The sequence below is a fragment of the Copadichromis virginalis genome, linkage group LG23 (assembly GCF_057382275.1).
Source record: "Copadichromis virginalis isolate Kocher_CV1m ecotype Utaka linkage group LG23, C_Virginalis_male_GT1.1, whole genome shotgun sequence".
NCBI lineage: Eukaryota > Metazoa > Chordata > Actinopteri > Cichliformes > Cichlidae > Copadichromis > Copadichromis virginalis.
In genome coordinates, this window is record NC_140639.1 from 2078561 (window position 1) to 2131715 (window position 53155).

Genomic DNA, 53155 nt, shown 5'->3' on the forward strand with positions numbered 1-53155 from the left:
TATGTCTAATAACGGAATAAAAACAGTGCATATAAAGTAGAAAAATCAGAAATTAAGATGGTAAATAATTATATGCATCAAGCCTGATCTGTTTAAAATGATATATTTTGAGTACATCAGTGGTTACGTTGTTGCACTTTGCTTTTTAGTTTGTAGTTAATAAAACTAGTAGTAGCACAACTTCCCTGCAAATCTGACAGAGAACCAACACAGAACATACATGTTGTATTTTACATTTTTATTACACAAAATAAACCCCGCGGTAAATTGTTTTCTTTTTGTTGTTGTTCTATTGTGTGCATTACAATTTCACCTTTTCCTTTCTTGCAGTATTTTCACACAAAGGGGTCCCGGCAGTGATTAGTGAAAACTTTGAGCGATTCTTTTGTCTTTAAAACAATAAATTTATGAAAGAAAGTCTCGTCCGGGCTTCGTTAGCCGGGCCTTCTCCGTCGGGGGTAAATGAAAATGACATTTAAAACAGTTTCTTAAGCAGAAAACAGCCGCCAATCACTCTTAAAGGGGAAGGATTGCAATTAACAGCCCTCTCCTAATCCCCTCGTTTCACCTCCTACGCCGCCTCAGCTTTGTCCACCTCTCTCTCTCCGGCTCACTCCTCTCCCACTCTCCTCTCTGAGCTGGAGTGGATAGCGTCTGAACTCAGCTACTAAATGCTCTTTACCATTGGAGTGCATCTGTTTGGGGCTGTTTGTCACACAAAGCGAATATATTTAGAGAAATGCTAGGCAATCAACGCCAGCTGAGCGACTGCAGGCGGTGCACATAGCGGATCTGGGAAGAGTGAAGTTGGAGGGAGAGCTGCTGAGAGGAACAGGTGGAGCACTGGCATCAGTAACTTCAGTACTTCAGCATATTTACTTCCAAGAGGTAAGCACTGCCACGGTCTCATTCGGCTCTAATTATTTACTTCTTATGTAACAAACACAGAATCATTTGCTGGAAATCCAACAACTTCATGACTTATTTGTCAGGAAAAGTGCACGTTAGTCCAAAGATTCACCCAAAATGTGACTACGTTTAAAAATGTTAGCCTGAGTTTCCATAAAATTAAGTCCAGCAGTAAAACGTTTTATAAGAAAGCCTCTTTGTGTGTGAAGTTGACCCACAGTCACAATCTTATTAGTGGTTTGTTGGAACACTCAGAGTCTACGGGGTTCTGACCCTCTGGGCCTCCGAAGAAGATAATCAGGTTTAGGTGGATAACAGTCATCCTAGGTGACCTAGTGATCTGCGTCTGCGTAGCCTCACCCAAACATCTTCCCTCGACCCCAGGCCCAGGTGATTGCCCAGACGCTCGAATGCATTTATCGCTGGATACCATGAGCATGGTGGACGACAGCTGTCTCTCGCCCAGCAATTTCCACGAACTGGGTAAAGGTGGGGGCGTTGCAGTGGGAGGCCGCGTCCACAGCATCGATGTCATCCTGGGTTTCAGCAAAGAGCAGGACCCCTTGCTAAGTCCCGCCACGACCCCCGGACCCCACAAAGTGAACATAGACAGCCTGGCGGAGACCGGGAAGCAGCTGGAGCCCTCGTCGCACCCGTCCTACAGCGGGCACCTTTCCTCTCTGAGAAGCAGCAGCGGCACAGAGCAGCAGCAGTACCACGGTGAGTCCGGCTGTTGCTCTCCATCCTGGCAAAGCTGATTTTGTAAGAGTAGCACCACCTTTTAAGATGATTTTGTTTCATTAAATTTTGTGAACTCTTTGAGCAGTATGGATCAGCTGCTGCAGAGTTTGTTACTGAGGGTGAATCATCAAAGCCTCAAAGCATAGAGATGGTCAGAGATATTGATTATACAGCAGCAGCAGCACTGCTGGACTGAAGTGATCTTTGCTTTTTCTAACTTTAAGGATTTGAATGATGTAATGCAGAACATAGGTAGACTGAAGTTATTGATGCTGCTGGGCAAACATAATATGTTTTTATACTACCAGATAGCTGAACAGGATATTATCTGACCACAAACACAGTTCGAGCCTTTTATAGTCCAAACCTCGCTCAGGAACCAGAATAAACCAGTCAAGCTTCGTGACGTGACTGTTTTGTCGGCAGTTGTGGTAAAAAACAGGAAACAGATCAAATGACATAAATAACAAGTGAAGCAAACATTTTAAAACACAATTAGATAAAAACAGCCACTTAAAGGACATCACACAAACACCCAGGCCTTTATTTTGACCTGAGATTTAGAATCTGGTGTAAGAATCTAATAAACCAAAATCTGATTTTCAACTCTCACACACACAAAATACACAAAATGAGTAACAAAAGCAGCTTCAAATCTGTGACATTCAGTTATAATTACAGCTCGTATTATTTCAACAGCCTATCGTCAAAAGTCTGATCACTTTAAATGAGGTTATTCCACCTTTGCATGAAAACCTCTCACGCACCGATTCGAAATCAGTGCATTAAACACCGTTGGCATGTAAAGCTGCATTAACTCCACCGTGTGGACTGAGATTGAGAGATAAATCACAGGACAAGATGGTGTAGGGGGTTTATGTCCCCAAGACCAATCCCATCCCCTTGTGGAATTCCCCTAATCTTCTCTTCTGTGCAGATTAGATTGTACCGTAGTCCAATCGCTCTTTATTGTTATCGTTCGCTCCTAGAATCAAATTGAATCATGTTTAATCTGAAGCTATTTTCACACACAGGATCAGGCAGGTGGTTGGTGATTTTGTGGCAGGAACAAGAGAAAAAGTTGTTCCTGTGAACCGGAGACGAAGCAGAAACACTGCTTTTAAGTGACTCAGATGCAGTTTGGTTTCAGTGCATTAACATCCATCAACACCAATGACATCACTCCATCCTGTGTGAAGTCAGCCCAGTTCCTCCTGACCGAGCAGCTTCTCTGTGTTCGGTGTCAGTCGGGCCACCCCCCTCTCCTCTCCGTGCTGAGATGTTCTGCTGGCTGATAAACAGTAGGGAGGCTTCAGACCAGTGGCTGTGATGGGCTGACAGGCCAAGAGCTGGTCACTGAACCAGGCCTGACCTCTGCCTTTGTCGGAGCCTGGTCTTTGTCATAGCTGCTTAATGAGAGGTGGATAAATGAACCCCAAAACCCTGCTTTGCTTTTGCCTCGGCTCCCATTTCTCCAGCAGAAAGACCACAGTCGACCCCCTCCTTCATCTCCATCACCGCATCCCATTAACAGAAACAAGCTAGCATTCAGATTCGTACACAGTCTGCTGAAGCTCTGAAATGTCATTCAACATAAAAGTGTATTCCTGAACATGTTATGACCTGTAGCTTCAGTCCCTTATTTCACTTCCTGCCTTTAAACATGACTGTTTTGGTTTGGAGCTGCACTGATGAGCGATGAGGACTCGTACCAATATCAGCTTTTAGGAAGTCAAAAAAATTGGGACTATAAATCAATTCTTCACAAACACACGCAGCCGATAAGACTGCCTCACCTGTGATGCACTCTCTGCTGCTAACACAGCCGAGACTATTGTAAACCACACGGTCTGAGCTGGTCGTGCGATGACGGCGTTTTTAAATGACCCCGAGATTTGAAATGACCTTTTCCTGCTCTTTAAAGTCTTGAACTGTCGTTATTAAATCAGAGAAGAAGAAGTCTCATTGAGATCGGGGTCTAGCCCTCACATCTCTCAGCCTGAGAAACCTGAAAAATATCTGCAGTCAGAATACAGTTACATCTGTTACAGTTACATCTGATACAGTTACATCTGTTACAGTTACATCTGATACAGTTACATCTGTTACAGTTACATTTGATACAGTTACATTTGTTACAATTACATTTGATACAGTTACATCTGTTACAGTTACATTTGTTACAGTTACATCTGATACAGTTACATCTGTTACAGTTACATCTGTTACAGTTACATTTGATACAGTTACATTTGTTACAGTTATATTTGATACATTTACATCTGTTACAGTTACATCTTTTACAGTTACATCTTTTACAGTTACATTTGATACAGTTACATTTGTTACAGTTACATTTGATACAGTTACATCTGTTACAGTTACATTTGATACAGTTACATTTGTTACAGTTACATTTGATACATTTACATCTGTTACAGTTACATTTGTTACAGTTACATTTGTTACAGTTACATTTGATACAGTTACATTTGTTACAGTTACATTTGTTACAGTTACATTTGATACAGTTATATCTGTTACAGTTACATTTGATACAGTTACATTTGTTACAGTTAATCTGTTACAGTTACATCTGTTAAAGCAAAGAGCTGAATACTTCCTTAGAGGGCTGATAGAGACCAAAACAGAGCAAAAATATGGCGAATGTCAGCCATCACCTTTACACTTTTAGATAAACACCTGTGCTGCTCTGTAGCGTAACTGCTGAATATAACAGAAATGCTTTGAAAGCTCATAAAAAAACGAGATTTTTGCTCGTCTCACTATATGTTAGTTGGTGTAAGAGATACTGATGATACTGATGTTTCTATTGTTTACCTAAATATAAAATTAGCCCTTAATTAAAATCAGCTTAACCCACTGTCTGTGATTTGCAACTTATCTAACATCCTGAATGAAATTAAGTCTTCGAGTCAGATCCAAGCTTGGCACTTATTAACTCTTAACTCGAGTAGATTATTTTATTCCTGGATCATCATCTCTGTACTTTGTTTAGCTAAATCAGTTTGCTGGCTGGTCTGGTTACGCCTCCCTGTTTTCCCCTGTGGCCTCTCCCATGTTTCTGTATACTGTTGATGAATATGCACGTTGATTCGATTAGAAATAGAGCTGAGGAAGAAGAATTGAGAGAGGAATCGTTTGACGGGGAGGGTTATGAGGAGGAACAGTGACAGTGAAAGCTTTGTAGTGTCTGTAAACACCAGCTTGTCAGTAATCTGTGATCCTAAAGACGGACAGAACTCGGGACGTTTCCGTGCTTTGGCTCTCCTGCACGGGGGAAATAGATTCTTTCAGATCTGCTGTGAGCTTAGCCAAAAATGGTAACAATCTAAGAGTGGCTGTTGAGCGTGGTGATAAAAACTGTGGTTTTCAAATTTCTTTTTAAAGACCTTTTAACTTTGAAGAAAAGTAAACACTGGAAAAAGCTTCCTAAATCCGATTAGGAATGTTTTGGAGCTTCATTGAGGTACAGGGAATTGCTTGCTTCACTGACCTACAGTGGCCTATTGTTGCAGGTGTCAAACTAATGTTTGCTCTACTGGAAAGTGGGAAACTGCATTCTCCATTTGTATTTCTCTCTAAACTGTAGTTCTCATTCACTTAGTCCAGTCAAAAAGCATGTGGAGGAAATAAAAACTCACAATATTTTTTCCTGGGCTCTTCCACAGACTCCGGCTTATTTGCAAACAAATGTGATCAGGAACTGAGCGAGCTGAGGAAGAGTATAGAGAGCGATGAAGGCAAGTCTCCGGACCCAAGCAAGGATGAGCAGCCCAAGAAGAAACACAGGCGCAACCGCACCACCTTCACCACCTACCAGCTGCACGAGCTGGAGCGTGCCTTTGAAAAGTCCCATTACCCAGACGTGTACAGCCGCGAGGAGCTCGCCATGAAGGTGAACCTCCCCGAAGTCAGAGTTCAGGTAACGTGAACTACATTAAAGGCAACACCATTTCAGAGATTGCTAAGAAGCACTTCAAACGTTTCTGTCTTGTTTTTGGGGTTTTCTTAGAGATATTCTCATTATTCTGGAATAAAATCTCATATTCACACTACGTGAAAGGCTGTATTCATCCAAAAAACTCCCCCAGTGTTGTCGAGTATATTCGAGTATATTTCCCTACCCAGAATGAAAAACTCTGCACTCCATCATATTTACACGTACCTTATTTTTCTGTCATTTTCTTCCAGGTCTGGTTTCAGAACCGCAGAGCTAAATGGCGCCGGCAGGAAAAAATGGACGCCAGCACCATGAAGCTCCACGATTCACCCATGCTCTCTTTCAACCGTCCGGCACCGGTTCACACCAGCATGGGTCCAATGACCAACTCCCTCCCCTTGGAACCCTGGCTGACCTCTCCCCTGTCCAGTGCTACACCTGTGCACAGTATCCCAGGCTTCATGGGTCCAGCTCAAGGCCTCCAGCCCAGCTACCCAAGCCACCATTTCCTCAACTCCACCCCCCACGCTCCTCACGGTCCTCACGGTCCTCACGGTCCTCACGGTCCTCATCCACACCCTCACACTCACACTCATCCCCATCCGTCCATGGGTCAAGGGATGCAGAGCATGGCTCCTCCTCCTTATCAGTGTCCAGCACCATACCCTGAAAAGTACCCTTTGGAGGATGTAGACCAGCGCAGCTCCAGTATTGCTGCGCTGAGGATGAAAGCCAAGGAACACATCCAGTCTATGGACAAGACCTGGCAACCCATGTGACTAACGAGCTCGGCGGTCGACGTGAGCAATGCTGGAAGTGACACACGTCACGTGCTACGCCACTAAGTGAAAGAAGTGGATTCTGAACTGTGAAAGCTGAGGACGTAAGAATTTTTGTTTGGGGGGGAGACTTTCTTTTCTTTTCTACTTCTTCCCCCTTAAAAAACAGCTGAAACCTTCAGCGGGTTAAAAGTTTCCGATAGTTTTGCTCGTCCAATCTCTAGGTGTCTATTGTTGCCTTGGGTTCGTTAAAAACAAATGTCTTCTTGGTGAAACAAACGGTTTATGACACCTAGAAGTATTTCCGAGTCACAAACAGGCTCTGAGTGCACGTTTCATGCCTGAGCCCTTGCTGCAGCTCTTTGGGTGCACCAACAGTGAAGACACGCTATATCATTAAAAACTGCCAAAATGCGGGAATTCTTATTCATCACTTTTCATTTATCCAAATCATTTGAGTCGAGCAAAATATCATTCTCATGCTTTTCTTTTCTAATTTTTTTTTTACACCACATTTGTGTTTTTACTAATTAGTCCAGCCGTCGAATTTTCATGGGTCTGCAAATCAGAGTCTTAGAGGACTTTGTGAATGGACCTTTGGTCTCTGTTTAATGTGACATCGAGGCATGAAGACACACTACAGTGTCACTGCTCATCTCACTAATCTGTTTAATTATAAAAGCCGTGTAGCTGGTTTTCATTTTATGTCCACCTGTACTATGATTTATGTTTCTACTTGCTACGCAGTTTAGATACGCGAGTCCATGTTTTAGATATCTTGGTGTGACTGGAAGAAGATGATCAGTGAGGAGAAGCTTCTTTAAGAGATCTTCATCTGGTGGGAAAAGGGTCACCTCAACTGGGACCGGGAATATACCAAAAATATCTCTGCACGGATACATTTTTTCTGACTTGTGCTTTAAAGAAGGGAGGAAGCAGAAGAAAGGCAGAGGAAGTAGACAAAAAAACGCAGGCTAGTCAGCGGAGTAGCCCTCTTTTTGCTTGAGTGACTGTTGGAGGAGAAAACCTGTTGGCAGCTCAGTGTTGGGTGGCTGCGTGTACGTGCAGGGCAGCAGAAAGAGCCCTGTGTGATGCGTCACCCCACATAGTTCGGTCTTTGTTCGACACAATTGATCCAAGTGCATCCTCTTTGTCCCGAACAGAAGGGGGAGAAACGGTCTCAGGCTGCACTAAATAGGCCCTTGTAACCATTTTGTTGTAGTTTTTTTTTTTTCTTTTTCAAACAAGAGGAAACATGGATTGTTACTGCTTTGGTCATTAGTGACACAATATTAGTCTTATGCCATCTGTTACAGGGTTAAGCCCCAATCATCTTAAAGTTGGAGCACAATATGCTTCATATGGACAGTAGAGGTAAATAAATAAGACTGTGACACTGAAATGTTTTTGCATGTGCAGGTACCATCTCAAACAAATCTTTGGAGGTTGAAATTTATATATTTTTTGACTTTTTAACAGAACAAGAGGGATAGAAAACTCTGTCCTCTTAAAGTGCAATTTTAGAAACCCATTTTTTATGTTTCTATATAAAATGTGTTTTTTCTTTTGTTAAAAATAAAAAAGGAGACTCATTTCTGCCCAGATTGTTACAAAGTCACACCCCACTTTTTTTTGGATACTTTTGAAATTCACTCTTGTCCGACCTAAAGGGGATAAGTAATGTTACAGCCGCTGTTCATCATCTGTCTTCATGTAGTTTTACACGATGGTGACCTCACACAGCACAGGAAACCAGAATTATCTTATGTGTTAACAGGACATTTAGTTTGCAGCATAAATGTTTTGGGCCAAGAATAAGCCAAAGGTTAGATAACAGACAAGATTGCACTAGTTTTAGTTATTTTTATTGTCTTACATGCCCTAGTTATGTCTGTCTTAGTGATATCGTTGTTTTATTTCTTTTGGATTTTGTCTGGATTGTTGATGTTCATATTCTGGAACAAATGGAGATCTACTGAAAATAAATATAGTTTGATAGAAATTGTATCTCTGCGTTCTCACTGCAGTGCTTTCATGTTGACCTATGCACTCATTCCCACAGTCACTGTGGGGTTTTTAACCTCCCTAAGACTACTAGAGCAATCCAAGATTAATACAGTATAATCGTTGTCATCTGACATACATGAGCAGAGACTTTTTTTTTTGCTGCAAACACTTGTGCGCCTTGTCTCTCTGTCATGGTTTTCTTTCTTTTTACCCCTCTCAATCCTCTCTGCTTTTCCATGGGTTTGTGGCAGGATGCCAGCCTGTTAGGAAGATGAGACTCCAATCAATCAGGACTTCCCAGGGGGGCCTCTGACCACAGGGCTCGGCTCCCTAATTGCCCCCAGGCAGGCAGGCAGGCTGGCAGGCAGGCAGGCTGCAAGGTTCAGCCGCTGCAACACATGTTCACAGAGGGCCGGTGCCGCCGTGCTCGCTGGGCTCCTCAGCATGTGAGACACTGTCCTGGACAGATGGAGGGCTGAGCAGACCGTACTTCAAGGACCATATGGATAAGCCAGTGGATGAAGCATGGACGTTTTTGCAGGATCTTTTTAAATTCTTAACATGAAAATAGATGTGTTGCAATTAGATCCAAGTTACAGAGCTCAGCAAGATATCCTGATTTTAAAAATAAGTTGCATACAGTTTTTTCTGTGCAATACACAGATACAACATTTTAATATGCATATTTATGTCATGATATTTCATCCCAGCATCAGAATCAGAATCAGAAAGGGGTTTATTGCCAAATGTTGAGCAGGTTTACAACATTAGGAAATTGCTGCGGTGCTTCAGTGCAAACATAGTGTCATAAATAGCACTTAAATAGACATGAAAAAATAAAAGTAGGGATAAGAATTAAAAGTGCTACGTAGAAAGATATGTGCATGAGCTATACATGAGATATATACATGAGAATAAGAATTAAGAGTGCTACGTTGAAAGATATATACATGAGTGCAGGTGGTGATCAGTGCCAAACATGGAATGATGCAGTGACACAGCGTAGGGTCATGTGTTAGTGGTGGGAACAGTCATATGGTTATTGTTCATGTGTCCAACAGCAGAGGGGAAGAAACTGTTCTTATGGCGAGAGGTTCTGGTGCGAATGGACCGGAGCCTCCTGCCTGAGGGGAGCAGGTCAAACAGACTGTGTTCAGGGTGAGAAGGGTCAGCTGAGATCCGGGCTGCACGCCGCAATGTCCTGGAGGTGTACAGGTCCTGCAAAGATGGGAGTCTGCAGCCAATCACCTTCTCAGCAGAGCGCACAACACGCTGCAGTCTCTGTTTGTCCCTGATAGTGGCTCCAGCGTACCACACGGTGATGGAGGAGGTGAGGATGGACTCGATGATTGCAGTGTAGAACTGCATCATCGTCCGTGTTGGCAGGTTGAATTTCTTCAGCTGCCTCAGGAAGTACATCCTCTGCTGGGCTTTCTTGATGACGGAGGTGATGGTGGGCTCCCACTTCAGGTCCTGGGTGATGGTGGTACCCAGGAAGCGGAATGAGTCCACAGAGGTGATGGGGGTGTCAGTCAGGATGATGGGGGGGAGTGGGGCTGTGTGCTTCCTGAAGTCCACAATAATCTCCACTGTCTTCTGGGCATTCAGCACCAGCATTCAGCACCAGCATATTCTCCTTATAAGAAAAAAAATGTGGTGACACAATGTTTTGCACTTTACTTAAAAGGGAAAATTTGTGCAGAACAAAGTTTGTATTGAAAAGTCAGTAAGTACTTTTTCTTTAAAGGATTACCCAAGAAAAGTAATACAGGACCTCAAACTGTGGAAATGGCTTTTAGCTCTTTTGTGAATATAACAAGTGCACAGGTAAGACTTTCACTATTTACACACTTTTTACTTTACTGTCAGGGTCTCATATGTGAATAATTAAGCAAACAACACATCCTGAATGAAAAAGGGGAAAAAAAGTCAAGCTTTTGCCGAAAGGATGAAAGAGGCCGAGAATGTGAAGAAGCCAGATTAAGTTGGAGAAAAGTGTGGGTGTGAGAGACATGCAGAGAGAGGGAGAGTGGAGAGGGGGAGACAGGGGGTGGGGTGGGTGCTCATCAGAGTTAATGATGTAGAAAATCCCCCAATTAGAGCGTTTTCCTGTGTTGCAGGATGAGTTCAGAGTGGGGTCCTCTGACAGACCAGGGATTAGTACCCGGGCCGGGCGAGGCCGAGCCGGGCCTGAGCGGATACTAACTAACTGCTGGACTGCTGGCACTGCTCAGCTGGGGCCGGGTCGGGGCTACAGTCACAGCCGGGGGCTGGGGTAGGCATGCGTTGAGCCACAGTGAGTGGCACAAAGGAAAGCATGGGAAAAGGAGCAGCAGATCGGCAGGAAAAAGGTTCTGGCAGAGGGTCGTTTTCCTGTCCCAATGCTACTAACATTTACTCAACCACTACTTCTGGTCTTATTTGATAAAAATATTAACTTTTTAAAAATACATCACAGTATTACATACAAGAATGTGCTCACCCAAAACATTATCCAATATAATCTGGACATGTGATTAATCAGTCTTGTCCACATATTGCTTGATGTCAGACAATAAATCACCAAATGTGGCGTTGCATTAAGAAGCAGGAACACAACCTTTAATTCTCCCTGATACCTGGAACAATAAATCCTTCTGGATCATTACACAACAAGGAAGCTGATTAAACATAAACAATGACATCTGTTGTCATAGTTACCTAAATGCAAGAGATGTAAAATGCACACTCACACAAACCCATCAGGGACAACTGCACTTTACCCAAGGATGCTTTGGCATGCGGACTGGAGGAGTCAAGGATGCTCCACCCACCCCTAAACTTACAGCACCTGGTATTCCAAGGAGGTGGTAATGGGGGTGTGTGTCGCACTGAGACCCCAAAGAGGGGGCAGCTGTTAATATCAGCTACCAAAAAGATTTAAGAGATGTTTGAAGAAGTCTTGAGGCATGAGTGGTGCAAAAAAAGGTGGCATTTATTAATAATAAAATAAATAAATATGAAGTCTCTGCTTTGTGCTAACAAAGGCTTTACCATATGTATAACCTGCACCTCTACATACTGAAAGAATGTGAAATAAAGCCTCCTACTGTCCTCTTCTGTGTCCCAGTTGACGTCTCGGGACCTAATCATGCAAACTCTGCATTACCACTGATTACCAGCCAATTACCAGGAACCAGAGATGGGCAGTAACGCGTTATCCGATTACTTTTTTCAAGTAACGAGTAAAGTAAGGGATTACTATTGCAAAAACGGTAATTAGATTACCGTTACTTTCCCGTAGGAACGCTGCGTTACCACGTTACTAAAACCGTGATTTTCTTGCAAGAATGTCTCATGACAGTGACGTAAGCGAGTGTGACGTTAGTGACAACAGCTGTGTGCAGATCAACAATGGATCATATATCGAGTGCAGCGTTTAAAGCGTGGAAGTACTGACCTTACTTTGAGTTTGATTCCATAAAAAGTGACAAAAACATTAGTGTCCGCTGTGCGTGGGAAGAAAACTTTTTACAGCGAAAAAAACCCCTAAACTTCCAACAAGCACCGAGTAGCTACGACGTAATGGGAAACTCACAGAGAAACTCGCGGGTTCTTCCACTGACCGCAGCACACCTGCACCAGGGTAAACCTCCGCCTACCCCGCTCCTGCTTTACAGGTGAAAATAGAGCAACAGGACCGCTGAGTCTTTGACTTTATTTATTTTCTGCTGTGTTTTACTTGCATCTATTTGAAAGACTGAGTGTAAACACACAAAATATTTTATTTTATGTGCTGGAATGTGCAGAAAATAGGTTTCAATGTTAAACTAATTTCTTCCAGTCAGTGAATGTTGCATATAATTTAATGTTTGCTTGATGCATAAAGTTAAAAGATTAAAACTAATAAAACAAGTTTTAAAAAGAGACTTTTCCATTTGATTACATTTTGTATGATGGATTATGTAGAAAAAGTAGAATTGGGCTGAGAGATCTATCGCTTTATCACCTACTCAGGTTGTAAATCGTGTTTTTAAAAAGTAACTAAGTAATTAATTACTTTTGAAAATAAGTAATCAGTAAAGTAACGGGATTACTTTTTTGGGGAAGTAGTTACTGATTTCTTTTTTCAAGTAACTTGACCAACACTGCCAGGAACACAGGTGACACATTAGGAAGTCAATTAAATGACTGAAGCCAACGTGATCAGTAGTGTAACAAAATTCATAAAGTTCTTTCAGTTGTGTTTTCTTGTGCAGTACAGCGGTGAAAGTCAAAGAATTCAACTTGTAGACACATTTCCAAACAGAAAGACGAGGAACTTTGAGGCATCTCTAACGCCCCTCTTCTACACAGCAACTGTGTTCATTAGGAACAACTGAATCCCTAATGACTAATTGATTAATTGTGCAGTCTATTATTTTGCTCCTGCACCCGAGTAGATCTGAAAGCGCCACGGTTGGAGTTAACAGTCTTATTGGAAAGACGCGTTTCTTGCAAAGGATAATAAGGGAAAAAAGCGGAATTAATTGGGTTTGATTAAGGGAGCTTTTCAATGGGACACAGCTTTTTCGCATGACATAATTAGAGGTCAGCTAACGGGGGGAGGGAGGAAAAGGGGTGGGGGATTTAGTTGTTGGCGCCAGTGCTGTGTGGGTGTGTCTGAGGGGGACAAATAGATAGAGAGAGAGAGAGAGTGTGTGAGTGAGTGAGTGAGTGAGTGTGTGTGTGTGTGTGTGTGTGTGTGTGTGGGGTGATGCGATGCTTCGTTCACACTTGCAGGACTACGTTGTGTGTCTGATGTGGTAAATTTCTTTAGGCCCACTCACCAGAAAACACACAGTGAAGTTCACGGGGGGGAAGCCCTCTCTGCGCTCAGTGTGTGATTATCATCACTACAATTGGCAGCATTAAAGGCCCAGTGCTCAGGCTTTTGTTGCTGCTGCATGGTCATTAGCTGTGCATTTCAAAGGCCACTTTACTATATGGAGGGAGGCGATGGCAGAAAAGTACTTTCAGCAGTCTGTTTGGATGAGCATGCAACATTCAAACACACACACACTCACTTTATGACTCTATAATCCTGTTACAATATCATCTAGAGCAGGACAGTGGGACACGCAAGCTGTCGGGTCTAAAAATACACCCAGACTCTCTTAAAACAAAACCAGGCTTCAGATTTGATTAGATGATCAAATATTTCATTGTGAGTCACTCCATCTGCATTTTTTTTCTCAGAAGAGCTGCGATCTTACTTTGTTTCAGCAGAGTTTGTAGCAGACAATGAGCCCGAATAGAAAGTGAAGACACAATCCCACCTTATATTAAGCATCCAATTTACTGACTGTTGTTCAGTAAGATGTTACACTACAGGTTTGTGCTGGAAAAATGAAGGCAGAGAGGATATTTCTTCTTAACATAATGTTAGATCATCATAGCTGAAGCTTTTATTTCTACAGCTGAATTTCCCAGCGCAGGACCAGCAGAGTACTCGTACTTTGTTATTGATTCCCTGATTTCTCACTGAACCCTGTCTTTCTTATTTCAGCTGCTCCCTTTAGGGATCACCACAGCACATCATCTGCCTCCAGCTCACTCGATCCCTGGTATTCTCTTCTGTCACACCAACCCTCTGCATGTCCATCTTTGCTGCATCCATGGATCTTCTCTGTGGTCTTCCTCTTTTCCTCCTTATTCATCGTTCTTTGTCCAATAAAGCCAATATCCCTCCTCTAAACAGTTTGAAAGTAGATCCTCAGAAGCTGAAACCACTGACTTTACTGAGGTTTGTGATCGGCTTTTATTAAAAATGCATAAAATACTTTCATTTGCTTACTGTGACATGTGGATACAAAAAAAGAGACGGTGAACTTCTATTACCTTCTTTGTGGTGGTCGTGATCGACTACAGCTGGTAGTTTTTTGTTGCCTGCATGAGAAGGATTTGCTTGAGAGCACTCAGTAGATTCACTGATACTCAGAACAATGTGAAAATCCAAAAAACTCCGTCAATATCTATAAAGAAGAAATGTACATTTACACAAGTTGGAAAAAAGTCTCTGGAGCCGTCTCCAAACAACTGCAGATTCCAAGAATTACAAATTCAAACAGGGTGGCTACAATGCAGCTGCCATCACCAGTGTGTGAATGTGTGTGTGAATGGGTGGATGACTGGATGTGTAAAAGCCCTTTGGGGTCCTTAGGGACTAGTAAAAGCGCTATACAAATACAGGCCATTTACCATTTACCGTGCCCTGGGTGGGACTGCTACACTGCAAAAAGTGGATGGAATAATGAAGAGGAGGAATCTTCACCTCCAGTCCACATCCAGACAGTTGAAACTGGGACACAAGTGGGTATTTAAACACAGCAGTGATATAAAGCACACATCAAAACTGGTTGTAGGTTGACATTAACATCTGGAATGGCCTTCTCAAAGACCCGACCTCAACCCTACTGAAAGTGGACTACGCTTGGTCCATGCAGGAAGAGTGGTCAAACGTCCAGCCAGGATTATATCAGAAGTTATTAAATTATTAAATACTGTTATTTTTGCTGTGCAACGTATGTTTTTTGTTTTATTTTCCCAGTATTCTGTGCAAGTTTTCTTCTTTTCTTTTTTAAATAATGTATATAAATTTCTCTTATATTCTTAAGTGTGCATAGATTCTTTTCATACCCTAGATTTAGATTTATTTGTTATTTATATTGTACAATCAATGGTGAATAAAAGCACCAAAATGATATTCTGATGTGCACTAACTGGTGTGTGTGCTGAATGGCAATAAAGTGGCTATTTATTCTGTTCTGTTCTTCTAAAGATGTATGCCGTGAGCATCTATCCAGCTATGGGTCGAGTGCTCCCTCTATACTTGAAACGTGGGTATTACAGGTAACTGAAACACAATGGCAGGAGGTGTTCGCTTTTAATGGTTTTATTTAAGTTTGAGCTGCTGCATCAGAAGTTCCCAGCACGACTCATGTTGATGTTAAACTGCTTCCCCTTTAATATTTTGGACCATTTGGTGAGACTAATTTATGACATCACTTTAACTGTAGCACAGATATTGGGATAAATATAACATCCTAACCGTGTCAGTCTTTATCCACGATCACTACTTTTAAAACACTTCTTTTTCCCGGTAGTTGGCTCCAGTATCCCACCTTACAGCATCCTGCTTGCAGCAATAAATATGGACACTTCCGTGTTATGATGTACGTCACCGGAGTGACACAAAACTCCCACAATGCAATGTTACGTAGACCTCAGCTAAACAACAAGCCGCACCTGAGCCTGAATGGTTTTAAATAGCCGGTCCGGATCGTCTGCCCCCGCTGTTTCTGTCCGGAGGTGGTCTGCCGGAGCTGGCTCGTTTTAGGTATGCTGTCCCGACAAATATGAGCGGATAGCCCTTAGCTAAGTAAGCTAACGGTAGTTATCATTGGCTGCTTCTAATTTAGCACAAATAAGCGTCTTTGAAGACATTTAGCTACAAATGAATCTCGGAAGCATGTTAGAGTCTCGTAACTGGTTAATAATGAGTTGTGCTGTTACTCTGAGGTAATTAGTGCTTTTGAAACTAGCACTGATTCGGTGTAGTTGGGGCTAAATGTTCTGCTTATTTAAAGTTGAGTAATCGATTTGTTTTGCAGTGCACAGTTAGCAGGTGAGCACTGAAACTGCTGCTTTTAGCCTGCTACAACTTCAAGATGGCGACTTAACAACATTTTTTTTTAAAAACAACTTCTTGCTTTTATCATTTTAAAACTTAAATCAGAAAAACACCCCGTCTTTACTCTAATTTTCTGCGTCCACCTAAAATGTGACCACAAAAACGAAACAAAGCAACAAAAGGCCAAAGGAGCTTGGAAAGACAAGCGTCTGGACTTCTTTAAGTTGCTTGAAGACGTCTCACCTCTCATCCGAGAAGCTTCTTCAGTTCTGAACTTCAAGCAACTTAAAGAAGTGCAGACGCTTTTCTTTCCAAGCTCCTTAGACTACGATGACTGAGAACCTTCACAGACATAAAGCAACAAAAGTGGGCACAATATAATTCTCATGGTCCTCCTGCTCGACCATCCCAGATGTACCTAAAAGTTTTATGCTCCAAATTGTATTAATATATACAGATTTCTGTGAAGTTTAAAGCTTTTATAAGATGCTTTTCTAGATAATTTTATTAGAAAAATGGGGTTTCCAGCAGGTTTGTTCACACTTTGAAATCTGAGGCAATGTTTGAACTTGGACAGCTCAAAAAGTATTAAAGATAAAAGTCTGATGTATCCTTTGGGCTTTCTTACCATAAAAATGAAGCACTAGTTAGGAACGGGTACTTTAAAAGTGTCAAAGCGGTCCTGTGAAGTCCCGTGTTTGAGCACAAACTAATACATTCATGTTGCAAAAGAGTGATCATTTCCAAACAGTATAAAGTCAAACTTCACAGTAATGCAAAATAAAACATGTAAAACACTTTTAACTTTAAATTCTTCATCAAAATCTCCATATTTTTACTCAACTGTGATGCTGGTTGAGTAAATATGACAAAAACAAAAATGTCAGCACATAGTGTGATACAAATAAAACGCCATCCTAGAGTTTTCAGATGGTACTCTGTAGGACTGCCTGATTTTTGTTCAACTTTAGATTTTTTTGATGTGTTGGTTCCAAATTACATATCTTGATTTATTTTTTATGATGGGGGTGGACTATTGTAAAATCTAAATATCTTAAAACACAAAAATTTCACAGCGTTCATTTTATATATCCAAAACTTGGTCCATAAAAACTTTTAGGCAAAGATTGTGGTTGCAAAGAAAGTGTTATCACAATGGGATGACTTTTACATTGTCTCGATTAAACTGCTTGTTTATTTATTAACTCCCTTGTTTGTATTGCACAGCTGTGTCCTCCCACTCTGCGGTTGAGGGTTCAGGGTCCAGGATGGATCCCGACTATGAACATCGCCTCCTACGCCAAATTAACACCGAGAATGACATCTTTGTGAGTCGTTCGCTTAGTTTCTCCTCCTCTTCCTAGTTTTCATCATTAATAATATGATAAAGTGTCATTTTTTCCATCCCTTCATCTGATTTGAAATTTGCTTTATTAATTTATTCCTTGTAGAGAATTATTCTTTTATCTACTCCGATATTGTAACCACATTGGCTGTAGTATGGGAACTTAATAAAGATGTGCATCAGTGCTGAATGTGTGACATTATTAAGTTAGATCTTAGATGACGTAATCACTAACAAACCTCTGTGTTCATAAACGTACATACTTAATGATAAATGTTTGTGTTGCAGAAACTGCAGAACAGTCGGACACCCGCCGGCTCACCACTGTCCTCGCCCACTAAGCTTGGAGACCGATTCATACCTACCAGAGCGGGGGCAAACTGGAATATCAACTTTCACAGGATCAACGTGAGGCTGTGTTTTAAGTTTTGGGTTTTTGTAAGAGAGCTGTGTGGACACACCCAGTGGTTCAAGTTCTAATTCTGATGTTGTGGAAATTTTTTTTGTTTTGTTTTGTCACTTTAAGTCTTTAAAATTCTTGAAAGAGCATCTCAGAGCACTTCTGTGTTTTATTTAAGCAGCGAAAATAGCCGACAGTAGGGAAACTGTCTCAGTGTCCACAGCTGGTGAGGTCGCTCCTCTCTGGGCTTTGACAGCAACTTCATGAATTAGTGGAAATTAAATAGTCGTGTAAGTCGGCTGGTTCGGGTTATGGAGGGAAGACTCAGATTTACTGTTTCATATTTTCTAAAGTTGTGATGTTTGTTTTCCAAATGTTTAAAATGGTAAAAATGAAGGCGAACCCTTGAATGATGATTGCTTGGTTTGTTGTGTGAAATAATTTACAGTGTAAATGTTATAAATTGATCAATAATCTTTATGATTTATGTGCAGGAAAATGAGAAGTCACCGACTGTGAACAAAAAAACAAAGGATGCCTCTTCTGACAATATCAAAGGTGAATATGTTTTGAAATTGTCTAAATTTTGCTGTTTCCTTGTTATTCTTTTATACCTGCACATGAATCAAATATCACTGCTGTCGTCGCTGTAGCAGACGGGCTGGCCTACTCTGCTTTGCTGAAGAATGAGCTGTTGGGAGCAGGAATAGAAAAGATCCAAGATCCCCAGACGGAGGACAGACGTCTGCAATCGTCCCCGCCCGAGAAGAGGAGTCTCTTCTCTGTATGGAAGTCTCAGATTCTCTCGGTCATCCATGTTTGTGCTCTGATCAGACCTCTGTTTGCTCTAATGATGCACCTTTACTTTTCAGTACTCGCTCAACACCAAAAGCTTGTCATCAGAAGACGGCGCCAACGTCTCTCCCTACTCGTTATCACCCGTCAGCAATAAAAGGTAAGAGCGCTGTTTGAGCTCTAAAGTTTGAGATCATCCCTGCACTTTGGAGTCACGTTATACCTGAACTTCCTGTTGCAGTCAGAAGTTGTTGCGTTCACCAAGGAAGCCAACTCGCAAGATCTCCAAGATTCCCTTTAAAGTCCTGGATGCTCCAGAGCTGCAGGATGACTTTTATCTTAACCTGGTGGACTGGTCGGCTCTCAATATGCTCAGTGTGGGGCTGGGCACGTGTGTTTACCTGTGGAGCGCATGCACCAGCCAGGTACCGATACTGGAGTGTAAATTTCTGTTTGTTGTTGCTGTGCTGTGCAACAGTGACTCACTAGCTAAGTGTCCTCAGGTGACCAGACTGTGCGATTTGTCAGTAGAGGGCGACTCTGTCACATCGGTCGGATGGTCTGAAAGGGTAAGTACACGTAGCAGACTACTGTCAAAGAAACCTGTTAGTTGTTTTTTGTTATTAAGAAGATGCTTTGCACTTTGTTTTTAGGGTAACCTTGTAGCCGTGGGAACTCACAAAGGCTATGTTCAGATCTGGGATGCTGCTGCTGGCAAAAAGCTTTTTGCCTTGGAGGGCCACACAGCCAGAGTTGGTGAGTTAGTGTGATCGTGGCTTCAGAAATGATCCTAAAGGAATACTTGAAAAATCAGCCAGGATAAAGTTGAGACATCTTGGAGGTCATTCAAGCGGAGCAACTAAGACTGTCTAAGCTGAGGCTTAAGTTAAAGTTACTCTGATTACAGGAGCTCTGGCTTGGAACGCCGACCAGTTGTCTTCGGGAAGCCGAGATCGTATGATCCTCCAGCGAGACGCGCGGACGCCTCCGCTGCAGTCAGAGAGGCGCCTGCAGGGACACAGACAGGAAGTGTGCGGTTTGAAGTGGAGCACTGACCATCAGCTGCTCGCCTCTGGTGGAAATGACAACAAGGTAGTTTTGTTTTTTATGATGATATTGATATTTAATCAACCACAAAGACTGTACGGATTTGCTTTGCTCACTGATGATGTGTTCGATTTGTGGTCTTAGCTGTTGGTGTGGAACCACTCGTCGCTCAGTCCCATGCAGACGTACATCGATCACCTGGCTGCAGTTAAAGCCATCGCCTGGTCCCCCCATCAGCACGGCCTGCTGGCCTCGGGCGGCGGCACCGCCGACCGCTGCATTAGATTTTGGAATACCCTGACATCGCAGCCGCTGCAGTGCATGGACACCGGCTCTCAGGTCTGCAACCTGGCCTGGTCCAAACATGCTAATGAGCTGGTAAGAGACCCCACATGCACAGTGGATGTGCTGTCCGCGGATTTATTACCATTTGTAATTGTGAAGACACTGATTAAAAATGTAGGTCAGCAGCGATGCGTTAAGAGTAGGGATGGGTATTGTTTAGGTTTTATCCAATACCGGTGCCAAACCGGTACTTTTGAAACGGTGCCGGTGCTTAAACGGTGCTTAAAGAACGGAAAACACAAACTTTGTCCAAAAACCTCTCATGTTTTTTTTCTGCAGTTTTGGGGCATATATGGCATCACTCTTGGCTGGAAGCAGTGCTTAAACAATGGAAAAAAACACAAACTTTGTCCAAAAACCTCTCATGTTTAACTGTTTTCCACTTTTTCTTTGGTCATTTTAGCCTTTTTGGCCAGGGTGAAGGGAGTATCTGCCATCACACAAGAAGACAGCCGCATGTAGCTATGATGATGTTTGCTAGTTCACCTTACATGCATTAATGTAATAACGTGGTTAGCCTACTCAACGTAAATTAGCTACTCGCCCAGAGAAGAACGGCTGCTGCTGCATCATCATCCTCATCATTTCTGCTACACTGGCAGGGCTAGGGGCCAGGACTCTCCTCTTCGTGTTTTTGGGGGATGTTGCTAACTCCGGGTCCGATAACAGGCACCACACCCGCAGTAGATGCGCTCGGTGTGAGGTCTCGCAGCAAGCTATCAAATACGGCGCATTTCTCGGCTTTTAACAAAATGCTATACGTCGCCAGGTGTTTCATCGGATTCGAGGAGTTACCTCCTTTGACAGTATCACAGTATCAGCTTAAAGCACTTGTTGCTGCTGAGTTTGCATCTTTTGCTGTGAAGTACAGCCAGACTTTTGACCGCTTCGCCTTGGACATTTTTAATCTGTAGCTCTGCTCTAAAAGAACGTACGTACCTGGCCCCGCCTACTATCCTTGGAAAGGTAAAATGATTGGCTAGAATCCAAAGTGTGTGACATCTCAGGGGAAAAAAAGCACCGAAATGTGCGCTGCTTTTCGGTCTGGTTACTACCGTTTATGTCATTATGGCAACGGATACCGGTACCCATCCCTAGTTAAGAGCATTTTCTGAAGTCGATTGGATACATGTACAGAGCTGTTCTGATTGGCCAGCTCCAGGGGCTTCTGCATGGATCGACCTCAGCTCTATAATCATGAGTGAGGGAGATTAAAACTCAACTCTGTTTCGTTGCATGTAAAATTAGCGTAAACCTACGAGTGCAGAATGAATCCTGTTTTGTGTGTTTTATTGAAAATGACAAACTTCAGAATTAAGAATAGCTGCAAAATTACTGATTTGTCGTTGCTGGACCCAAAACTGGCAGGTAGGTGAGTCTTACTGTCACATAAGGTAACTGTCATGTTTGATTTAATGTGAACTTTAAATACACAGATAAAGAGATTAATCATTTTGTATTAGTGATGAGCAGGATGACAGATTCTGTCAGGCAGGAGTCTCGTACTTTATTCTTCAGCAGTCATGCTCTTTATTATTAAGGACGTGATTTATATCTTTAGTGATCCTCCCCCAACCCACTCAATCACTGACTCTTCAGATATCTTCTGGGGGGAAGATGGATGGAGCATGCTAATCATCTTTCCAGCCCTTTTAATGACATTTTGAATTTGTGATCCGAGCTTGACACAAAGGTTATCCGTTATGGAGAATGGGTTCAACAGTTACCCCATAAAACGGTAACATAATGGTTTGGACCTGTGCAGAGGGAAGGATAGTGGAAGACTACAGAGAAGGTTCGTGGATGCAGTGGAGGAGGAAATGCAGAGGGTTGGTGCGACAGAGGATGCTGGGGATAGGCTGAGATGAGGCAGATGATCTGCTGTGGCGACCCCGAAAGAAAGAAGAGGTTTTCAGAGATTAAGCTCGCTGTTAATTCAGCTATATCGCCTTTACATACTGTGATGGCCACACCCATGACTGCACTCTAAAAGTCGGTAACTCTGATGTATTCTTTATTTCTTCATTAATAATAATAACACACTTCAGTTTGCAGTAAGTTTATTGTTTGGTTTGGATACATTTGTTTGTAAGCGCGCACATTTAGTTTGCTTATGTATTTATACCAATTTATTTCTGATTCTTGGTTTGATTTTTGTATAGTCTTTGTCTGGCCTCCCTCACCGATCGTGGCAGGTAAGAAACAGGTAAAGGAAACAAAAGGTGGCGTTTAAAGCAGTGAAATGCATAGAGGGGATGATTGGACCGCACCACCACCTCCTGCTGAAGGGGGAGAAAGTGTGTTTTCTTTAGTTAAATGTTTGAGTAGGGATGGGTACCGGTGTCCGGTGCCATGATGGCACCGGTTCTGACATAAACGGTAGTAACCAGACCGAAAAGCAGCGCACATTTCGGTGCTTTATTTCGGTGCTTTTTTTTCCTGAGCTGTGATACACTTCTAGCCAATCATTTTACGTTTCCGAGAATAGTAGGCGGGCCCAGGTACGTACGTTCTGTTAGCGCAGAGCTACAGATTAAAAATGTCCAAGGCGAAGCGGTCAAAAGTCTGGCTGTACTTCACAGCAAAAGATGCAAACTCAGCAGCAACAAGTGCTTTAAGCTGATACTGTGATACTGTCAAAGGAGGTAACACCTCGAATCCGATGAAACACCTGGCAACGCATAGCGTTTTTTTTTTAAAAGCCCAGAAATGTGCCGTATTTGATAGCTTGCTGCGAGACCTCACACCGAGCGCATCTACTGCGGGTGGGTTGCCTGTTATGCAACATCCCCCAAAAACACGAAGAGGAGAGTCCTGGCCCCTAGCCCTGCCAGTGTAGCAGAATGATGAGAATGATGATGCAGCAGCAGCCGTTCTTCTCTGTGTGAGTAGCTTAATGTTGTTCGTGTGTAATTTACGTTGAGTAGGCTAACCACGTTATTACATTAATGCATGTAAGGTGAACTAGCAAACACCATCATAGCTACATGCGGCTGTCTTCTTGTTTGATGGCAGATACTCCCTTCACCCTGGCCAAAAAGGCTAAAATGACCAAAGAAAAAGTGGAAAACAGTTAAACATGAGAGGTTTTTGGACAAAGTTTGTGTTTTTTTCCATTGTTTAAGCACTGCTTCCAGCCAAGAGTGATGCCATATATGCCCCATAGCTGCAGAAAAGGCTAACATTGTTATCTTTTTACAAAAACCAGCTGAACATGAGAAGTTTTTGGACCAATTTTGTGTTCTCCATTCTTTAAGCACCAGTTTGAGCACCGTTTGAGCACCGGCACCGTTTCAAAAGTACCGATTTGGCACCGGTATCGGATAAAACCTAAACGATACCCATCCCTATGTTTGAGTTTAGGGTTTAGTTTTGATTTTCTTCTTTGGTGTTTAGTTTATTAACAAACTGGACTGTGCTGCATCGTTTTGTGGTTTGTTTACTTCTGTTGTGTCATAGTGGTCTGATCAGCCATTATATGTGTGTCATTTCCTGTTTAGGTCACTCATGTTTGTTGAGGTCACAGTTCACTGTTTCTTTGACTTCTTTCATGAGCTCAACATTTACTGTTTGTAAATAAATGAAAACCCATTTTCGGATCATTCCTGTGACTCCTGCTTTTTCAGCTCGGTCCATCACACATACATGAACTGGAGTTCGCTGTTAAAAACAACAAAAAGCAAACAAATGCTTTTCTTTTTCAGGTAAGCACCCACGGATACTCTCAGAATCAAATCTTGGTGTGGAAATATCCAGCTCTCACTCAGGTGGCCAAGCTTACAGGACACTCCTACCGAGTGCTCTACCTGGTCAGTCTGGGGTTTTTTTCTCTCCACTGATAATATAAATGGCCTGTATTTATATAGCGCTTTACTTTAAATAAGAACATTATTGAGATAAAATTCGAATGACTTGTTGTACTCTCTAGGCCATGTCTCCAGACGGTGAGGCGATCGTGACGGGAGCTGGAGACGAGACTTTACGCTTCTGGAACGTTTTCAATAAAACGCGCTCGACAAAGGTGAGAAAGCATCGACAACAAACCCCGCCCATTTTAATACCTGCTGAAAACATTAACCAAGTTTCTTCATTTTTTGTTTCAGGAATCTGTATCAGTTTTAAATCTCTTCAAGAGGATACGGTGACTTTAAGCACCTTTTTTTTTTAAAGAAATAAAATCCTGCCATCATCGGCGGATAGCTCAGCCGCCCGGTGCTAAAGACATAAAGTACAATCAGAGGCTTATTGTGAGTTTTCTTTTCACAAAGGGAATGACAGCAACACCTAGTTTTATTTTTTAAAATTGTGTGAAAAATTCTTTTGCACCTGCTGTGAGTGTATTATTTGTATTGTATGCTTAAAAAATGTAAAAGTGGGTGGGTTTTTTTTTTCTTTCTTTTTTGTCAGTATACAAAAGTAGAAATCACAAGCCTTAAGAATATTGGTATCATCTGAAATGTGTTTTGTTTACCTCAGATTTAATTTATTTAACACACTTATTATACAAAAGACATTCAGAGACTTATTTTTACACCATTGTTCATAGGATGGAGGTTTGGAGTGATTTAATGACATATTATACTATGAATAAATAAAAAAACAAGCACCATGGTTATTGTGACCTTTGGACTGTGGTTGAGAGGAGGTGACTGAGTACACAAAGTCTAATGCTGTGCATTTAGACGTCTACTGAATTGCTGATTATTTGCAGTAAAACAAATAAAAGATACTCAGGAGCCACTTTCTGACTTTGTGTTTATTTATTTATTTTTCACAACTTGTACAGCGTGGATGGAAAACCCGCCAGTGCATTCAGAATTGTTATAATTTCTTCGCGGCATAAATTGAACAAGCTGCTGGAAACATTCCTCAGAGATTCTGGTAAACTTGTTGCAGTGTTTAAGAAAAAACAACCAAACAGTTTTAGATCATTCGAGTTTTGTGATGTGGCGCGTTATCCTCCCCAGACGCAACCATCAGAAGATGAGTACACTGTGGTCATAAGGGAATATGGTCAGCAGCAGAACTCGGGTAGGCTGTCGCATTTAAGTGATGCACAACTGATACTTCTGGACCCGGTGTGCCGAGATGATATTCCTCACACCACCACACCACCATCAACCAGCCTGAACCACTTGCACGGGGCAGGGCGATGCCATGCTTTCATGTTGTTTGCACCAAACTCTTTACCGTGTGAATGTGAAAGCAAAAATTGAGCCTGATCAGACCGGACAAAGTTTTACCGAGCTTTTGTTGTTCACGTTTGATGAGCCAGTATGAATTAAAGCCTCAATTTCCTGTTCCTGGCTGATAGGCACAAAGTATGGTCTTCTGCTGCTCTAACTCATCTGCATTCAAAGGTGCTCTTCTGCATCCCTTGAGTGAAACGAGTTGTATTCCCTTGACCTCTGACATCAACACGGCAAATTCAAAGTCACTTAAATCACCTTTCGTCTCCATTCTGATGCTTGGGTTGAACTTCAGCAGGTTGTCATGAGCATGTGTATATATACCAAATGTCCCTGATTAGAAGTCATGTGAGTAGCAGATCAGATTTTGGGGTTGAACAGTGCAATAAATAACATGACAAACAACATCTTTTAAATTATCTCCACGTTTTAAAAATAAATGAATATTGGCTTCTGGATCATTACATGATTTTCATTATGTGAGATGTTTGTGTAAAATCAAAGCTAAGGCACAGTCTGTGCTGATGACAGCAAATGGCTGTAGTTGTAATTGCTCTCCAATCCAGCAGGTGGCGGTACTTTTTTCCTCTTCCTCTGTGGTCGTTGATCGGAAATGCTGTCGACAGGCGGGAACTTGAAAGTTTGAGTAGGTTTAGGTTAAACAATATTCCCGTTTTAGCGCCGTAAACTGTTTTTATTGAATTAAAGAGGCATCTTTCGTGGGAGCACGGTAAGTTGGAGGGACATCTGTGAATTACGTGCACTCATTAAGCTAACTACGCTGGCTGATGATAATAGTCTCCTGTTGTTGTTTCTAGCTTTAGCTCGTTACCCGCTGTTATTTGTCAGGATGGGAGACAGAAATCTTGTTCAGGACTTGAAACGCTGGGCGACAGAGGAGTTTGGGCTGCCCCCGGACAGGCTGCCTAATGACAGCTATTTTAAAACGTAGGTATCTACACTTATATGACCTGTCATCAATGTTATTACCTAACTTTTTAGCCTTGAACTAATGTTGATTGTTTTCCAGACTCTGTGTTGGGACGGGGAAGTCGATATGGAAATATGTCACCCAGCATGTTTTCCAGCAAAGGTGAGACTTTGCTCCCGCTTGCTTTTTGTTTTGTTTTATAAACCTTTTGATCACTAAATTATAACGAGAGCACGGCTCATTTCCTGTCCTCAAACATTTACTCAGGACTCTGGTTCATTACAAAAGAAAAAACATTTGTATGAATGGCCTGTTTTCTAAAATAAACTGCAACCTCTGACTGATTTCTGTCTTTTTAGGAATGTGAGGATCATGCGTGGCAATCTTCAGTGGTATCCTTTTTGGTCTTGACTTGATTTGCAAAGCTTCCAGCTTCTTTCCAACAGACTTTAAATTTCTCCCGGACCTGAATGTTACCTTTCTTTGTTATTTATTTGCTCTGTTATCCTTGACATTGTTATTAGGTATAAATCGCTTCAAGACAAAGAGGTAGGCTGCAACTTATTTCTTTTCCCCAGCAGTTATAATTTAGTTTAATTGTTAGTGATTGCGCTTCACAAAGTGGAGTGTCTGTAAAAGCTATGTTTGTGTTTACTGGTGTGCAGTCTTGTCAGGCTGAGGGCCAGAGTGAGGCTGCAAGGCGTAAAGATCTCCAGAAGAAGATAGAGCAGCTGAAAGAAGAGATTAGTCACCTGGACTCTCAGATGAGTGTTACAGAGGAGCAGATGGCCACACAAGGTTAGTCCATCATATACACTGTGGGCAGGACTTCCAGCCATTCCGCCATAATTTTCCTCCAGTCAGGGTTGTGAGGGGACTGGAGCCTGTCCTGCTGAGTGAGACGCAGTGCACATTGGACACTAACGCAGAGACAGCAACCGATCATTCTCACATTCACACCTATGCTCAATTCAAAATCATCAGTTGATGTGTTGTCACTACTTTGATTAGATGCAAACATGTCTGATGTTGTGTATGTTTGTTTCAAAAGGTACTGAGTTACACTTTGTGATTGTTTTCTTATATAAAGATAAAATAATTAAAGTTAAAATGAGAGAAGTTCTGAAAAAATATCTTTTTCACACATTTCACATGGTGACAGGTTCAGCTCAAATATATTAGTTATACCACAAAGTGCTGAAAAGGTTGAATCGGTGATATCAGTTTTCTCAACTTAATTTACATGGCTGTGAAAAGATCTTTCTTCTTTAACTTTTGTTGAGGGTGAACGGCAGAAATGGTTTTTCTCTACTATTTTGCCGTTTGCGTTTAATAGCTGCATTTTCTGCTGTGATTACACAGAGAGCTCTATCAGTCGAACCTGGGCCCAGGTGGAAGACGGCCAACGCAGAGAGCTGCTGCTTCAGGCTTTCAGGCAGCGCTGCATCTCGAGCTGCAAGGATCTTTCTGATGATGTCCAACAGATCAGTGTGCACTGCCAGGCTCTGGAACAGATGGCCAGGTAAGACAAAACATTTACTAATACATTTTAAGTGAAAATGAGCCGCGATGCCTTTTACATGTTTTTCTTTTTGTGTGTGTGTTTATTGCAGAAAAGCAGAAATTGAAGTGCTGTTTGATAAATCTTCTTGCAACAGCCTCAATGTCAAAGTGGCAACAGAGGCACAAGTTCTGGTAAAACATGCCCGAATCTGTATTTTACTTAAGTTTAAAATTTAGAATGTTTATCAGACAGAAATAGCAAATATAGCTGCTTTGGAGGGACTCTGTGTGTTTTCTATCCATCAGACAGACATTCAGACTTGGGGCCAATTTATAGTTACCAGTTAAATGGTAAATGGCCTGTATTTGTATAGCGCTTTACTAGTCCCTAAGGACCCCAAAGTGCTTTAACCAACCAGTCATCCACCCATTCACACACTGGTGTTAACCCAACATTACTTCACCTAACCTTACCTAATGTATGCTGGGAGAAATGTTAACATTCGCACAAATCTGGAATCAGTTGCTTACCGAGGCAACTGTAGCATATCAGCTGCTGACTTCATGAAATCATCCATTACTTTTGTTTTCTTTCTTTAGCGCGATGTGAGAGAGCTGTGTGACGACAGGGTCCACTTCTATCAGTCTTTACAAGAGTGCGAATCGAAAACACAGCACTCTGCAGCCACACAGTAAGGACCGCAGACTGTACTCGATTTAAGTTATTCAGCTTTTAAAATGTATTTAGTTTCTTGTTTGTTTGTTTTCCCTGTAGTATGACCCGTGAGCAGCGGACTGCTGTATTCCAGTACTGGCTGAGTGCTGTTGAGGTTGGTGTGTTTGTGTCTGATTTTACAAAATATTTTTGTATTTGTGTTAACACTGTCTTTAATTTTGACTTTGCATTAACACGCTGTTGCTTGTTGTGTCACCAGAACGTGTTGGGTACTTACCCTCCAAACCATGTTCTATCAGCGCTGCAGTATTTGGCTTCAAGAGAGCAGAAGGTATTGGAGGAGAAACTGTCGTCTCTGGACGTGACACGGGATGTAACTGCTCTGCAGTAAGGCAGTGACTGGGATCTTTCATTTCATGTTATGCTTCCAGATTTCCAGTGTAATGCATTTTAAAAATGTATTTATTTATTTTTTGACATGCAGGTTCCGCTATGAAAGCGATCACCTTCTGGATATGTCAGCAGAAGAGGAAAATGAGTTGCCACCAGTTAAAACCCTCTTAGAGGTGCGGTCACATTGCAGTATACCAATAGTAACGCAGACAAAACCATGTTCATACCATCATGATGAAAAATAGCACACCCCCTGTTAATTCTAACAGTTTACATATCAGGACATAATAAAGATAATCTGGTCTTAAAATGAGGTAAATACAAACAATAGCACATGTCATATTAAACCATATCATTGTTGATTTAACAAAAACTAATCCAAAATGCAGAAACAGTGTCAAAGGTTAAACACACCATATGATTCAGTAGCTTGTAGAACCAGCTTTAACAACAATGTCACATTTGCTGATGATCAGTGAATGAAATAAACAGAAGCAGTAAGAGTGGACTTATTTTTTCACACATTATGTCCTGATACATAAAATCTTGATCGAACCATGATCATCTCTTTCTTTTTCCTGGAATCTGCGATTGGTAACTTTTCATGCATAGACCCGCATGTGATTGTTGCTGCAGGCTGCTTGGGAAGAAGTGGAGCAGAACTTGGTGGAACTGGCCCAGACTCGCTCCAGAGTCCAGCAGCTCAAAAACCAGCTGCAAACCCGTAAGAAGGACGCTGAGCTCGAGGTGTCCAGTATTAGAGATGAGCTCCAGGATGATTCCTTGGCACTGTAAGTTCATTCCAATTCACTCTCTGCCTTTGCCATACATTTCATGTTTTTTTTGCAGTACTGCACCTTGGGAGTTGGGTTTCTGTGTGTGTGGGGGGGGCAACAAACAGCCACTGTTATTGTTGTTGTTTTTATCTGAACATTACAATGTTTTTAAACTTTGTATTTACATCCTGTTTGAAAACAGCTATGTGAGCTCATTTTAATTAGTGGTAATATCTTTAGAGGCAATAATTTTGTCACGTCTTCTACATGCTTTTTATTTTCCTTGCGCTCTGAACTGTTAGATCAGCTCTCGAGGTGGAACTGCAGTGTGTGATGCAGGCAGCCGCCAGGGATTATATCAGAGACCGCTGCATCCAACTTGACCAACATGCCCAAAGTCGACAGGAGGCGCTAAGAAGCCTTCGCAGGCAGTGGCAGAGCATACTGGACTTCAGACAACTAGTGGTGAGAGTTGACAGACAATATTTTGGGATGAAATATTTTCTACATGCATTATATATTGTAGATCTGTGGTCTAGATGGTTGCTAGGTGTGAGGAGACTGACTTTTTGTCAGCATTTGTCACATCATCGCAGCAATTTCCTAATGTTGTAAACCTGCTCAACATTTGGCAATAAAACCCTTTCTGATTCTGATCATAAAAATAATCATGTTCTGCTTTCTTGTTTTTATAGCTTCTCAGACAAGAGCAGATCAGAGGTCTGATTAAGGGGAACTCTACAGCCAAGACGCAGCTGATTCATCTTCACAGAGAGGTCAGGATCAATGACAGTGAAATATGTTTGATGAGAGGCTTCAGTCTGGGGTGAAAAACGAGAGTGACTAAAATTTAATTCTTATGGTTTTTTTTTTGTAGCACTCTGAGGATTTTAATCTTTGTGTTTTGTCTCAGTTAGAGGAATTCATCCAGGCAAAACTAGTGGCACAGTTTGAAGATGTGACCACTGCAGCCAACAGTCTAAGGAACGCTGTGTCTAAGGAGGCCAGACAGATGGGAACAGTTTCACTTCTTTCACTGGACCGCAGAACTATCGAAGGGTATGAGCATGTTGCTTGGTATCCCTCTATTTGCCTTGTTGGTGGTACATCTGTGGGCCCAGCTGCAGTGAATCAAAACAAAAACATATTTAATTGTTGTCCTTGTCCAGCGGTGACATTCGCTGACCAGAAATATAATTCCATTTTGTTTTGTTTAGTATGCAACGAATTCCTGCATCGTGGTTGTCCATCCATCGCTTGCGGTCCCCGACCTTCAGCAGCGTGTGTCAGAGTCTGGCATTCCCTCTGTACAAGGTGAGTTCTGGCATATAATATGTAAAGTATTGCAGTTTTACTGTTTTCTCTTTGATTCGGCTCGCTCTCACGCTCATGTTTTGCTACAGTTGCAATCTGTTTGTGATGATATGGTGATTAATTAGTGAAAATTGCAAATCTGTGTCCCTCCCTTACCATCTAAATACCACAGAAATTCATTTAATTACTTGCATTGAGAGCCCAGCCAGAAACTCATAGGTTTAAAACATTCTTTCACAAATTGCGACGTAGTTACTGCAGGTCAGTTGTTTATTGCAAATCGACAGGCAGTTGGAGTCGTCTCTTACAAATGAAGATTCAAGATTCTTTATTTGTCACGTGCATGGTTATACAGGTATAACACGCAGTGAAACTGGACCTGATAGGCTCCTCTGAAAGCTCTTCTGTTCAGCTGACTCCGAATGATTGCATCGTTCAGGCAGACTGTCCGTGTTCGTAAATTAGACACCGATTATTTGCAGACAACCTTTGCAGTCGCCTTGTGATTGAAGGTGGTTGCCAGAGTTTGGAAGTGTTGCACACTCAAACTCAGGGCGTCCAGTTGGAGTTGGTTGCTGAACGCTAAAAACATTCAATGCAGTCACTGGGCAACCACTTCATTCTTCCTTCCTTCCTTCCTTTGCTGAAAGGAGGTTGCTATGATGATCTTGCTTTAGTGTGACTGAGTCATTTGCTTCAGTAAAAGTAGATGTTAGTCAGTGGAGCATTGTTCTGAACTGGTGACATCATGATTTTGTGTTGTATTATTTTAAAATATTCAAATTGTAATTTCAGTCACTAAAACAAACAGTTTATTCAGTCATGCTGCCTGGGTAATGGCCTCCAAAGAAATCTTCTAAAGGGACTTAGTGACCGTCTCACTATCCTAACATCACTTATGTTTCCTGTGGATCTTTCTCAAATCATTTTCTACAAAATCAGTGTTTGCAGCCAATTCTTAAATGTGGCCTAAGTGATTGTAACGGACGGTCATTGATCGATGCTGAACCCCTCACAACCAGGGATGATAAAAATTGCATCTTTGAAAGTCAGTTTCACTGAGCAGAAGGAAAATAGAGTTCCATGTACCAAAGCTGCTGGGAGGTGTCCTTTTTCACTGTTTTATTTTTCCTCATATATTGCATACTAGTAACTTTTTTGACTTTCACACCCGACTTCAGGCTCCGGAGGAGTTGTGTTCCCGATCTCGCTCACAACAGCTTGAGCTGCGTTTTCTTCGTCAGTTACTTCAGCTTCACTCTGCCACTCTGCAGAAGATAAAGAAGGAAGCGGATCAGCTGGAGGCATCTGATCAAAAGGGTAACCAGGAGAACTTATCGGGAGATAAGAGATTTAAAGCATTTGGTTTAAACACAAATGAGGGCAGTGTTTGGTGTACACGTACTTAATATGTTGAGAAATTTCCTCAAAAAATAAAATGCTCAGTGGATTTTTAGTAACATACTGCTGTCTGTCTGCACTCTTAGCTCTCCTGTCCAGAGTCATGGAGGAGGACCAAAAGCTTCTTAAGTCTTTGGTACCAAGAGTCCGAGGGCTCACTCACCGCTGTGCACAGGGCCTTTCTTATGGGGACCAAGTCAAAACCGCCATCTCTTATTGGTGAGATGCATCTTTTAAACCGATAACCTGTTATCATTTTAATTGCTGCTTAATCGAGATTTCTCCTTTCTAATCTGGGTGTATTTTTACAAATTGAGATCTGGGAATTACCTAGAGTGATACGGTTACCTGAACAACATCTGCAAGTGAATGGACGAGTTATCACTAAAAGAGCATGTTTTAAACACTCATTAGAACTACTTCCTGGTTTAACCTTTAGACAATACTAAGATTATTCGTGCACACTTTTGTAAGTGTTTTTTCTTTCCAAATGTAAGTGATTTAGGCAGTTTTAATGATCTTTCATTGATTGTCTGACTAGGCTTTTGTTGCTGGAGTCCATTATGGAGAGATAAATGTACTTGCCATTTTTAACTGGTCTCCGTAATGCAATGGATAAATTACACCTGGTCAGTGATTCTGATTATTATTGACTTTTTTCTTTTTTTAAATGTAGAAGCTTAATCCAGGTACGGAAACTGACTGATAGTGGTTTAAGTCATCTAATTATAGTTTTGCAGCTCAAACTATTTCAAAAAAGACCAGCTTTCTTAATTCTTTGGTAGTAAATGAAGTCTTAAACCTTACTGTCAACTTGCCTATCTACAGACAGGTGATTACACCATTTCTAAATGACTTCATGGCTTGAATTAAAAAAAAAAAAAAAATTCATGCTAGTACATCTGAGGCCAATATCTAACTGAATTTATTGGCTCTAATTATTTTCCATTCATGCCCTTGCTCAGTAGTCCAGCGTCTCATTCTCTAGTTAACGTCCCTGTTTTGTGTGTTGTAGGTGGGAAAGGCCAGCCCAGCATGTCCTTCCCGAGGTCAGTAAAGGAGGACTGACTTTTCAGCAGTGGTTACAAAGGTGGAAACTAGCAGCAAAGTCCCCATAGTTTAATACTGTGATGGATTCCTTTCAGCACCTTTCAGTGGTAGAATGAACACTGTGTTGTAGATATTTAATGCACAAATTGTGTTTGTTTGTTTTTTCTCTCATTTGTCATCATTACTCCTAATGTCTTACCATGTGTAAATCAGTCACTAATAAACCCTTTCGAAGCAAAATACTTGTTCCTTTCTTCTTTGCTTCCTCATATCCATTAAAGTTGTTTAAAACTGCCTCTGGCTCCTGCATTGGAAAACCAAGCTGAATCCATTGTGAATGCCCTCTGAATGAGCCGTAGGTGTCTATCAATAGCCATGTATCGATCTTTCTCACAGTCGGCATTCGGTCCACCGTCGAGCTCCGTGGGCACCGTTGTGGAGTGTGCAGCCATCCTTTGCATGGAGTAGCGCTGCTCCTTTGTAGCAGTGAAGGGGGAGTGGAGCAATCTGATTCTTGTGAACTCAGCTCCTCCCATCGCTGCGACTGCGCAGTTCAATTTTTCACTTTTTTTTTCACTCCTACTCTGGCTTCCGGACGCCAAGACAGAGCGCTGCCGCCGAATTTAAAGAGACAGGCTTTAGTTTTTTTTAAATACGAAAAACGGTAACCATTGTCTCTGGGCTTATTTTCCGATACTTCTTGCCTGGGCTCGTTTAATTCGATGGTGATGTTTCATCAAAGTCACCGAGAGTAGCAGGTTGTCTGTCATCAACCTTCATTCTGCTGGATTTCCCGTCCTTTTTTTTTTTTGCCTCTGTACCTAGACTGTCCAGCTAGGCAGAGTAGGGTTGCTTGCTGGCAGGCTGGCTTCCCGACCGAGAGCAAGGTTTGTCGGCTAGCCAACAACTGGAGGTAACGCCGAAGCTTCCCTCTTAAGTTGTGGTAGCGGCTCTCGAGCCTCCTGTCGCCGGGATAATGGCGAAGATTCAGGCGCACAGCACCGCGAAGCAAATAAACCAAATTCAAGACAAGCCTTACGTTATAACACAAAAGCAAGTGCAGCAGCAGCACTTCCAGAAGCTGAAGGTAAGGAGACAACGGACATGACAAGGGAAAAGTGGCTGAGAGTCAGAACCATTTTGTTCGTCGGATCATTGCATTGGATTTGAGGCTTTTTTCTCTTTCTCTCTTCTGTCGTCGAGAGTAGTGAAAGGAACGGCTGGCTAACGTTAGTTAGCTCGCTGGCCTATTAAAAGTAATTCATTGCTAAACAGCCTAACGTTAACATTTAATGTTGGATTTAGAAGCTATGTTTCGTTTAGTGGATGTGCGAGTGACAGTGGAGTGGCACAGTTAGTGGTACTTTCTCATTTGCCATATCAATAAGTGCTTCTGTGAGCAAACGTTAACTCAGACCTCGCTTGTGGGAAGTTCCTCCTTGTTCGTTTTTTCAGCCACCCGAACAAAGTGGAGGACGTCAGCCAGGCTAGCCAAGAACGGCTATTTCACTTCATTAGCAGCTTCAGTACACGTTTCTTTGTTATAGTAGTGTTTTAATATGTCGTACTGTTTTTGCCAACGCGACACTGTTGGCCGGGGACCAGCTGTGACTAAACATATTGTATAAATTTGTATGCGGGTAGGTGTTGCAAGTGTTGGTGGAGTTATTATCGTGAGTCGACTGGCTCCTGGCTAAACGTTAGCTACAACAACCCTCTTTAAGATGTGGACTATTTGTGACAATGGCTTGTGTGAAGACATTTTTCCCCCTTTAGCGCAACCTAAACTAGCCTAGCTGTGGTAGCGAAAGAAAGCAGTGGAGTAATGAACAAAAGCTGCCTGGTGTCTCTTGTGTATGCCCAGTTATTTATTTATTTTAGCGTTAGTTGTACAGCTTGTACTGCTAACCAGAGGATTTGTTGATGTTGCACTTTGGCTGATAGTGAACAAATCAGTCAGCATTCACGTAACTTCACGTATGCAGCACTGAAACAAATCTGTACGATGGGGCTACCTGTAATTTTATAGTACAAATCGGAAATAAATGCATTTATTAATAATGCAAAACGTAGCATTTGAAATCTATAAACAAGCTTTGTAGCTGTAAAATCATCCACCGTGAGCACCGTGGCTGGATTCTGGGGAAAATGCTGCTCCATACATCCAGCTGAGACTGCCTGTGCTTTGTTCTGTACTGATTTTTTCTTCCTCTTCTCCATGTTTAGGTTGAAGATGCCTTGTCATATCTGGACCAAGTCAAAATTCGTTTTGCGAATGACCCTGGGATATATAACAAGTTTCTCGACATCATGAAGGAGTTCAAGTCGCAGAGGTATCATTGGGCATTTATGCAAACAAACCACAAGTAACTACTACACAGGGGCACACAGGGAGCACACTGATTTCTGTTGTGCAGTTTTTAAGGGAGGTGGTCCAGATCCACTTTAAAATACAGTGGGATCTTCATTTACCCATACGCCACCAAGTCTTATGAAATTCAGCTTGATGGTTTTTGTATAATCTTGTGACCAACTGGCAGCTGTACTTCTGCCAGGGTGAAAACCAGAAGTAATGGGAGTTCTAGTAATGCATTCTTAATGACATACATTCCCATACATATTCTTTAGATGGTGATTGTGCTGCTTGTTTATGGAGTTTCATTACGTTGTGCTGTTTAATCCTTGACTAGTTCTGTTTCACAATCTGGAGTTTATCAGTGCATATGAAACTGCACATAGCTTCTTACTGTAATTATGCAACTGGTATTATTATCTTGAAATGAAACGAGGACTAAAAGCAAATCCTCTTTGCTCCTTTTTCTTTAAAGCTAACATGTGTAGCGCTTATTAATAACTTGTTTTCTGTTTTTGCTTTGTGGTGTTTGAGAGAAGTAGTTAATCAATCTTTCTCAACCAAACTTCTAAACTATCTGTATGTCTTCTGAAATAGCATCGACACACCGGGAGTGATAAACCGTGTATCACAACTGTTTCATGGACACCCAGACCTCGTCTTGGGCTTCAATGCCTTCTTGCCACCGGGGTATCGGATAGAGGTCCCTAAGAATGGGATGGCTTTCCTTCAGTCTCCTTTCTCTGCACAGGTAAGATACTCTTTTTAAAGAGATATCAGATATAAGTAAAGCAATGTACAGCAGTGTATGCTGACAGCATTATATGTTTAAGACCACAGAACATCTTAGGAGGAAACAGGTGTGGCTCTACTGCCCTGAACTTCAGCTGAATGATCTACCTGAAAAAGCCCTCACGAAGATTTCACTACAAAATGTGACAGCAGCTTTGTAGTTTAACAAAATTTCAGCTGGAGTTCTGCTTCTTCCTGTGCATTTTTGGCTGAAACAAGCACTTAAATCTCATCACAAAGAGCCAAATATATACAAGTTGTATATAAAAAAGAATTTCAGAGATTAGGAATCTATGTTAGACTTTAAAAGAATTTTACGGTGTGACACAAAAACGACTACACTGAGGAATTTGTAATGATTTCACTCTGTGGCATTTGGTCCGTGTCAGATTGAGTTAAACTTTTATATGTGTCAGCTCCTTCAGTTTCTGTGTACAATTTTATTATTTTAAAGTAAAAGCTGGGAACTAACTTCCAGGGATGTTTTGTTCTGAGAGATGGATCGTGCTTAGGTAGTGGATGGCAAGATAATGGGATTTGGGCAATCTTAGGTGTAATGTTAGTGTGACTTGGGATTTGCATCAGAACTACTTTCCTTTAATACTGACTTTAGATTACAAGTACATTCATATAAACATCCAGTCACTTTTCTTTCTGAACATTAGGCATAAAGTATGCATAATGCATGCGTTTCTTTTCTAAAACCTATGAAAGTTAATGTAAACTTTTTCTGTTAAATCATTTTAATATTTAGTGCTTTATGTTTACTGTGTACCTTTTGTCTACAATTACAATTGTTATTGTGTTATATAGAGTTTATACATTGCTAAGAGAGGGATTTAAAACGAACCCACAGAGCCAACTTATGTTTGAGTGTTTAATATTTCTGCAGCAACACAAGCACATTAAAGTTGGTTTACGTCATCATTTTAGCTGCACCTGCACCGGCATATACAAACAGATATTTCTCCCCAAGTCGTAAATAAACAGGCTTTTTCTTAATGCATCTCTGTGCAGGTATCCCCAAGCCCGCAGGGGAAGAGTCCTGTCGCTCCTGCTGTTGCTGCAACCTCGGGTAGCGCCTCTTCCTCTCACTCTGAAGTGGGACCTGCCCAGACCAGTGAAGTCAAGGTGGCCACAACAGAGCCCCTGTCTTCATCAGCAGCAGGACCTCCAGAGCCTCCCAGCAGACTTTCTCTTCCCCTGACCAGCAGAGAGAGCCAAAATCCAGCAGCCACCTCATCTGTGTCCCCGCCTGCCTCAGAGACGAGCCCCGTAGAATTTGATAGCGCCATCAGCTACGTCAACAAGATTAAAAACCGTTTCCTGGACCATCCAGAGATCTATAGAGCCTTCCTAGAAATTCTTCACACATATCAGGTACTGTAGAAGTAAGGCCATGAATACTGCATATTCATAGCATAAAAGGTGTTGGGTTTTTATTTGCAGTTTCTGAGTTTTGTTTTTATTTTGTGTGTGTGTGTCTCCCCTATATCTCTATAACATTTTTAGAAGGAACAGCTGGAGGTGAAGGAGAGTCGAGGCAGTCGAGGCAGCAGTGGGATGACAGAAGATGAGGTGTTTTCTAAAGTTGCCAGTCTCTTCAAGGGACAAGAAGACCTGCTGGCTGAGTTTGGACAATTCTTGCCCGATGCCAAGAGATCACTGGTGAGTTGAGCAGCATAGACGGAGATTTCTGATGTTCCACTTGGGAAGGAGATGAAAATCTGCACAGTTTGAACAGAAACAATTTGCAGTCGGGCACGAAAGCAACATTTCTCATTTCCAGTTATTTTAACACAGTTTACAACAGTGACATTTTGTATATTTACGGCTCTGAAATGCCATCATGATAATATTCACACAGTCACAGTGAAGTGCCACTTTTGAACAGCTGAATATATAACTTGTCAAAAACGTTGTATTTCTGTCAGTCAGTTCTCTAAGAAGTTCCCAAAGTCCCAAGAAGTACTACTGAGCATTTTTTGCCCACGTGCCTCCTCTTCTGTAGTTCACAGGCAGTTCGCTCACCGGGGGGAAAGAGCAGCTGAAAAGAACAGAGGAAGAGGACACGATAACCAAACAGAACAAAAAGAGGCCGAGGCCCATACTTCTCCAGCATATGTCCCCACTGCTCAAGGTAAGTTCTTCTCTCTTCAGCGGGTCAGTCAGTGAAAGAGACAAAAGCTGTGCATTATGAGCTCAAATGCTACGTTTTATGATTGTTTTTGCAACTTCATCATCTTGTGAAATAGGGTCTAAAATTCTGACGTATTCACAATTAATTAAAAACGAGAGAGAGAGAGAGAGAGAGAGAGAGGGAGAGGGAGAGAGAGAGGGAGAGAGAGAGAGAGGGAGAGAGAGAGGGAGGGGTGGAGCTTTGAAAGACACCATTCTTGTTACAGACGCTACAGAACGACTGTTACCCTTATGGACTTTTTATTTGCTTTTACTTTGGTAAATTTCTTTATTTTCATAATTGTTGAGTAACACAGTAACAGTTTAATTGAAGAGAACTTACTGAATACCAGTTTATTTTTAATCTGTTACATTGAGTCATTTCTATAAGTTAATGTGTTGCATGTAAGCCCCGTGATGTATGTCATTTACTATTATGGACATTACAGCCTGCAACATGCTGGGCAAAATGTGTCTCACAAGCTTGTAACATAATTACAGAGTATTTGCATTCCTTTACTTCATTTCGTCAGCACCAACTCATTTGCTAGAAAATAATTTTGTGTTGCACAACACGAACTTTTCTTTAAAAGTTTCAACAGCTCTTTGGGATTTTCCAAAAGCGGTCGAGTTTGTGATGTTCAGATTTTATTCTTCTCTTTATTTAGAAAAAAATGAAGTATTCCTGTACCAAAGATCAGTCCTTTGCTTCGGTTGGCAAACATGGAGTCTTAAGAGAATTTTCCTTCTTTGATAAGGTGAGGGATTATTCTTCTGGGCTGTAATTCTGGATTTTATTTATTTAATTTTTTATACTAAATTTTTAATCCCATAATGTTTTTTCTTTTTGTTTCTTTTTGTTTTTAACTGAAACTTTTTTTTATTTTTTAAAGTGATTGAGCGAATTTTATTGTCAACCCAACTGTCGTTTAGGTTCGTCGCCTGTTTAAAAGCCAGGAAGTATATGAGAACTTCCTGCGCTGCATCGCCTTGTTTAACCAAGAAGTCGTTTCAGGAGCCGAGCTGCTACAGCTTGTTACTCCTTTCTTGGGGTGAGTGGATGGAAAGAATTTTGAGATGGATAGAAAGAGACAAACTAAAGTGGAAATGGTTTATGATGCTAATATCCAGTGTTAGTGAAGCAAATGGCAACAAATATTAAGATATTGTTTGTTTTCAGATATGACATTCAGGTCAACTTTACAAATTTGAAAGTTATCTCTAAATGGTCGTCACAGGGCTTTTTATACTAGCTGAAAATACCAGATGTACTTCAGTTATCTGTCATTAATAATTTTGTCCATATCCTTGCAGGAAGTTTCCTGAACTGTACACACAGTTCAAGTCATTTCTCGGGGACAAAGAGCTCTCTCATGCTGTGTCAGGGCTGTCGGATCGTTACATGGAGGGAGGAGGGGGCAGGGAGGTGGATTATGCCTCCTGCAAGCGCCTGGGGTCCAGCTATAGAGCACTGCCCAAGACCTACCAGCAGCCTAAATGCAGTGGGCGCACGGCCTTATGCAAGGAGGTATATCTACTTAAGAGTTTACCAAACAAAGACCACTGCGTCATTCATTTCTTAAAGTTATCTGTGTGCATTTGAGCCCCTTTCATCTGTTCCTTATTATTTCTTTGACAGCATCTTAACATGTTGGCTTGATGTCTGAATTTAAATGTTTATTTTTTTTCAACATAGCACAAGTTTGAACTGCATGCATAGAAACTGATGTCTAGATACGCACAATATTATGATTCCTGTTATCTTTGCATGCCTCTTTTGTGCCTTTGTCCCTCGATCAGCTCACCTAAGAATGTCATTGTTTTTGAGGACTCCCTAAACCTCACATGACATGAGGGGGTGGGCGAGGTTGCCAACTTAAGTTTCTGTCTCACACCTTCAGGCTGCCAAATATGAGGATGTCTCGAAGCTCTTCCTTTATGAAAACAGCTGCTGTTAGTAAGCTCTTATGCACACAGGGCTGAATCTTGCTGACAAGTTTTTTTTTTTTCTTTCTTTTTTTTGTTTTTACCCCACATTTATTTCATCATCAACCCTGGTTGATAAACATCAGTCCATAAGTTACAGCTTGCATGCTTGTAGCTGCTTGAGGTAAACGCGCAGGCTTTTACAAAATCACATCTTGAGTGTCGACTTTCCCTCTTTAAGTTTGTTTGACTTGAATATTAAATTACAAATTTGATCAACTTAACATTGAATTGTTCAAGTTCGCAAGTGATGAATCGGTGTTGTCTACACGTAACACGCAACCAGTGTTGGTCAAGTTACTTGAAAAAAGTAATCAGTAACTAATTACTGATTACTTGCCCAAAAAAGTAATCCCGTTACTTTACTGATTACTTATTTTCAAAAGTAATTAATTACTTAGTTACTTTTTAAAAACACGATTTACAACCTGAATAGGTGATAAAGTGATAGATCTTTCAGCCCAATTCTACTTTTTCTGCATAATCCATCATACAAAATGTAATCAGATGGAAAAGTCTCTTTTTAAAACTTGTTTTATTAGTTTTAATCTTTTAACTTTATGCATCAAGCAAAGATTTAATTATATGCAACATTCACTGACTGGAAGAAATTAGTTTAACATTTAAACCTATTTTCTGCACATTCCAGCACATAAAATAAAATATTTTTTGTGTTTACACTCAGTCTTTCAAATAGATGCAAGTAAAACACAGCAGAAAATAAATAAAGTCAAAGACTCAGCGGTCCTGTTGCTCTATTTTCACCTGTAAAGCAGGAGTGGGGCAGGCGGAGGTTTACCCTGGTGCAGGTGTGCCGCGGTCAGTGGAAGAATCCGCGAGTTTCTCTGTGAGTTTCCCATTACGTCGTAGCTACTCGGTGCTTGTTGGAAGTTTAGGGGTTTTTTCGCTGTAAAAAGAAGTTTTCTTCCCACGCACAGCGGACACTAATGTTTTTGTCACTTTTTATGGAATCAAACTCAAAGTAAGGTCAGTGCTTCCACGCTTTAAACGCTGCACGCTCATACTCTCTCTGCACTCGATATATGATCCATTGTTGATCTGCACACAGCTGTTGTCACCAACGTCGCACTCGCTTACGTCACTGTCATGAGACATTCTCGCAAAAAATCACGGTTTTAGTAACGCAGCGTTCCTACGGTAAAGTAACGGTAATCTAATTACCGTTTTTGCAATAGTAATCCCTTACTTTACTCGTTACTTGAAAAAAGTAATCGGATTACAGTAACGCGTTACTGTCTATCTCTGCACGCAACTAATCAATTTAATTTTCTAATCAGCTGTTTTTTTTGAAACATTTTACTATCACTATGTTTTGAAACCATGCCATTTTGAATCTGTATAATGCCGATGGGAACAGCTTGACAGGCATAAAATAGTATTTCTAGGCCAGCAAGTCAATTCCTAAAAAGCTATTAGCAGAAACTTGTCACTTGTCAGTATGGTGTGCAGTGTGTCCGCAAAAAAGTTTGAGGGAAGTGGAAAACCGGACAGGTTGCAGACAAAATGAGTGTCAAACCTAAACAATTCTCTACAGTAGATGAACAATATCTGAAAGTCATGTCCTTAAGAAATGGGGAAAATAAAATCCAGCAAAGACTTGACATGGAACCTTTCAGTTGATCATCTAACCCTATCCCTGATCAGTATCTAACAGAAAATAACACTATAAATTATTCCCTTTTCAAAACTCTGAATAACCACAGTGATGTACAAGACTCTGACCTCATATGTCACTTTATGCATCACTGATGTAACGTTTTGCAGATATGGTGAATATCTTGTGGAGCACATCATTGCTCTCTTTCTGATTGTTGTGGGCGTGTCTGAATGAAGCTGCGAGTCAGTCTTCCCACATTTTCTCACACTTTATTGCCACCTGTATTTTAGTGAAATGGTGGGAAACCAACGGGGGGAAAGTGTATTGCTTGTGCATGTGTTTCTGTCTCGAGTGCAAAGTACACAAAAACAGGAACTCGGTTTTGAAAATGTTGAACCATGGCAAAAGGTTACACATGCAGTTAGGAGCACATGTATACACAGACGTACTGTTTGCTCAGTAGTATGCACATCGTGTGACCACCTAATAGAAACTTTGACCCTACTGCCATATTAGGATTGTAACTTCAGAAGCGTCTATTACTTAGCAGTCATCAGGAGCATGTTGAGGGAAAGAAATCCTAATTAATGGCCTGGTAGCTGGTAGTTGATTATGGTTAAGCAGAATCAGATGAGTACAGTAAGGACAGGGAGGCAGTATGTAGCTTAAATATGTTTTTCCTTTTCTCATAGAAAAGTTTCAAATAACAAAGGCAGCATATGTACAAGTAATCGCTGAGGCTCAGCCTCCAGGCTGCTTTGAACCTTTCCTGCATACCCCTAAAATATGCCTTCTTGATAAGGCGTTCTGTCAGCACGGCAGCCTCACGTACCCTCTCTTCAAATATTTTGTGTGTGAGGGGCACCCAATCAGTAGAAAGATGCCTTAAAGGGATCTGTGCTACAGCAGATTGATCGGGCGATCATATTGTAACTTAATTATACTTTCTGAAGTCCAGAGTAAAAATATCAAGGTGCATAAAAAGCAATCTTTAAAGTGTTACCATAGAAAAGTGTGCTGGCATGAAAACTCATGTTTTTATCTGTATGTGTGCAGGTATTGAATGACACCTGGGTGTCTTTCCCCTCCTGGTCAGAAGATTCAACCTTTGTTAGCTCCAAGAAGACTCCTTATGAGGAGCAGCTGCATCGCTGTGAGGATGAAAGATTTGAGGTATGTGCATCTTAATGTTAGCGTTTTTAACAAGTAGTAAATATATTTGGTGACCCCGAGGATGTTTTATTCTTAAACACATATATCGCGTGGTGCTAAGCTTTAGAAGATGCCCTCTAAAAGCCGTCTCTAACACTTATTCTTTAGTTGGATGTTGTTCTGGAGACAAACTTGGCCACCATCAGAGTCCTAGAGAGTGTCCAGAAGAAGCTTTCTCGCCTCTCACCAGAGGACCAGGACCGATTCAGATTAGACGACTGCCTGGGCGGCACCTCTGAGGTCATCCAGCGTCGTGCGGTGTATCGTATCTATGGCGACAAAGCCCCTGAGATCATCGAGGGACTGAAGAGGAGTCCTGCTACTGCTGTGCCTGTGGTGCTGAAGAGGTCAGGACAATCTCTTTATCTCAGAATTCCCCAGTGACGTCTGACATGTGCAGACACTTTAAACCTTATAGCCACAATATTCTTTCATATGCATATGAAATAGCAGAATGTTGAACCAACACATCTAATGTTTACATCACTGTGGCTATAGAAGGAAAACTGTTGATTATACTTCTGTTTACATGACCAGCTGAGAGATTTAAGCAAGTGACAATATGATGGGAATATTCAGCTGCTGACAGCGTGAGCAAGATCCTTGTATCAACATGGAGGTCTTTGTGCACCCTGCTACACGAATAGTGCTTTCTGAAGAACTGCCTTTTTCCTTCCAGTCTAACATGTGAAAAAACAAACGCACTGTGGTGACAAAATAGATTCAACTACATGAATGTTTTTTTTAGGCATCAACTTTAAAGCTTTTCTTTCCTCTCCAGGTTGAAAGCTAAGGAGGAAGAGTGGCGAGAGGCCCAGCAGGGTTTCAATAAGATTTGGAGGGAGCAGTACGAGAAGGCCTACCTGAAGTCCCTCGACCACCAAGGAGTCAACTTCAAACAGAACGATATGAAGGCCCTGCGGTCGAAAAGTCTTCTTAATGAGATTGAAAGCATCTACGACGAGGTAAACACTCCTCTATTCGCGACCTTGAATGGTGATGAAAAGATAACGAGGTGTGAAGCCTGATATAGCAGTCCTGCATAATCGCTTTTGTATAATCATAAGAAGAGTCAGACTCAGTGAGAGGGTATAAAAGCGTTCATTATAGTGTAACCTGACTATTATCCTCTCACATTTTCTAAAATTTAAAAAGATTATTCTGGTGCTTACAGTTCATCAGTCAGGTGCACAACATGCGTCACCTGACTGAAGTTTCACATTTGACATTTTAACTTGTTCAAACTTCTGATGGTTCTTTAGGATTTCGCGTCCACGTTGACGTTACTAAAGTGGACCTGTTGAGGTCTGTATACGTGATGGGTAATCCCTATGAGCCAAAATCCCTGGGCAAAGCTCTGACCACCAGCCCCGCCTCCTGCTGTTCAAACCTTTTGTTTGTCATGGACAGCCAATTAGAGGACAGCTAACTTATGAGGAGGGTGGGCTTAAAGGGGGAGGAGCTAAAACAGTTTTTCCAGACAGGAGATGAGTTGAGGGCCTGAACTGAAATAAATTAACATTATTAGGAATTGTGAGTATGCAAAGCTACTCTAGTAGCATTTTTAGTAAGAACAGAGCTATAAAATTTTCCTTAAGTGGCTTTGCTCTAACACCATGGCTCATAATGAAGATGGTGTGTTTCAGTCAAAGGACATTGAGTGCAGGTGGGGTTTTTTTGTTGAAGGGATTTGTCAGAGGTCAGTGAAACCTCTTGGTGTCAAAGGTTTCCGTATTTCTGCTTGGCCTGTAGGAGTTTCCTTCTGCTGTCTGATTTTCTTCTTTTTACCTCAGCGTCAGGAGCAGAGCACAGAAGAAGGTGGTGTTGGCCAACAAAGCCGTAATGGTTCAGCCTCATCCAGTGAACCTCACATGGTGTTTACTTATGAGGACAAACAAATCCTGGAGGATGCTGCCTCACTCATCATCTACCACGTTAAACGACAACCAACTATTCACAAAGATGACAAGGACCACATCAAACGCATCATCCAGCACTTTGTCCCCGACTTGTTCTTCTCCCGCCGCGGTGAGCTCAGTGATACTGAAGAATGGACGGATGAGGAGGCTGAGCTGGAAGAGGGAGGCGATAAAGGAGGAGGTGGAACCGCCACCACCGCAGCAGGCGGAGGAGGAAATGGTAATAATGCATCAGGAGCAGCAGCCAGCAGTTGTCAGTCTCAACCCCAACCTGTCCAATCACAGTCCCAGACCCAGTCCCAACCGCAGCAGCAGCTCAACGGTGATTCCAGGAGGAGGCGCTGCAGCCCATCCCAACCTGCAGAAAACGAAGCCTCGACCACCTCAAGCAGCATAAGCCAGCCTGCTGGATCCACACCGACCCCGGGGTCTACACCTATGGAGATGAGCTCGGGTGCAGCCGGGGAGAAGGTGGACCTTCGTGACCCCGAAGCAGAGCACCAAAAGGAGCTGGATGGTGTCTACAACCTGTTTTTTGTCAACAACAACTGGTATTTCTTTTTGCGGCTGCACCAGACTCTGTGTTCGCGGCTGCTGCGGGTTTACCGACAAGCAGAACGGCAGCTGCTGGAGCATCGAGCTGAGCAGAGCAGAGAGAGGCTGCTGATGGCAGAGGGACGGAGGGAAAAGGCGTGTGACCTCGCTATGGAGCTCCGCCTCAAGCAGCCCAGTAAGTCCAGTCTATGTTTACAGTTACTCACATCTTTACAGTCGTCAGGTGTTTGATTTTTAAGTGGGGTTGGTCAGCTGTGATGTAGACAGGTAAGCTCAGTGTGGGTGGCTTTATTCCAGATCACTGAGCAATAATCACACGCTGTAATATACAAGTTACTTCATCAAGACGATTGGATAATTAGCTTCAATAAATGTGCACTGAATCAGAATGTGCTTTTAAATTGGTGTCAGTCACACTGTTAAATAAGATTAATGTTTGCTAAAGGGAATGATGTTCCAGATATGTTGAAACATTTCTCAGTGTTTAAAACAGCACGGCAATAAAATAACGTTTGAAAAATGATCGTTCTACTAATGCTACGTGTCAACCTTTATTTAGTTGACTTTGTTCAGAATCTGAGTGTTGTAGTAGCATTGTTGTGTTTTGTTTAGGGAAGAAATCTGTGGTGAAAGACTTTTTGATGCTCTGAACAGATTTGCAGGACCTGTATGGACCAGTTAAAGGCACTTTTCTAAAAGTCTGTTTAGGACAAGGTTTACTGGTTATCAAAAACAAACTAAATTCTTGTTCAGCATATTACAAGCTGTACATGTAGAGTGTCTTAGGCCACAATATTACATTCCTTGTAATATAAGACACAGAAAAGCCTCTTGTTTGAGAAACTTTCTAATATTTAGTCATTTTAACCGATAGTTTCTGATAACTGACTTGTTGCTGCAACCCTTCTTCAGATCAGAAGAATCTGTTCTTCAAACACACATCAGGCCTGCCTTTTGTAAATAACTGCTTTTGGTTGCTGGGACAGGGTCTCCACTAGGCCTGCACAATAAATCGAACTGACCAAAGAAACCCCTTTACACATTTGACCAGTCGAATAGAGCCCTTCACGGCATTAACCAATCAAATGGATTAGAGGCCCGCCTCCTACTCAGGTGGGGAACGAACAACGCTGCAGCACCGAGTCAGAGTTGTAATGGCTGAGAGCGAGACGCATGACGAGAACGCTACTGACTATGAACTCGTGGCTAAAAAAAAAAAGTACCTCGCTTATTTGGAGGTACTTTGGATTTGATAAAGACGACGTTCTCCAAACACAGGTGCTCTGCAACACTTGCCGAACACTCGTGGCAACCACCAGAGGAAACACGACTCCACCATCATCTTCAACACAACCACAGAGAACAGTTTGAAGAGTTCCAGAAAGACAGGGCTAGCCAAACAAAGGTCGCTAATGTTAAGACAAAGAGCGCCGCAGTCCAACAGCCGTCTCTGTATCAGAGTTTTTCAAGTGGAACTCCTTATGAGAAAACGTCGAAGCGCTACAAAGAAATAACAGAGGCCATTACACATTTTTTTGGCTAAAGACATGATGCCTATAAATACAGTTAGCAGAGAGGGCTTCACCAGTCATAAAGTGGACCGGAGAAACCGCATCCCCTCACGAAACTACTTTTCCCATGTTGCCATTCCACAAATGTACGAAACATGCCGCAAGACCGTCACGTTTGAACTGAGCCAAGCTGAAAACTACGCAACAACTACAGACCTATGATCAAGTCGTACAACGGAGCCATATATGAGCTTCACAGTGCACTTCCTCACCGTAGACCCTGAACTGAAAACACGGTGTCTAGAGACTGTGTGTTTTCCAGACTCTCACACTAGTGAAAATACAGCCCGTGTATCACGTGAGGTGCTGGCCAGCTGGGATCTTAAAGAAGACCGACAAGTGTGTTATGTTTATTCAAAACGAATTCTAGAGACCGGGAAGGATGTCTTTCAGAATTCAAGCCTCAGACAGTTTCAATGTTAAAGTGCACTTTGGTGTTACTCTGCTAATACAGCAGCTTTCTTTAAATAAAACTGTTGCAGTAAAACAGAAATTATGTATTTGTTTTTTTGTTTTGCTATTTATTTTATCGCAAGTCATATCGTTATCGCAATATTGATCACAGTTATCGCACATCGCAGGTTTTCCTAGTATCGTGCAGCCCATGTCTCCACTGCACATCCACACGGATAAGCTGCTCTAACAAAAGTGCTGTCCTTCCCCTTCCACAGGTGAGGTGGAGTTAGAGGAGTATTACCCAGCTTTCCTCGATATGGTGCGCAGTTTGCTTGATGGCAACCTGGACTCTACACAATATGAGGACACGCTGAGGGAGATGTTCACCATCCACGCCTATATCGGCTTCACCATCGACAAAGTCATCCACAACATCATCCGACAGGTAAACAGTTTCACACACAGGTTAATTCTCTAAGTCCCGTGACTCTGTAATGTGAACACTGGCATATTCTAATATTTACCTCTCTGACTAAAGTTGCAGCACCTGGTGAGCGACGAGGTGTGTCTGCAAGTGGTTGAGCTTTACCTGGCTGAGAGGAAACGAGGGGCAGCCGGGGGAAACCTGTCCTCACAGTGTGTTAGAGCAGCTTGGGAGACCAGCTACCAGTGGAAAGCTGAGCGAGTGATGGCCGAAGAGAACTGCTTCAAGGTGAGTCCAGTGGGTTAAACGCTTGGCCCTGACACACAGCTGTTGTTTGAAGTAGTGAAACTATTTCAGATTATCCTTCTCTGCAGTAAAAATATGCTGCTCTGCGATTTCACAGGACGGTAAAAATTTCAGAAGACTAGATGTACCCATAAAAGGAAAGTGCATCACTTAAGCTGTTTTTGTAAAGGAATGTTTTACGGACAGCGATCGTGATTGTAGGAAAACAAAAGCCAGCTCACTCCTCCAGTCCAAGTATTTTTTCCCCCAAGGATTCATTCTTTACATTTTTCTCATGCTGTTGAGGCCTTTGGTGCAGTCGATTGAAATTTCACCTTCCAACTAATGACTGAGATTTAACTACGTTTTTGTGGACCTGAAATTATTTTATGACAGCCAGCTGTACCACAGCGTGATAAACACATTTACACTTCAATGTAATCAGATGCTACCTTTCTCTGGTACTAACGCTTTGATAACAGCTGTTGAATACTTGATTACCGGTTGTAGAAGAATGGAAATGCTTTTCTGGGATCCAAACAGTTTGCTTGCTTTGTTTTTTTGTTTTTTTTTAAAGATGTTATTGTTCAATTGAGAAAACAGCACAGTGTTCAGTAATTTTATCTTTTTAAATTTTAATTTTATCTGCATGCTAGGGATGAGAAACGCTGTACTACTGACCGCACAGTATAACACTTTTGTGAGGAGGGTGGGGGGAGATGTAGTGTATTATTGTTATTGGGGCAGGGATAGCTCAGTAGGTAGAGTGGTGGCCCCATGATCGGAAGGTTGGTGGTTCGAATCCACTGAACTGCTCCCCTACACACTGCTCCCCGGGCGCCCGATGGCTGCCCACTGCTTCACTGGGTGAACGGGTTAAATGCAGAGAGGAATTTCCCCACGGGGATCAATAAAGTATACTTTCTTAAATGATGTGTATAATATGGCACAGTTCTACTGAGAACCAAGAACGCCACATCTCGGCTTCTCTTTGGTTGGGTGCAGACTGTTTTTAATTTCTCTCCCAGATATCTGGATGCTGCTGTCCATCTTTGACTCAAGAGGAATTCATTGCGTTTATGTCCATTCGTGCAGGAACTTTACTACACAGAGCAAAAGATTTTGTGTGTGAAACAATGCAGATGTGCTTGTGTGCATTTCTACCAAAACAACACAAACCTGATGATGATGTTGTAGGTAGACTGATGGGAAATGAGCCAGAGCTCGGTTCAAAGCGGACGAAATATAACAAAATGATCCGAACAGCAGAATGAGAATCACAGACAATTTTGTTTCTAACACTGTTTGCTTCACTACAAAGACGTTCAATGAAGGTGAACCAACAGCAGCCAAAAAAAACCCCATAAAGGCCTTCAATAGACTAGTTGCTCCAAATATGTTTGGTACTGCCCCTCAGTGACCGTACACAGCTATAACATTCAGACTGTGCACAGCCACGTGGGGCCTTTAGTTTGGGAAATTACAGTCAAGTCGGGGCGACCGTGGCTCAGGGGGTTGGGAAGCGCATCTGTAACCGGAAGGTCGCCAGTTCAATCCCCGGGCTCTCTGTCCTGGTCGTTGTGTCCTTGGGCAAGACACTTTACCCTACCGCCTACTGGTGATGGCCAGAGGGGCCGATGGCGCGATATGGCAGCGAATGAATAGTAGTGGCATTGTAAAGCGCTTTGGGTGCCTTGAAAAGCACTATATAAATCCAATTTATTATTATTATTATTATTATTATTATTATTATTATTATTATTATTATTAAGTAATTGTTTGAATAAAGCAAAGGCCTTTGTCACACTTTTGGGTCATAGTTTTGATTCAGGTGTAGTGAGGTCATTCAAACATGGGTGTTTCATTTTTGTCATCAGGTGATGTTTATTCAAAACAAGGGTCAAGTGACAATGACCATCGAGCTGCTGGACACTGAGGAGGCCCAGGCTGATGACCCGCTAGATGTTCAGGTAAACACTTATTTATTAACAATTTCTAAACTTGTTTACATACCAGAAACTTGGAAATGAATAACTGGACTTTGATTAAACACGCTGGAACTTTCCTCTGTTAGTGCCTGTCGAGCTACATGGAGCAGTTTGTAGGAACAGAGTCCAGTCTGTGCTCTCAAGCAGAGGGCTACTTCTTCAAGCCCGTATTTCTGCCCAGGTATGACAGATGTTTCTACTGTTTCTACTTATGTGGCAGTATAAATAACAGCAGAATAAAGGTGTGACAGTGGAAATGAATCTGTAATATATTATATTTCATTATACTTGGAAAGAGAAACCAAAGTGCATTTGAATTCCTGCACACCTCCTGCGTTACGTGTCTTATTTTTAATAAACGTTGTGCTGTGATGGTGCATTTCTTTTGTGTATTAGACTAGACAGAATTTGTTCAACTAAAAATCAAGTAAAACTTACAAAACTGTGTCCCCAAATAGATTTTGATTGATTTCATGTTTTTATGTTTGGCTCGTTGTGCCTCAGCTGGTAGCATTATGGGAACGCTCTGTTAAAGGTATCTGATGACAGATCTGCTGTCATCTCAGATAACATTTGTAAAGATCAACAGGGTATAACGGATGTCTTTCAGGAACCCTGAGAATACGTCAAGGCAGTTTTTTGTAATCCGCACCGTGTCTCCATTTTTTTTCAGGAACCTGCGCCGTTTTCGCCGCTGGCAAGTGCGACAGGTGGAGGCGATGCGCTGCAGGAGAGAGTGGCACCGCCAGCTGGGCGTGGAAAACGCCGGCAGTCTCGACTGTCGTTTTAAACTCAACACTCACAAGATGGTGTTTGTCATGAACTCTGAGGACTACATGTACCGCAGAGGGGCCCTCGTCAAGGCCAGGAAGGTAGGCTGGCATCTAAGTTTAAATTTAGACATCCGTCCTCCGCGTGGGTCTCATCAGAGCTCTGCTGAAGAAAAGAAATCCAACCCTTCTAGTTTTCTGCTTGTTAAATCCGGTTTTGTCTCTCAGTGACAAGTCTCTGACAGTTTGTCTTCTTCCTTCACAGTCGCAGCACAGAGTGGCAGCGAGCCAGCACGAACGCTTCGACAAGTGGCACCAGAGCTGGCTGACCAATCACGTTACAGCCTCGGCTGAACGCTCCGTACAGAACTGGCTAATGGGCGAAGACGAGGAGGATCTCATCCCCTGCAAGACTACCTGCCTCTCGACTGAAGTGAAGGGGCAGATGGTCAACAGATACCAGGTTCATTACAGCGGAAGCAAAGCCCCTTCTTCACCGTAGAGGCCTGCACAGAGATGGACAGTAATGCGTGCACACACACACACACACACACACACACACACACACACACACACACACAGGTAAATGCATGAATGCAAAGGACATACGTACACTAAACACAGACATAAACAGCTGCAGTCGTGTCTCCACGACGTGCTCGCTCACTCACTCTGACTCACGGATGAAGAAACTGGCAGAAACGCAGTGGGTCAGTGAGCGAGCGAGAGGAGTGACGATGTGGGGACGAGGGCCAACAGACAGTGAAGTAATCAACGAGAGCCAGCTCGGCCCTGATTGGCTGCACGAGTGGAACGCACCGGGAAGAACGGAGTTCATCATCCTCAGCATCTTTATCATTCAAGCTTCTGTGGTGGCAGTAACGTTAATAAGGCTGACGGCTGAGTCAGCTGATCAGGTGAGGACTCATGAGATCATGGGATTTGTTTGAGAAATGTGAATGTCTGTTTGTTTTTCTTTTTCTTTTCTTTTTTTTTTTTTTTTAAGTCAAATGTAGTTTTTAGCCTCTAAAGCCGGAGAGCCTGCCTGTGGGTCGGTTGGTTGGTTTCTGTGTGTTTATATGGGGAGATTATGGTAAACGTGTGTATGTATGTGTATCCTGCTCTCTTCATTTTTGTCTAATTGTAGGCCCACTGCAGGCTCTGCAACTATAGTAAATGCGTTATTACTGTATGTGCATATATATACACACAACAGGGATCCTGTATTTTTATATATGCATCTACACATCTAAAGATCATGTGGTTCTCTACAGTGTTTGCTGTCAGCCAACTCTTGATGTTTGTTGTTTATTTTTTTTGTATTTCCCCCTTTTTTGTGTTGTAGCTAAACAAGTTATCACTGGGGCAACAATGAGTCCTTAAGATTAATTGGTTTAATATTAATGAAGATCAAATTATGTATCATATTCATCACCAAATGTTTAATTTCGCATTGTTCTTTTTTTGCATACTGACATTGAAAATAAAATCGAAATATCAGTGTTAAAATAGAATGTATAACATTTATCCTGTATCAGTTATCATAAAATAAACAACCTAGTTGTGAACTTCTTAGATGTTGACTAGCAGCTTGTTTGTCGTTGAGTTTAACCAACACAGCCTCGCCGACGCAAATCAGTCACTGTTGAGGAGTGTCTGTGTGCGCAGATGGAGCCTGTAAAGAGGAGATAATCTGACAGACCAAAAAACCTGGAGCTCAAACGACAATGGTAGAAACCTGCAGCTGCTTCGATAACTAAAGAGTCATTTATTTTTAAAGGTATGTGCAAAAGTTTTGACAGTCACAAAACAGAATCTGTTGTCATTTCTTAGTGGAAATCTATGAAAAATGCCAAAGATGAAACAGTTTGACAGGCATGAAATAGTAACAA

The 53155-nt window shown here is 41.9% G+C and overlaps 4 protein-coding genes across 7 annotated transcripts; all 4 read left to right on the plus strand.

Moving 5' to 3' along the window:
- The first annotated feature begins 1319 nt into the window (after positions 1-1319).
- rx1 (retinal homeobox gene 1) lies at positions 1320-6465 on the plus strand. 2 transcript variants are annotated; one of them, XM_085448593.1, is made up of 4 exons: positions 1320-1629; positions 5343-5596; positions 5866-6151; positions 6233-6465. In XM_085448593.1, exons 1-4 carry the CDS (start codon positions 1320-1322, stop codon positions 6391-6393), a joined length of 1011 nt encoding a protein of 336 aa, XP_085304719.1. In that variant the 3' UTR covers positions 6394-6465. The 2 variants fall into 2 exon arrangements, with proteins under 2 accessions (XP_085304719.1, XP_085304718.1); XM_085448592.1 differs by having other exon boundaries at positions 5866-6465.
- Positions 6466-15591: 9126 nt separating this feature from the next.
- On the plus strand, positions 15592-24217 carry LOC146679920 (fizzy-related protein homolog). Of its 2 annotated transcripts, none has more exons than XM_085448701.1 (14): positions 15592-15757; positions 17279-17379; positions 17685-17804; positions 18291-18354; positions 18450-18580; positions 18669-18751; positions 18833-19016; positions 19095-19160; positions 19245-19347; positions 19499-19683; positions 19783-20016; positions 23688-23792; positions 23912-24004; positions 24087-24217. In XM_085448701.1, the coding sequence occupies exons 2-14, from the start codon at positions 17320-17322 to the stop codon at positions 24126-24128; spliced, it is 1470 nt and encodes a 489-aa protein (XP_085304827.1). In that variant the 5' UTR covers positions 15592-15757; positions 17279-17319; the 3' UTR covers positions 24129-24217. The 2 variants fall into 2 exon arrangements, with proteins under 2 accessions (XP_085304827.1, XP_085304828.1); XM_085448702.1 differs by having other exon boundaries at positions 18453-18580.
- Positions 24218-25775: 1558 nt separating this feature from the next.
- haus5 (HAUS augmin-like complex, subunit 5) lies at positions 25776-33450 on the plus strand. The gene is made up of 20 exons (XM_085448905.1): positions 25776-25902; positions 25991-26120; positions 26203-26265; positions 26463-26495; positions 26628-26652; positions 26769-26901; positions 27466-27625; positions 27717-27798; positions 28207-28298; positions 28382-28436; positions 28542-28669; positions 28767-28848; positions 29312-29466; positions 29754-29916; positions 30147-30227; positions 30365-30510; positions 30669-30765; positions 31947-32085; positions 32253-32385; positions 33182-33450. The coding sequence occupies exons 2-20, from the start codon at positions 26023-26025 to the stop codon at positions 33282-33284; spliced, it is 1968 nt and encodes a 655-aa protein (XP_085305031.1). The 5' UTR covers positions 25776-25902; positions 25991-26022; the 3' UTR covers positions 33285-33450.
- Positions 33451-34192: 742 nt separating this feature from the next.
- sin3b (SIN3 transcription regulator family member B) lies at positions 34193-52838 on the plus strand. 2 transcript variants are annotated; one of them, XM_085448901.1, is made up of 19 exons: positions 34193-34303; positions 35443-35549; positions 36167-36320; positions 37379-37741; positions 37874-38029; positions 38373-38501; positions 39208-39297; positions 39473-39591; positions 39854-40067; positions 43200-43316; positions 43464-43702; positions 44137-44320; positions 45149-46004; positions 48072-48241; positions 48335-48508; positions 50383-50475; positions 50580-50674; positions 51167-51365; positions 51529-52838. In XM_085448901.1, exons 1-19 carry the CDS (start codon positions 34193-34195, stop codon positions 51763-51765), a joined length of 3807 nt encoding a protein of 1268 aa, XP_085305027.1. In that variant the 3' UTR covers positions 51766-52838. The 2 variants fall into 2 exon arrangements, with proteins under 2 accessions (XP_085305027.1, XP_085305028.1); XM_085448902.1 differs by lacking the exon at positions 34193-34303 and adding an exon at positions 34622-34856.
- Positions 52839-53155: the final 317 nt, after the last annotated feature.

Coding starts and splice junctions, on each gene's coding strand:
- rx1 (XM_085448592.1), top strand. CDS start 1,320: ATGCATTTATCGCTGGATACCATGAGCATGGTGGACGACAGCTGTCTC. Junction 1,630..5,342: donor AGAGCAGCAGCAGTACCACG/GTGAGTCCGGCT, acceptor GCTCTTCCACAG/ACTCCGGCTTATTTGCAAAC. Junction 5,597..5,865: donor TCCCCGAAGTCAGAGTTCAG/GTAACGTGAACT, acceptor ATTTTCTTCCAG/GTCTGGTTTCAGAACCGCAG.
- haus5 (XM_085448905.1), top strand. CDS start 26,023: ATGGGAGACAGAAATCTTGTTCAGGACTTGAAACGCTGGGCGACAGAG. Junction 28,437..28,541: donor ACTGGCTGAGTGCTGTTGAG/GTTGGTGTGTTT, acceptor TTGTGTCACCAG/AACGTGTTGGGTACTTACCC. Junction 29,917..30,146: donor TGGACTTCAGACAACTAGTG/GTGAGAGTTGAC, acceptor TTGTTTTTATAG/CTTCTCAGACAAGAGCAGAT.
- LOC146679920 (XM_085448701.1), top strand. CDS start 17,320: ATGGATCCCGACTATGAACATCGCCTCCTACGCCAAATTAACACCGAG. Junction 19,684..19,782: donor CTGGTGGAAATGACAACAAG/GTAGTTTTGTTT, acceptor TTGTGGTCTTAG/CTGTTGGTGTGGAACCACTC. Junction 20,017..23,687: donor CCAAACATGCTAATGAGCTG/GTAAGAGACCCC, acceptor TTTCTTTTTCAG/GTAAGCACCCACGGATACTC.
- sin3b (XM_085448901.1), top strand. CDS start 34,193: ATGGCGAAGATTCAGGCGCACAGCACCGCGAAGCAAATAAACCAAATT. Junction 35,550..36,166: donor AAGGAGTTCAAGTCGCAGAG/GTATCATTGGGC, acceptor CTTCTGAAATAG/CATCGACACACCGGGAGTGA. Junction 36,321..37,378: donor AGTCTCCTTTCTCTGCACAG/GTAAGATACTCT, acceptor ATCTCTGTGCAG/GTATCCCCAAGCCCGCAGGG.